This window comes from Peromyscus eremicus, chromosome 16_21 (genome assembly GCF_949786415.1).
Source record: "Peromyscus eremicus chromosome 16_21, PerEre_H2_v1, whole genome shotgun sequence".
Classification (NCBI taxonomy): domain Eukaryota; kingdom Metazoa; phylum Chordata; class Mammalia; order Rodentia; family Cricetidae; genus Peromyscus; species Peromyscus eremicus.
The window spans coordinates 61236370-61307381 of record NC_081432.1 but is presented as its reverse complement, the minus strand read 5'-3'; the positions used below and the strand labels follow the sequence as shown (position 1 = coordinate 61307381).

Sequence of the window (71012 nt, the reverse complement as noted above, 5' to 3'; positions counted from 1 at the left end):
GTCATCCTTAGCTACATGGGTTCAAAGCCAGTCTGGGCTAGATGAGGCCTTATAAAAAAAAAATAAAATCCAGTTGGGAAGGGAGAAGAGAGGTATATGGGTAAACAAGCTGACCACTGCTTCACAGGGCTTCCTAGTCTTTATAAATAAAAGGTAAGGGTAGGTATTATACTCATATTATATATAGGAAAAAAGTAGTTTCTATAGGGTATATATCTCCATGAGGTTTCAAGCATCCAGGTGAACATCTCCACTGGGGAAATGACTGTTTCCAAAACCACTGTCATCCCTACGGAGCCTGTTGCAGGCTGAATGGATAGTTCCCATTTGCCTGTGGTCACTCTGGGCTCTCTCTGCACCGGTCAAAGCTTATTGTGTTTGTCTACTAGTTACGTGCCTGACATTTCCCTCTTTCCTTGGCAGGGACAGGTCCTTTTTTTGAGAAGGAAGTCTTGTGTAGCTCAGGCTGCCCTTCTTGAACTCAGTATACAGCGAACACTAGCCTTGGAAGTCCTGATCTCCAGCCTCTACTTCTCAAGGGCTAAGATTGCAGGTATGTATCTTACAAGGACTCCAATTTGCAGTAAAGCTCGTTAAGGAAGGGAATGGCTCAGTTGCCTTTAGCCTACTGGCTATGGGTGAGTTAGGACTTCTGTTGGTCTTTTCTGTGTCGAACACACAGATTGCAAGCCCAGCGCCACTTTGAGATCTTTGGCAGCAGTTAACTCTGCAGCTCACACACAATTGAGCCTGTATGATAAAGAGTATTTAGAGACGGGTAATGTCTAGGGGTGCTTACCAACCTAAGACAGAGCACCTGTATGGCCTGGGCAGGTGTCTCCATGATGGGTAAGGTGACCTACTGACGTCCCACGCAACCTAAGTCAGAAGCTCATTTTTTAGTAAAAGGGGGGACCTGTAGGGCCCTGGCTCCTGTTTTGGGTAACTGTTGCCTTGCTTGCTGACCTTGACCTTTATGTCCTTCCTATGCTAATTCCCTGCCGGGTTTCACCCTCCTGAGTGCTTAAGGGAAGTTCCTTGTCTGTGTATCCTGCATATTGGGCATTAACAGCTTAGATGCAAAATTGTAAAACATCAGTAGTGAGCTTTTGCCCTCTGGGGTTCTCCCATTGTGCTGTAAGCCTGTATTTAAGACCTCCTCCCCCCTTCAATAAATGACATTTGGCATTCAAAAAAAAAAAAAAAAAAAAAAAAGAGGGATCAGTCCAGGACTAGGCCCTCTGCATGGTAAAAAAAAAAAAGATTGCAAGTATGAGTGACCACTCCCATGTCTTACCTATTCGATACCGATACCTTTTCCCCATCACCTCCAGCACCTAATTATGTCTGAATATTTTTTAAAGGTGTGTGTGTGTGTGTGTGTGTGTGTGTGTGTGTGTGTACAGAGAACAACTTGTGGGGGTCACTTTTCTCCTTCCACTGAGTGGGTCCTGGGGATCAAACTGAGTTCATCAGACTTGGCAGCAAGCACCTTTACTTGTTTAGACATCTTACCTATCCTATTTATTTACCTTTTTTTTTTCTTTTGCTTTGGAGACAGGGCCTCACTATGTAGCTTTGGCTGGCCTGGGGCTCACTATCTGTTTTCTGACACAGTCTTAGGCAGCTCCAACTCTCCTCAAATTCACTGTGTCATAGAGTCTGGCCTTGATCTGAATCTCCTGCCTCCACATCCCAGCGCTGGGATTCAAAGCATTTTCCACCATGTCTAGATATTTACTGACCACATGCCTGTGTCCCAGCCTTGCCAGTGTCCCCACTTGTCTGTTTCTTTCCCTTCCCTGGCTCTGTGGGGCTCATCTCTTCCTCCTCAGGTGCAGGACTTTCCTGAAGGGCAGGGCCCTTCTCCAGGAGAGACCCAGTCAGAAAACAACTCTTATGCAGCTGCCAACCTTTACACTATAACAGGCAGCTTGTCGGACTAACCAGCTTGTCACCTTAAACAGACACAGAATCTGACCATGGGTCAGAGACCGGGAAACGAATGTGGGGTTGGGAGAGGGTGGCGGATAAAGATCTAGGTGGGAGTCACGTGAAAGCCCGGGGTTGGGTGGCAGGTTTGGAGGGTCATTAAAATAAATTCTATCTACTTTGTCAGACAGCTTACCATCAAAACCACAAATAGCAGGAAGATCTGGCTGGATACGGTCAAACTCTACCCAGAGCAGCCCAGAGCATGGCGAGGTCAGAGAGTCCACCCATTTAAGGGTCTTTCTCACCTGCCATTTGCCCATTTCAAGCAGCCATGCCTTTCCTCTCCCCAGTAACGACTCCCCCACACTTCCACTAGGATCATTGCTGGTCTCTGCTGTTTTTCCTTTTGAGACAGGGTCACACGTAGCTCATGGTGGCCCCAAACTGGATAAATAGTTTTATAGAGGACCTTAACATCCTGATCCTCCAGCCAGGCACAGTGGCTCACACCTTTAATCCCAGCATTCGAGAGGCAGAGGCAGGCAGATCTCTGTGAGTTCAAGCCATCCTGGTCTAGAAAGTGATTCCTAGGATAGCCAGGGCTACACAGGAAAACCCTGTCTTGAAAAACAAAACAAAACAAAAAAAGAAAGAAAGAAGTAAAAGAAAAAGGAAATTCTCAGGGTTGGGGATTTAGCTCAGTGGTAGAGCACTTGCCTAGAAAGTGCAAGGCCCTGGGTTTGGTCCTCAGCTCTGACAAAAAAAAAAAAAAGAAAAGAAAAGAAAAAGGAAATTTTGCTTCTCCTGCCTCCACCTCCAGAATTCTGGGATTAAAGACCTGCACATCAAGCCTGGGTCACGTGGTGCTGGGAATCCAAAGGCGACTTCTGAAAGTAGGCAAGCGCCCCACCCCATGAGCTACATCCCAGTCCCCTCCTTAACTTCCCCACACTTTTTTGATGCAAGGTCTTGTTACACAGTCCAAGGTGACTTACTATGTAGCCCAGGCTGGCCTGGAATTTACCATTCTTCTCCCTCCAGGTACTGGGATTACAGGAATTCACCACCGTGTCTAACTTGGTCTATGAGTTTTATTACACTAATGTGCTTCATCTAAAACTCCAGGACAAACCTGGAAACTGATGACGTAGTCACCCCAATCCCATACCTACAAGTGTCCAGGCTAGAATTCCAACCCACCACAATTCAGGCCATTCTCTACCGTGGCTCTCAAGTCTTAGAGAGCTCTGATGAGATCCCTTCCAGCTCAGCCCTGTCACCTCCTCCCCCAGGTCACACAGTGGGGAGTCTGTAGCACTAGCGAATTTTTCATTGTCTTCAGGAACAAATCATCCATCTTTTTTTTTTTTTTTTTTTTTTTTTTTTTTTAAGTAAACCTTCCCATTCAGGTTCCTGTCCATCAAGTCTGACAACCTGAGTTCGATTCCCAGGACTTGCATGATTGAAGAAGAGAACTGACTTCTGAAAGTGGTCCTCTGACCTACACAGGCATGCATGCATACATACACACACAGATCCTTTTTTTGAAAGGGGCTGGTAAAATGGCTTAGCAGGTAACGTAAACCCTCCTATCCTGAAATGCTAATAGCCCAGCAGGCAATATCAACTCTCTCAACTGGTTAGCCCCATCCAAATGTTGAGTTTAATTGAGCTTTGCAAATAACTTCTAAACAACTCCCAGAGCTATGAGGGTTTTATATATATATTTGTGCCAAGCACTGGATCTAGAGCCAAAGGCTAGTAGTGTTTGTTTGTTTGTTTGTCTGTTTGAGATTGGGTCATGTAGTCAGGCCAGTCTTGAATTCACTATATTGCTGAGGATGACCTTGAATTACTGATCATCTTCCCAAAGTACTTAGATTCCCAGTGTGGGCCACCATGCCTGGCTCTTGGCTAGAAATTATTAAAGTGAAAAAGATGGTAGAAAAATCCAAGGGTCTCATAAACTGACCCCCTTGGACCTTTGATGTCCCATGCTGCATGTTCCACACCCTGACAAGCAAAAGAAAAGTCTGAACTGGGTAATGGCAACAGCATCCCCAAGGCAATCACGGTAGAGACTAGTTAGGCCCCCTCAGTAACCCTGGTTCCTTGTCCAGGATGCACAGGGAAATTACACTTCTCAGCTTCTTTTGCAAGGTAGAGTTCTGGCCACTGACCTGAGCTGGAGTCCTGAGAGCCCGCATAAAAGCCAGGTATGGTGACATGCATCCATTAGCCCAATGCTCCTGGGACAGCTGGGAAGCAGTGAGGAGAATCCTTAGATGCACAAGGGCCAGTCAGTCTAGAGTACACAGCAGTAGACAAGAAAGAGACCCTGCTTCAAACGAGGTAAGAGGTGAGGACTGACTCCCCGAGGCTGTCCATTGACCTCCACATGCAGGCTGTGGCATGTGTACCCACACTTACAAAAGAACACATGCGCGCGCGCACACACACACACACACACACACACACACACACACAAATAAATAATAATAATAATAATAAATACAAGAGTGATCATAATTTTTAAAAGGTTACTATTTGATGAACATTTACTGTGCTTTAGATAACTGTGTTTTAGTATATCTACCTTTGTGAATACAAAAAGCACAGCTCCATTACACCAGAGTTTTGAAGATGTAGCTCGCATGGTCCATGTCTGGATACGTGAAACCTTACGTTAGACCCTCAGCACCGCATAACCTAGGTAGAACAGCCCACACCTATAATGTCAGCACTCTGGGAACCAAGGAGAGAGGAAATTCCAGGCCAGCCTTAGCTACAGAAGCTTGAGGCCAGCCTGGGCTACATGAGACTCTGTCTCAAACAAACAATGCTACATGGGTGAGACTGGAGTATTTCTTTCTTTTTTAGGTCTCATGTAGCCCAGGCTATCCTTAAACTCGCTATGTGGCCAACAGGCACTCTGCCAGCCGAGCTACATTCCCAGCCCACAGATGGGAATTTTAAAACATTCTCTCAAGTTGTATGTCAGTGAAATAAGAAGTCTAAAGAAGCGTTTAAGGAATTAAATGATAATACCGCACGGTGACTGGACGTAGTAGCTCACACCTGTAATCCCAGCACTTCGGAGGTTGCCTGTGAGTTCAAGGCCAGCCTGGGCTAGAACGGTACCCTGCTCCAACAAAAACTACCACCGCTTAAACTGTATGAGTGACGGGTGCCTGTAGTTTCAGGTATTCCAGAGGCTAAGGCAGGAGGGCTGCTGGAGCCCAGGAGTTTAAGGCCCATGTAGACAACACAGTGAGACCCTGTCTCACAAATAAACAACCAGATGCAATCAAACTGCTGAGATGTCTACATTAAGACCCTGCCACCCTTAGTTAGGTCCCTATCTAAAAAGAAACCTTATATGCATAAAAGTCTCGAACCAGGGACCAGCGAGATGGCTCAGGCAAAGGTGCTTGCTTCCAAGCCTGACCTGAGTTCGATTCTCAGGATCTAGATGGTAGAGAAAGAGAAATGACCTGACTCCCCTAAATTGTTCTCTGACTTTCACACATGCACACACAAGATAAATAAATATAAAACAAAAAGAACAACAACAACAACAAAAACAAACCTTGCACAAGGATGCTCATAGATGTTTAAGAGCTCCAAACTGGAAGCAATCCAAATGTCTGTCAACACCAGAATGGATAAACGAACCGCACATATACAGCCATACATGGAATGCAACTTGGCTCTGGAGAGGAACAAATCGCTTTTGCACACCACGTACAGGCTGTGCAAAACTGGATACAAAAAGAAAATATACTGCCGGATCCTATTTAGTTGGAATTCTACACAAAAACAGTTCTAATTCTGGAGGTGAAATGGAAATTGATCCAAATTGGGCTCCTTAGAGCTTTCTGGGGTGATGGGAATGTCCTTTACTTTAGCATTGAATGATGGTAACGAGGGTGTTCACATTTGTCAAAGTCCACAAGACTATGGATCTGAGTATTCTGTATTATGGAGAGTGAATAAAGAAAACCATTTACAAGATTTAAGAAGAAACCCCGAACAAATGGGGCTAGATGGCCTCCAATGCATACATTAGAAAGAAAATGTTTATGCTATTTTATTATTTGTTATATATTTTTTGTTTTTTTGTTTTTTGTTTTTCGAGACAGGGTTTCTCTGTGTAGCTTTGCGCCTTTCCTGGATCTCGCTCTGTAGACCAGGCTGGCCTCGAACTCACAAAGATCCGCCTGGCTCTGCCTCCTGAGTGCTGGGATTAAAGGCATGAGCCACCACCGCCCGGCTTATTATATATTTTTTAAGACAGATTTTCTCTGTGTAGCCTTCGATGTCCTGAAACTTGATCTGTAGACCAGGATGGCCTCAAACTCACAGAGATCTGCCTGCCTCTGCCTCCCAAGTGCTGGAATTAAAGGTGTGCGCCACCACCGCCTAGCTAGAAAAGAAAAAAATTAAAAGATCCCGAATTAGGGCTGCAGATATAACTCAGTGGTAAAGGATGTACCCTATAATCCCCATAAATCCTAGCTTTCGGGCAAATCCTCCTGTGTTACAAAGTGAGTTCAAGGCCACTCTGGGCAACTTAGGGAGAGAGACCCTGTCTAAAATAAACAAAATAAAAATGTAGGGCCAGTGATGTAGACAGTTGATAGAATGTTTGCCCAATGTTTAAGGCCCCAGGTTTCATCCTAGCACTTCAGAAATAAACCAGCTGTGGGCCACTGAGATAGTTCAGTGGGTAAAGGTCCCAGGTCCCAAGTCTGCCAACCTGAGTGCAATTCCCAAAATCCATGCTTGGCAAGGAAGGATCACCAGACCCTGGGTTCAGTCCCAGGACCACACCAATAAACAAGTTAACTAGACTTCAGACCAGGCTGGCCTCAAACTCAGAGATCCTTCTGCCTCTGCCTGGCATTAAAGGTGTATGTCATCATGTCTGCTCCTGTTTAATGAGCCAAGCTCTTGATTTGCTGCTCAGGCTTACCTCAAAGGCACAGATTCAAGGAATCCTCCAACCTAGGCCCCCTGAGTAACTGGGGTTGCGTCACATGCAACCATACCTGCAATGCAGTTCCCTCCATCCATCCATTCATTCACTCATTCATTCATTTTTAACTTCCTTAATCCTGAGCTTGGTTTATTAGATTTATCAACTTTGGACTCCCTCCCCCCCATGCTAGGGTTTGAACCCAGGGCCTCACACATGTTAAGCAAGCGCTCTGTTAATTGAGCTTCACAGTCTCACCTCTCACTTCTTTTAGACAGGGTCTCCCTAAATTGCTCAGTCTGGCCTCGAACCTACTCTGTGACCCAGGCGGGATTTGAAATTGGGCCCCTCCTGCCTCAGTCTGCACACTAGCTGGGATTATAAGCCTGGTACTCACAGGCTGCTGGGATGTCTTAAAGAAGGAAAGGAAAGGAGGCTGGAACTCCAGATTGATGGATGGGCTGGTGGGTGGCCATGAGAGTGGTTAGTCAGGCAGGTCCAATTAAAGTGAGAACCGAGGCCGAGTCAAGAACGCGGAAGACAAGCGAGAGCTGGAGGGAAGACCCGTGGCCATGACCTTTAGGAAGGCAGGTTTTATAGACTGGAGACAGACACAGGCTGAATGTAGGGATTTCAATAGTGGATAAGTAAGTAGCCCCAGATTGGAAAGCACCCAAGAGCATAGCAATCAGAGCCTGGCTGAACAGCCCCAGTACCGTCTCCAGAAGAAATGATGCTGTGTCCACACACAGACGGGCTTCCCAAATTAGGTGACGTAAAGCATTTGAAGACACAGAATGGCATTTATACAGATTACAATAATGAAAGGACATGCGTGTGCTACGAGCCCCAGAGCGGCCGGAGAAGATGGAGTCCTGCTTGCAGAGGCTGGGTTAAAGTCTCCGGATCTTCTTTTTTGGAAGGATGTTGATGGGCAAACAAAAACATGCAGTGTTTCTTTAAAATGAAAGTAGCCGGTGAGGAAATGGAGCCAGCAAGTGAAGGCCACTCAGGGGACGAAGGACAGTGGCAGTTAGGAATGAGGTGGTGGAACAGCTGGATAAGCCTGAGGGCTTAAGGCAGTGGTGACATAGACCAGGCGGGGGCTGGGGTGGGGAGGAAGGAAAGGGGGCTGTCCTGTGTTCTTTATAGACCCAACCACGCACTACCTACCATCTTTTTTTTTTTTTTTTTTTTTGACAGAGTGTAGCTTGGGGTAGCCTGCAAAGTCCTTATATGCCAAAGATGACCTGAACGCTTGATCCTTCTGCCTCAACCTCCCTAGTGCTGGGATGACAGCTGTGCACACCACCACATCTGTCGGCACTGTCATCTTTTGGGTGGTGGTCGTTAATTTTTTGAATTACATTATTAATTTCCTGTGTGTATGCTTATGGTGAGTACCACAGCAGAGGGACTGATGGGGCTGATTCCTTCCTCCCACCACGTGGGCCCTGGGAATTGAGCCCAGTTTGTCAGATTCAGCAGCAAGTATGCTTACCCAATGAGCCATCTCGCTGGCCTCATTTTTTTTTTAATTGATTGAATGTATTGTCAGCTTCATCCATGTACATACTGCACTGTTTACCCTCGGCCACCACCTCTTATTTCTCTCCCACCACTGTTATTCCTTCCTCTTCTCTACAGGTCCACTTCCCAGATTCATGTCATTGGGGTTTGGTCTGTGGCCCTCGGTTTTGAAACAGATACTGTGTGTGGCTCTAAGTTTGAAACCTCTCCCTGAAGCCTAGTGGACGTACCATCTGTCACTCAGCTCAAAGCAATGGCTGCCTCTCTCTTAGGTTTCCTCAGCCGCCAACAGCTCGCCAGGAGGGGTGGGGACCCCAAGGCTCTGTTTGTTTTAATTATGTGTACTTATGAGTCAGTGTGTGCCTATGTGCACACGAGTACAGGGGCCCTCAGAGGCCAGGAGGCCAGAGGCACGGCGTTCCCTGGAGCTGAAGTTCTAGGCAGTCATGAGCCATCTGACATGGGTGCTGGGAACTAAACTGGGGTCCTCTGAAAAAGCAGCGAGGGCGATTAACCAGCCATCTCTCTAGCACCTCCATCTCTTTTTAAATTAAAAACTAAACTTAAGACAAATTTAAAATGTTCAGAGGAGTACAGGTCTCTACAGCTATGAAATAACAGGGTCCCAAGCCCCGCCTCCTGCTCCCTATGAACAGCAGGGCATGCATCATCATATTATTACATAATCAAATGTTTTTATTTTTACTTTTTGTTTGTTTGTTTTGTTTGTTTGTTTTTCGAGACAGGGTTTCCCTGTGTAGTTTTGGTGCCTGTCCTGGATCTCTCTCTGTAGATCAGGCTGGCCTCGAACACGGAGATCTGCCTGGCTCTGCCTCCCAAGTGCTAAGATTAAAGGCGTGCGCCACCACCGCCTGGCTATCTTTTTACTTTTTAAAACAACAATAAAAGCTCTTACACTGTAGTCCAGCCTGGCCTGGAACTCACTATAAAGCCAAGGCTAGCCTTGAACTTGAAGCTGTCCTCCTGCCTCAGCTTCTCCAGCATTGAGATTATAGGGCATAAGCCACCATACCTGGCCATTGTTTTGCAAACCTATACTCCTAAGCACTAGGAAAACAGAAGCCGGAGGCTCACAGTGAGTGCAAAGCCAGTCTGGTCTACATATCCAAACGTCATCTCAAAGCAAAACAAACCATAAATGGACCGGGGGTGCAGTTCACTTTGTGGGATGCTGCCCTAGGTTTGAGCACATTTCTGTAACCCCAGCCTGGTGTGTGTGTGGGGGGGGGGGGGAAGAGGCAGACGGATCAGAAGTTCAAGATCACCCTCAGCTATATAAAAATTCAGGGCCAGCCTTGACTAAATGAGAGCCAGTCTTTAAAAACATTTAAATCAGGGCTGGAGAGACCGCTCAGCAGTTAAGAGCCACTGGGCTGCTCTTCAGGGGACCCAGATTTGATTCCCAGCACACACATGACGGCTCACAATTGTCTGTAACTCCAGTCCCAGGTGATCTGACGCCCTCTCTGGCTTCCATGTGTACCAGGAACACACATGTTGCACAAACATGCAGGCAAAACACCCCGACACATAAAAGTAAATACATAAAAATTAGAGTTAAACAAGCCTGAACAAACCTCACAAAAACACAAAACAGAAAGGAAACGCACAAGCTCCCCTCACTTTTTTCAAGGTGCTGGGGCCTGCCAAAGGCTAAGCTAACTAATATGGCCGCTGGACTAAAATCTCCCAGCAGAGCCCTGGCTGGTGGTCTGAGGGGTCCTGCCAAGCTTTTTGTCTCCAAGTACGTAAATACTTCTGTAAGCATTAGTTTTTACTTTATGGTACTTAATTTGTGCAAAAGCAGGAACATTCGTTACCTGGAGTTGAGCAATGTCTCTCTAATACATTACTGTGGGTCCCTCCCAGGTTGCTGCAGCCGGATTAGCTTTGTGCTTTTGACCTGTTGCCCAGCATTCCACAGCACAGGACGACTGAAAAGCAAACCCCAGAGAAGACAGGGGCATCTCTTTTCCCAGGGCTGGGAGAAAGGGACAAGAGACCCAAGTGGGCAGGCAGCATTGCTCAGAAGGGCAGGCCAGGTGGGGGCAAACAGACCAGAGGGGTCGCCTCGTGGCTGCATTGTATTCACGTGTGTGCGTGTGTACGTGTGTACGTGTGTACGTGTGTGTGTGTGTGTGTGTGTGTGTGTGTGTGTGTGTGTGTGTGTGATCGAAAGTGTGGAGAAAAACTTGTGGAAATCGGTTCTCTGCTTACATCCTGTGGGTCTTGATGATGGAACTCAGGCAGTAAGGTGTCACAGCAAGGGTGGCCTTGAACTTTTCTCTTAAGCCAGATTCCCCATCTGAGTATAAACAGGACACACAGATCTCCAAGAGGAGAGGCCACTGCTGGGGCCCTCTTCCTTGAGTGATGGTCTGTTCTCATCCCTTAAGAGGAGCCTGAGCTGGGTGGTGGTGGTGCACACCATGCCTTTAACCCCAGCACTCAGGAGGCAGAGGCAGGCGGATCTCTGTGAGTTCAAGGAGGCTGGAATAGAGGTGCTGAGCAGGGAAGGCCGCTCATGGGCCCCACTTCAGTCCCACAGAGCCACACTCTCAAATGAAGTTGTGAGGCCCTCCAGGCTGTGCAGGTCCAGGCTCAACTGTGAGAATCTTTGTTCTAGAACGTGTTTCTGAGTCTGACTTCTTCACCAATCACCACAGGCCCATTCTCTTAGGCGACCGGGAGGGAGCCTTGGAGAGATAGCTATTCAAATACATAACTGGCCTTTACTGCCCATGCGTGGAGCCTGTAGGCAAAATCAGGGACCTGGGCCATCCCTAGAACAGCTCGCCCTTCCCTCCCCTCTGAATAAAACACAACAGGGGGTGGCAGTGGGACACTGGCCATCACTTTCCTTGTAAGTCCCCTCCCTGGGGTACTGCTCTAGCAGGGTGGATGACAGAGAAAGGAGGGAAGCTTTTGAATGGAGTGGGGGAGGAAATGGGATGTGGCTTTGGTGTGGCTGGGGTGGGGGAGGGAGCTGGATGGGGGTGGGGTGGGGAGAATGTCCTCAATTCACCCAGCTGGTTGGCCGGCACCTGTTCTGCTGAAGCCCGAGGAAAGACACCAAACCCCACAGCAAATGAGACGCAGCCCCTCCCCAGCCACAGGGGCCCCTTCCCGCGCAAGGCCCAACTGACAGGAAAACTGTGAATGAGTTCAGGTGGCTGAATGAGGGCAAGCAGAGGCAGCTGGGCTCCTCTGGGGGTGTGGAGCAACTGTCTTCAATCACCCCAGGGCAAAGTCACCTAGGATTGTGAGTCAGGACCTTCCAGGGCTGAACTAGACATGGCTGTCATCTATACCAAGGAATGCCTGGCTGATGAGCCCTGGAACGTTCCACAGCAATCTTTGGAACAATTCCTGGTCCTCCCCTCCCCTCCCTTCTAATCAATTTTATTTAATAGATTTTAATTTAGAGCGGTGTTTGGTTCACTGTCAAATGAAGTAGAAGTCTTACATTTCTTCTTGGCTTGTCTCCGTAGGGGCAGACACTGCCACAGAGGTCTGTGCGACAGCTCAGTGGGGAAGGGTCTTGCGGCCAAGCTAAGACGGCCTGAGTTCAATTCCTGGTACCCACGCTGTGGAAAGAGAAAATAACTCCTGCAAGTCTTTCTGACCTCCACATGTAGGCCATGTCATGCTCTTGCCGCTTCCCAAAAATAAATAAAACGTAATAAAAAAAAATGTAAAAGAACCACTGCAGTAGTTCAAGGAGTCAGCCGGTCAATCGATGCATCATATGAGTACCCAATGATGTCTTATCACTTATTTTTATTTTGTACATGCACGTGTTTACACGTACGTGGGTGCACATGTTCAAACACATGTGCCAAGACCAGAGGACAACCTTACAAGTCGTTTCTCAGAAGCCATCAACCATATTTCTGAGACAGCTCTTCTCATGGAATCTGACTGGCCAGCTGGCCCCCAGGGACCCTCCTGCCTCTGCCTCCCCAGCTCTGGAAAGACAAGCGTTCGTCACCGTACCTAGTTTTTTCACTCGGGTGCTGGTGTTAGAACTCGGGTCCTCGTGCTTGTGTGTAGACACTCTACTGACTGAGCCATTGTGTGTTTTTGACACATCCCCTTAGGAGGTGCTGACACACTGGGCCACGTGGAGCCCTCCTCTGGGGAAGGTAAGGGTGATGTGCGCCTCTAAGACTATGGAGCTACTCTGGGAAGGAAGCAGCAGCGACCACCAGGTCTCCCACCGCAGAACGGAGGACACGGTCCTGAACCTGAACGGACATCACCGAGCCCTCCCCCACAGGCAGATAGCAGAAGACGCCTCAGTTTATTGAGGCTGCGGTGGACAAGGCGGGGGCGTGGGGGTTACAGCTCTGCAAACCTCAGAGGGAAGAGCAATGAATACGCTCGCTGTTCTTGGGCACCGAGGATACCTTATACCAGCAACTCAGCAAGGAGTAAACAAGGAGCGAGCGAGACCAGACCAGGATGACCTGTTGCCAGTCCTCGGGCAGGGGTGCTTTCTGCTCCTCTGTTCCTCACTGTCAAATGAGGGGTACACTGATCCTTTTTAACAGCTAAAACGATGCCGCATGGGAGAGTTCTTGCTTTTGTTTGTGTGGGTGGGTGACTGAGTGGCTAGTTGGTTTGGCCCAGGTTTGTTTTTTGTTGTTGTTGTTTCTGTGTGTTTTGTTTGTTTCTAATTTGAGACAGGTTCTCTATATGTAGCCCAGGCTAGCCTGAATCCCTTGAGAGCTTCTTGCTCTGCCTCCCAAGTGCTGGGACTCCAGGCACGGGCCACCATGCTCAGCTTCATGGAGAAGTTCAGAACTATCCCCAGTACATAATTAGTGGCAGGTAAGTGAAGCCTAGCATTATCACCCATGTTGGGAAAGAAGGATCCTGAGGCACATGGAGGAGAGAAAAACAGGAACTGAGCCAGGCTGAGAAAGCAGACTCCATCCCCACCCCCCACCCCCACCCCAATTAATCACTCCTCTGAAGAGATAGCATGGCTGAAGCAGAAGGCCCACACACAAGGAAGTGCAGGGCCAAGCTAGGAAGATGAGGTGAAGGGGTGTATGGATTGCCCTCCAAATGGAAACATGAGGTAGAGGATGTTACAGATTTCTCCCCAAAGCTCCATGGAAGCTGGAGGTTCTAACCCAGAGTCTCAGAATATGGCCGTATCTGGAAGCAGGGTCACTGGAGATATCATTAAGATGAGCCTGTGCTGGAGCAGGAAGGGCCCGATCTGATATGGCCAGTGCAAGACACAGAGAGACAATGACTTCTGGAGCCAGAGACAGAGATTGGAGCAATCCAGCTACAAACTCAAGAGTGCCTGGAGCTACAAGATGATGGAAGAGACAGACAAGAAGGATCTTGCCCCAGAAGCTCTTCGGGGCCTGTTGTCCTGCTAACACTTCATTACCAGGCTCTGGCCTCCAGAATTGAGAGATTGAATTCCTGTCCATCTGACTCCACAGTTTTCAAGTATCTGTGTATGAATGCTGCAGAAATAAACACAGGGATTAAGCTCAGATGCTCCTGGAGCCACTGCTATGGGGAATCAGAGCTTGATAAGTGAACCCAACAGCAAAGCCTCCTCATCTTAGCTCGCTGTTAAAGACATGTGGCGTTAACGCTCTTCGCCTGGGGGCTGGAGATGTGCCACAGTTGACAGGATGCTTGTGTAGTGAGCATGAGGTCCTGGGTTCAGTCCCCAGCACCAAATAAACCGAGTGGTGACGGACATATGTAATCCCCATATGGAGGGGATGGAGGCAGGAAGAGGAAGTTCAAGGCCTTTCTCAGCTACAGTTGAGACCAGCCTGGTCTTACAAAAATAAAAGTTCTTTAGAAAGAAGTCCTTGGGTGCGCACCAGAATGGTAAATGATGTCAATTCATTGGTCTGTAGAGATGGTTCATGGGGTAAATAATTTGCCAAGTGTGAGCGGGACCTGAGTTTGGATCCCCAGGACCTAATTAAGTATGGGTGCAGCAACATGCCTGTTACCTCAGAGCTAAGGCAAGGTAGATATTGAGCAGGAGAATCCCCAGAAGACCATGGGCCGGTTGGCCTGGAGCCCACAGTGGTAAAACAACAGGAGATTCTGTCTCAGTCAAGCAAGGAGAGCTGACAGCAGGGCTGTCCTCAATACACCTCCCGTGTGTCCCACACCTGTGCAGCATACTAACACACACACACACACACACACACACACACACATACACATGCACACACTCACAAAAGCCAATATTTCGTTAAATGTTTGCATTTGGGTAATCTTCATGAAGAATATAAGGGAAAAATTTTAAGTTTATTTATTTTTATTTTATGTGCATTGGTATCTTGCCTGCCCATATGTCTGTGTGACGGTGCCAGATCCCCTGGAAATGGAGCTATAGATAGTTGTGAGCTGTCATTTAAGTGCTGGGAATTGAACTCAGGACCTCTGGAAGAGTAAGTAGCCAGTGCTCTTAACTGCTGAGCCATCTCTCCAGCCCCAGGGGAAATATTTGGTACAGTTCTTGCTTCTTTATTCTAAGTCTGAAATTATGCCAAAATTAAGATTTGGTGTCTGGGAGCTGGAGAGATGGCTCAGTGGTTAAGAGCACTGGCTGCTCTTCCAGAGGTCAATTCCCAGCACCCACATGGCAACTTATAACTGTCTATAACTCCAGTTCTAGAAGATCTGGTGCCTCTCACACACAGACATGCAAGCAGAACACCAATGCACGTAAGAATAAACAAATATTAAAAATAAGTAAGTAAGCCAGGCGGTGGTGGTGCACGCCTTTAATCCCAGCACTCAGGAGGCAGAGGCAGGCAGATCTCTGTGAGTTCAAGGCCAGCCTGGTCTCCAAAGCTAGTTCCAGGAAAGGCGCAAGCTACACAGAGAAACCCTGTCTTGAAAAACCAAAATAATAATAATAATAATAAGTAAATAAAAGTATTTAAGAAAAAAAAGATTTGGTGTCGATTGTCCAGTCCTGTGGCTCCTGCCCAGCCCTGTGACTTGCCTGTTGAACTTTTCCTTAACCCTCTGAAATTGCTGGGGGCCCCATCTGAACCCCAAACCAAAGTGAGGAGTGGCGTGTTCTGAGAACTTCAGATTTCACATGCTGGGAACCTAAGTATGCCCTTGGCAGTTCCTGACTACAGAGATGAGGTTAATGTGCAATTCTGTACACTACCTGACGGTCACAGAGCTCGCCCCTTGTTTTTCCTCTCAGGTATAATATGAGGACGGAGGGAATCACACAACCCATCTAATTCGACTCCAGAGCAACTTCACTGATATGACAGAGGAAATCAGGCCTTTTTGAGACAGGGTACCATGTAGCCAAGACAGGCTGGAACTCCCAGTCCTCCTGCCTCACCTCCCAAGCACTGGACTTACAGGAGTGCACGACCTAGGGTTATATGATTACTACTATTATATACGTGTGTGTGTGTGTGTGTGTGTGTGTGTGTGTGAAAGAGAGAGAGAGAGAGAGAGAGAGAGAGAGAGAGAGAGAGAGAGAGAGAGAGAGAGCATGCACTCTCAAGCCAGGGCACACCCACGTGCAAGTCAGAGACTTAGTTTTCTTCTTCCACCGTGAACTGTTGGCAGCTCAGGCCTTTACCCACTCAACCACCTCTCCTGCCCCCAGACCTAAGGGTTTTTGGGTGTGTGTGTGTACGTGTGTGTGTGTGTGTGTGTGTGTGTGTGTGTGTGTATGTATGTGTGTGTTTCGTTTATTTGTTTTTGAGACATGGTTTCTCTGTGTAGCCTTTGCTGTCCTAGATCTCACTCTGTAGACCAGGCTGGCATTGAACTCACAGAGATCAGCCTGACTCTGCCTCTAAACGCAGGGATTAAAGGTGTGTGTTACCACCACCCAGCTTGTTGTTTTGATTGTGGTGCTGGTGATCAAGGCTTGGGCCTTCGTCATGTAAGGCAAACACTGTACCACTGACCACATCTCCAGCCCCCTGGAGTTCACATCTGGAAGCCATGTTGATTTGTTGAGGGGTCAAAGCGGAGGGATTAATCCCCAGTACCGAAGAACGAACGCGTGGGGCTGAAGAGCAGGTGCCGCGGTCACAGCCACGAAGGAGGGACGGTTCCTCCAGGCGGAGGAGGGTGAGACACACCCTGGCAGCACCAAGGGGCGAGGTCGGCTTCCTCTCCTTGCCCAGGCTCCCCAGTGGGGCACCACCTCCTCTCCTGCAGCTTTCTACCTCTGCCCTTTACTATGCTTTCCAGCCTCGCTCCATACCCCGCCCCAGTCCCCTGCCTCAGCTGTCAACTTAATCAGGACCCTACAGCTTCTCTAGCAGGGAGTGGGAGCCTCTGGCACTCGGGCCTAGGAGGGGCCCCTGATAAACAGCTGGAGCCCTTGTTTGTGGCATCTGTCATCTCTAAAGGAAAAATAGAAACAAACCACCCCAGGGGGGTGGGGGTGATAGGGCTGACAGAGCTGATAGGGAGTCACACTGGGGCTGCCTTCTCAACTGTCCTCCAGCCTCTGCATCCCGGGGCTTCCGTTCCTCCTTCAAGGTGTGTCACAAACACGGCTAGTCTCCACAAAGACCTCACTGATTGGACCCTCAGTCGCCCTATCCCCTGAAGCTTTCTATGCACCCAATGGAAGATCATCGCATCACACATCACATGAGCGGGCACTGGTCCGTGTTAAGAGGCCTGAGCAGCAGTGAGCTCCAGAAGTCAGGCAGTTTGTCTCCTGGGCCAACACAAAAACTCAGGAAATTGTACAAGGATTGGGGAAAACAGGGGAAACAGTATACAAGCATTAATCCATATACCGGGGCTTTGGAGAATGTTGAGTGAGTAAGACGTTTGCTATGCAAGCAGGAAGACTTGACTTCAGACCCCTAGAGTGGATGTGAATGCCCGCTGCTTCAGAACCTGTAACCTCAAAACGACAGGGAGATCTCAGGGGCTTGCTGTTCAACCAGTCTACCCAAAATAGCTAGCCCCACGTTCAGTGAAATATAAAAAATATTCTCAAAAATATAGAAGGTGACAAGAGGCCAGGCAGTGGTGGCTCACGCCTTTAATCCCAGCACTCGGGAGGCAGAGGCAGGCGGATCTCTGTGAGTTCGAGGCCAGCCTGGTCTACAGAGAGAGATCCAGAACAGGCGCCAAAACTACACAAAGAAACACTGTCTCGAAAAAACAAAAAAACAAAACAACAACAAAAAGTGACGAGATGACACTCAATGTCAGCCTTGGCCTCTACATGTACCCACACCATATAACACACACATACACACAAAATCTATATACTGGCTTAGAGAAAACAGTTTATTAAAGTGCATTAAAGTTCATTATGTAAGTAGAAACCAATGCTTGGGAATTTTATATTTTAAAAAATACTAATTAGCATCTTTTAAAGTGTTTATTATTATTATTTGTTTGTTTTGGGTTTTTTTCGAGACGGGGGTTTCTCTGTGTAGCCCTAGCTGTCCTGAATCTCACTCTGTAGACCAGGTTGGCCTTGAACTCACAGAGAGCCGCCTGCCTCTGCCTCCTGAGTGCTGGGATTAAAGGCGTGAGCCACCACTGCCCAGTGTTTCTATTATATTTTTATTAATTATATCTCTGTGTTGGCTGTGGGTGTGTGGGTGCCATTGTGTTCAGTGTGGAGGTCAGAAGATAACTTCTGAGAGTTGGTTGTCTCCTTCAAACCTGTGGGTCTTGGAGCTCAAACTCAAGCCATCATGGGTCCTGAGGTTCGAACTCGGGCCATTGTGTTGGGCAGGAAGAGCCTTTTCCTGCTGAGCCATTTCCCCAGCCCTTAACCTTATGTTGTACCAATAAAACGTTGACTAGAGAAGCCCTCATTTCCCTTCAGCTCTCAGAATGCTGTTGTAGATTTTACATGCGCCAAAACAAGCCCGAAAAGGCGTCTCCACCCATTGTCTCAATATCACAGCTAGATTTTAAGTGGTTTTCTCCCGACCTGAGACAGGGTTTCTCTGTGTAGCCCTGGTTGTCCTGGAACTCCCTCTGTAGACCAGTCTGGCCTTGAACTCAGAAATCTATCTGCCTCTGCCTCCAAGTGCTGGGACTAAAGGTTTGCGCCACCACACCAGGCTAGATTTTAAGTGTTAAAAGTGTTAAGGAAGGATTGTTTGTTTTATTGCTGTGAGGGGTGGGAGCTGTGGGTCCTGTGTGTGCTAGACAATCATTTTACTGTTTAGTTACATCCCCAGCCTCAGTAGCCTTTTTAAAAGGACATTTATTTATTGATATATGTGTTGGATTTTCTTCTTTTTATTACATATGCATTTATTTTGTGTGTTTATGTGCATGTGTGTGGTTGTCTACACCAAGGTGGGCATGCAGAGGTTGGAGGCCAACTCTCAGGAATCCTATCTATCCTTCCACTATGTGGGTCCCTAGGATCAAGCTCTGGATGGTCAGGATCAGCAGCAAGCACCCATGTGCTGATCTCTCTCTCTCTCTCTCTCTCTCTCTCACACACACACACACACTCGTGCACGCACACAGGCTGTTAGGGGTTTTGTTGTTGTTTTTAGTTTCTTAAAAAATTACTTTATGTATTTGAGTGTTTCACATGCATGTATATCTGTGCACCACGTGCATGCAGTGCCTTTGGAGGCCAGAAGAACGCATCAGATCCCCTGGAACTAAAGTTATGGATGGTTGTGAGCCACCATGTAGGTCCTGGGAACTAAATCTGGGTCCTCTCCAAGAGCAGTCTTTGTTCTTAACTTCTGGGCCACCTCTCCAGCCCCAAATACATATTTTTAGAGAGTGTGAAATGCAACATTGGGTATGCAAAGTAAGCCTGACCTGTGATCATACATGAACTATATCTACAATTCTATTTTAGGATAAATGATGAGTGTGCATGCACAGAGGAAAGAACCCCTACAAACACACAGAAACTCTTCTGGCCTCAAACTCCCAACTAAATGCTGGGATTACAGGAGTGAGCCACCACACCTGGCTCATATCCCAACTTCAATTTTGTTTTTAAGGATGTGTATGGGGAAGACAGTGTGTGCACGAAGGTGCTGATGCCCTTGGGCGCCAGAGGAATGGGATCTCCTGGAGCTGGAATCATGGGTCACTGAGGATTATAGTGATTGACCATGGGCAAAATGCCTGGAAGGATGGACTGAGCCTGATCTCAGCATGGACATACCAGGATGGGCTGAACTTCTGGGAGAGACTCTAAGAGGCCTCAGATGGTTTCTGAGCCATGGAAATGCTCAGTAACCAAAAATCTGCTACTAATCTACACCTCTTTCTGTCCTGCTCCTGTGTTCCTAACCACCACACTCCCAGTACTACAGATGGAACCTAGGGCATGTTACTACTGAACCACATCCCTAGCCCTCTAGATTTTCCTGTTTTGTTAAATTGGCTGGGCTGGCCTTGAACGTGCAATCCTCCAGTATCAGCTTCTCAGCTTAGCTCTTGTGCCACTAGACTTACTTCTAGTTTTCAGTGTTTAGTGTGCATGGGTGTGAGGTGCACACACACAGGGGTCACAGCAGGACACAGGATGTCTTCCTCCAGCACTAGCTACCATATTGCCGTGAGATAGGGTGTCTCACTAACCTGGAAGCTCTCCCCAGTTTAGCTAGGCTGGCTGGCCTGGCTGCCTTTTGGATGTACCTGCCTCTGCCCCCACCTCCAGTGCTGGGGTGAAAGGCGCCATACATGCCTGGTATTTTCTTTATGTAGATGCTGGAGATTTGAATTCAGGTCTTCATGCTTGCCACCGGGCCACCCACCACCCCAGCCTTGTTTGTCTGAGACACTGTCTTACTGCGCAGTTCAGGTAACTGTGGGCCTTAAACTCAAGGCCCACCTGCCTCTGCTTCCTGAGTGCTAGGATTACAGACATGCCTGGCTCCATGACTGTCTTCCCTCCATCCCCTCTTCTTTCCTTTCTTTAGTTTTTTGAGACAAAGTCTTGGAATACAGCTCTGGCTGTCCTGGAACTAACACTGTAGATCAAGCTAGTCTTGAACTCACAACTGTTCCTCTGCTTCTCCCTCCCAAGTGCTGAGATTACAAGTGTGTGCCATCACTTCTGGCCACATTGCTATCTTTTAGGAAAAGAGAACAACTTAATATTTCCCTTATTAGTTTGTGTGTGTGCACACGTGGGCCATGGAGTACAAGTCATGGTGCACACACATGTTGAGGTCAAAGGACAACTCTGCAGAGTGGGTTCTCTGGTGTCACCTTTACCCTGGTTATGGAGATTGAACTCGGGTCATCAGGCCTCAATGGTCGCTCCATCGCCAGGTTAAAGGGACCGAGCGCTGATGTAAGCAAATCCCTATGTCCTCCGTTAAATGGCTGCAACAGTCCTGGGAGATGTGAGCTGGCTCAGCGTCCCCGAGACTGGATGACTTGGCCGCTGTCTTGCCATCTCAGCCAGCACACACCTCAGGGTTCTAATTCAAGTTCATCTCCCCATCACACACCACAATGAGTGAATTAAAGAACAAGCGGATTGACAATTGGATCCCAGGCCAACAAAGAAAACCACTCAGCACATACAAAAGGGTGGAGGCGGGAAGGAGGCAGAGAAGTAAATGGAAAATAAAACGAGCAATCGTTTAGTTACCACTTCCTCTAGGGCTGGGTCACGGCTGTTAACGGTGTGTAGCAGGCACCCGGTCTGGCATCCTCGCATCCACCCAGACACATGAAGAGCTATTTATTTACTTCCTCTGAGGCGTAAATAAAGATCAAACCCAAACAGGCTCCCCCCAAACCGCCAAGGGTCTTCCCCAGGTGCTGGTGAAGTACTTGCCCGACAGAAGTCACAGGTGGCTGCGGGCTGGAGTAATCCCCACCTCCCTTCACGCATGTGTAGGTCTGGTTCACCAAGGAGGCCCTGGGTGCAGTGGGGAAGCAGTGAGTGGGGGGAGGCAGGGTAGGGCCACTTCACCCCTCCTCCAGTACACACAATGGCAGCTGCAGCACCCTTTAACCCTACTGGGGGAGATATGCAAAGACTGGCCAAGTGGCATGTATGGGCACCATCAGAGATGTTGGAGCCCCCTACTGGGTCAGGCAGTCAATCCTTTGCTGAATTTTTTTTTGGGGGGGTGGTCAGGACAAGGGCAGAGGTGTGCCTCTAGGCAGCAGGGGGGTAAAAACCCATGTGTGTACAGCTGATTCTGTCATTGGTTTTGTATTGTGTGGGGGGACAGGAGCAAGGTTCAGCAGTGGCCAGTGCAGTGTTCACGTGGCTGTGCAGAACTCGAACACTGCAAACACTGAGGACGGACAGAGCGGGGCAGAGTGCCGTGCTGCACGTCTTTATTCCCAGAGCCATCCTCCCTGCGAAGACGGGCCCTGTAAGTCTGAAGGTTTTATTGATTGATTCGGTCTGGATCCCTGGGTTTATAAGCCAGCACTGGCCCTAAAACTTTTGTCTACATCTTCATCATAATGGCAAATGTGTTCCGAAACAATAACCTAATACTTACGCAACAGCTTGCTATGGGCCAGGCCCTGTTCTGAGGACTCTATGGGTCTACAGCTTCTTAATAGCACATGTAATTCTCCTGATGGCTCTACAACTAAGTACTGTTACAGTCCCATTTTACAGACAAGGGCACTGAGGCACAGGAATGCAGAGGGATTCAGAATTCACTGTGGGCCAGACATGGTGGTGCATTCCTTTAACGCCAGCTCTCAAGAGGCAGGCAGATCTGTAAAATGAAAGCCAGCCTGGGCTACACAGTGAATTCCAGGAAAAAAAAAAAAAAAATATATATATATATATATATATATATATATATATATGGGAGGGGGGCAGAGGAAACAGCTCATTGAGTAAAGTAGGGGCCTGAGTTCCAACTCCCAGCACCCAGGTAAAAGAAACTGGGTGTGCGCTGGGTGGTGGTGGCACACGCCTTTAGTCCTAGCACTTGGGAGCAAAGGCAGGTGGATCTTTGTGAGTTCGAGACCTACCTAGTCTACAAAGCAAGTTCCAGGACAGCCAGGGCTACTGTTACACAGAGAAACCGTGTCTCAAAAAACCAAAAGAAGGAGACGGAGAAGCAGCAGCAGCAGTAAAGTTGGATGTGGTAGCATCTTTAACCCCAGCACTGGGCAGGAGTAAGAACAGGCAGATGCCAGGGGCTCACTGGCTAGCCAGTTTAGTCAAAATGGTGAGCTCCAGGTTCACTGAGAGATCCTGACTCAAAAAAATAAGATGGAGAGTGATAGAAAAAGACACCCAGGGGTTGGGGATTTAGCTCAGTGGTAGAGTGCTTGCCTAGCAAGCGCAAGGCCCTGGGTTCGGTCCTCAGCCCTGGAAAAAAAAAAAGAAAAAGAAAAGGACACCCAATGCCACCTCTGGCCTCCACACATGCACACTCTTGTGCACACACACATATACAACACACACAAAGAGAATGCTCTTGGGAACTGGAGAAAAGCGCAATGGCAGAGCATTTGCCTAGGACTCTACCAACAACACTGTATCTCCACCCACAAAAAAATAGTTTTCAAAAGAAAACAGGACTGGCATAGTAGTGTACACCTTTAATCCCAACACGTGGGAACTACAGGGGCATAGGCACAGGGGTGCAGAGGCAGGGGCATTACTGTGAGTGCCAAGCCAGTCTGGTCTACATACCAAGTTCCAGGCCAGTTATGGCTACACAGTGGGACTGATCATAAAATAAAGAGGAACAAAAAGAAGAAAGGAAGGAAGAAAAAGACAGGAAAGTCAGCAAGAGAATGTCTCGGGGGTCACGGGCTTCGGGAGCACAGAGGGGAGAGGCTCCTCAGCCTTGGCAGTGGTGCTCAGCTGCAAGAGAGCAGCCCTGAAGTCTGAGCAGGAGGCAGGCAGAGCCTGGAGGAGGCCACATCAGGGGGAATAAGGGAAGGCTGTGTGAGACGGGCCAAGGCACGCAGGCAGACAGGCAGAGGGTCTGGAATGCGCTGAGAGGAAACGGGGAACTGGGGCGTTTTCTGAGGAGGTGAAGTCATGGGGCCTCTCTTCCAGTCAAGCCAAGAGGGGCCCAGGAAGCCGAAGCCGAGGCCCAGAGGCCTCACAGAAGGGTTTCCACAAGAATTTCCACTTCATACTGGAAAATGGGGGTGTAGTTGGTGACCTGGGGTCTCAGGTGATGGGAATGAGGACTCCGACTCAACCCCAAACAAAAAGGGACCGCTAGAGCTGGAGGCCTGAGAGGGGCCGAGGCCCCCAGCCCACGTGAGGTCACCCACCTCAGCCTGAGAAATCAGGTCACATGCCTGGTGTGGGAAGGACGCAAACCCACAACCTCAGTGCCCATTCCAACCAGTACCGCAGCCCACACTGTGCCCTGAGATGGCGTTGGTCCAGTTCCCAGCTGAGGGCCTTCCACAGGCTTTCCTGGCCTCCCTTGGGACGGCCTAGTCTGTCGGCTCAGGGCTAGCAGGGGGGACCAGGAAAAGCTGAGAGATCATAAATTCCGCAAGGTAAGGGACCATGCCTATCCTTCGCCTTCCCTTCCTCCACACCCACGGTAGGTATTCAATAAATGAGTGTGTTCCTATGGCCGGTCGCCATCTGGCCACGTAGAGCTTTCCTCTGGAGAGGATTTTCCCTCGTATGTCTGGCGGTCTGTCCTCCTTGCCTCAGCCCTGCTTTCTTTCTGTCAGGACAGACTTGGAAGTCTCCATCCCTGCCTCTGACCCTTCCAGAGCCTCCATTACCTGATGCCACATGTGATGGCACATCCCCCTCTCGGCAGCCTTACAGAAGTGTGGGGACCTGAATTCCACACAGGAAAGCCATTCTCACTCACCTGCCATGGGCTCCTCTGTTCGGACCCAGTGACAGAGATGGCTTAACCCCTCCCCTAAAATCCATTCCCCCAGTTTGTACCTTTTAACTAGACGCCCCATGCGTATGTCCCCCAAGCTCCTTAGGAGCTACACAAGGCAAATATACTGGTCTGCAAGAGTTTAAGGTCCCCAGGTGTGATGGTGCATGCATCACACCTTCAGTCCCAGCACCAGGAAGGCAGAGGTAAGCAGATCTCTGAGTTCGAGGCAAACCTGGTCTACAGAGAGAGTTCCAGAACATTCAGGGCTACACAGAAGAAACCCTGTCTCAAAGAAAAAAAAAGAGTTCAAGGTCATCCTCAGACACATATGACTCTTGAGTCTAACCTGGGCTATATGAGACCCTGTTTCCAGGGGGAGGCGATAACATGATCTGGAATTTTTTTTGTTTTGTTTTTGCCTTTAATCCCAGCACTCAGGAGGCTGAGGCAGGCGGATCTTTGATTTTGAGCCCAGCCTGGTCTATAGAATGAGTGCCAGTACAGACAGGGCTACACAGAGAAACCCTGCCTCGGGAAAGAGAGAGAGAGAGAGAGAGAGAGAGAGAGAGAGAGAGAGAGAGAGAGAGAGAAATATAAAAAGACAGACAGAAAGAAAGGAAGGAAGAAAGGAAGGAAGGAAGGAAGGAAGGAAGGAAGGAAGGAAGGAAGGAAGGAAGGAAGAAGAGCCGGGCGGTCGTGGTGCACACCTTTAATCCCAGCACTCAGGAGGCAAAGGCAGGCGGATCTTTGTGAGTTCGAGGCCAGCCCAGTCTACAGAGCAAGATCCAGGAAAGGCGCAAAGCTACACAAAGAAATCCTGTCTCAAAAAAGCAAAAAAAAAAAAAAAAAAGATTTAAGTTTTATTTTAATTATGTGTATTTCTGTGTGGGTATGTGCATGCCAAGTACTGGTGTCCTCAGAGGCCATAGGAGTCAAAAGAGCTAGAATCACAGGCAGTTGTGAGCAGCTCAACATGGGTGCTGGGACTCAAACCCAGGACCTCTATAGTAGCAGTGTGCGCTCTCTTTGGTCATCTCTCCAGCCTGAATGGGGCCAGGTTTGGGTTGTGTCTTGAAAAAAGGACAGAGATGGAGAGAAGGCTCCGGGTGCCGTGTAAGCCTGGTGACCTGGATTAACCAATTCCACAAAGCTTCCTCTGACCTCAGTATGTACTGAGGCATGCATCCCCACACCAAAATAAGAATATAGAAATACTTTTCTAAAGAAAGTAAAGTACCTCTTCTCTCCTCTCTCCTTCCTTTTCTGCTCTCTGCTGCTCCACGGGGCTTCCTGGTGGCCTCAGGAGGGTGCTACCTTCCATATCCCAGAGCATGGAAGAGCATTGGGTTCCCGGGACTGTCAAGGACTCAGGCCATCTGCTCACCTTACATGGAGGAAATTTCCATTTTGCCAAGTGACTGATCGTGAGGTGTCTGCTGCAGAAGCTCAGCCCCCTAATGCTAGTCCAGCCTATTTATTTATTTAGACAGTCTCACCATGTAGCCTAGCTGGCCTGGAATGTACATAAGGCTGGTCTTGAACTCACAGAGATCTGCTTGCTTCTGTCCACCAAGTACTGGAATTAAAGGTACACACCACCATGCCTGGCCTTTTTATTTATTGTTTTTGTCTGAAGATCGAACCCATGACCTCCTACATATTAAGCATCTGCTCTACTACAGAGCCACACTACCTTGAGATTCTTATACATAAGTGTGTGAAAGAGGCTTTCTTCTCCATCCATGTTCCCCAGACCTTCGATATCATCAAGTCCGTTCTCTGAGTGTCAGAGAACAACTTTCCAGGGAGATAAAATACACCAGCTCAGCCCCTTGCCCGTTTATGTCCGACGGAGACTAAGTGTGAATCTTCCCTAATACATAACCTCTTCGTGCCTCAAATTGACCACTTCTCAAACTGTTTTTCTTCTGTTTGATAAGAGGCGCTCTGACATGCTCAGGGAACTGCACGGCACAGGATCCTACCGGAAATGAAATGCTGGGAGACCAGGGGAGCTTCAGATGTGAGCTGAAGACAGCTCACCAGCCAGGCTGAGCCGACGACATCTTAACTTCTCTAAGCCCACTTCCCTCCTTTGTAAAATGGAGCTGGGATTGACTGTTCATGCATTTACACGGAGATGTAAGAGTACACATCGTTGGCTTGGGTCTAGCTCAGCTGATGGAGCACATGCCCAGCATGCACAGAGCCTTGGGTTCAAGCCCCAGCACCACTAAACCAAGTGTGGTCTGTGAATGCCAGTAATCCCAGCACTTGGAAGGTAGAGACAGAAGGGTCAGAAAGAAGTTCAAGGGCTTCCTTGGCTACACAGGGAACTCAATCAGCCTGGGCTATGAGACCCTGTCTTAAGGAAAACACAACAGAGTTCATATTGTTAAGCAGTCAGCAACAAAACCCGGCACACAGTAGGTGCTTGTTAATAATAGATGCTGTTACTGTGGAGAGAGGTATGGGAATGTCACAGATACAGCTGGAGAAGACCTAAATGACCTTCCCAGTGGCCAGGAAGAGAGCAGAGGACACAGCTTCGGAAAGGAAACTGTGGTCCTAAAGAGGAAGAGAGAGGTGACATCAGGGGAGGAAGAGGAGAGCCCCATGATGGCCACACCAAGCGTGAGGGAGGGTGGGGGAAGCAGCTGAGGTGTCTATCAGCTGCTTGCAGCTCACACAATCCCTGTGCCCATCTTGCAGTTGCCCCCGCCCCGGAGCCTCTGCCCCGGGTTGGCCACCCTCCACGGCGCCGTGACCCTGCCACACTGTCAGCTGCTGCTTCTTGCCTGTTTTTTCCTTCCTGCCTGAGAGGGAAGAAGGGACGCGGCTGCCCTCACAACCACCCTCTCTCCAGCCTGGAGGCTGCGGCTGCCTGTGGTGATGGGAAAGAGCTGAGGTTCTGGAGACAGGCAGGCTGGGTACTGTCCCCAGTTCATGCACTGAAGTGCTGTTAAGTGATCTCAGCAAGTCGGGTGACTCATCTAAGCTTCCTTTCCTTGCCTTTCAGTATGGATAATAGGGCTGTTAAGATGAAGGAAGATCGCCTGTGTCTGGCATATTGCAAGTGTCCAATAAATATTAGTCACCCCCAGGGCTGGCTTCCTGCAGCCTCCTAAGGCTCAGATGGGTTCTACACTGGACCTAATGTTCCATCACTACTACCTTGAGAATCTTACATCTAAGTGGCTGCTCCTAGCCATCCAGGGCATTCATTTATTGAAACCTCTGGCCAGGGGTGCGGGTGGCTTCATAATCAAGGACGTGCCTAGCAGCCTGTTGAAGATGTAGGACCTTGGAGGGTCTTGGGTGCTTCAAGGTGTTGGAGTACAGTGGTGTGGGAGCGGGTCATGTGCCATCATCTGAGGCTGAGGAGAGGGAGACTTGCATATGCTCCCACTGGGCGCCAGAACTGAGGGGGCATGCTTACTTCTTTTGGCCATCTTCCTGGTGTATCAAAGCAAGCACCTCCCCTGCTGTCCCCTAGACCTGACCCTTGGACACCCAGGCTAGAAGCCATTTGTCCAGGCTCAGGAACACAGAAGTCATCAGACCTTCCTCAGGACAATGAGGACACTTCCTGGTGACGCCCAGTGCTTCCCTGAAGTCCTGCAGTCTGGAGATTGGGACTGGTTATAGGGGCATCCCAGAAGAAGGGGTGCTAGTTGCTACTTATGGTGGCCCCAGGACCTGGCCTAGCCCTGGGGAAAGAGCAAGCATTAGCTCCTGTAGCTTAGACTTTAACCCTGAGGCTAGCATGTGTTGAAATAAATGGGGGGTGTTTGGGACACTAGCAGCAAGTCTCAGGAGATATGGAGCCTTGCAGATCCCTGGAGCCAGGATACCCTCAGGCACTACACTGAGGAATGAACTCCCATAAGCCAGTTCAGGAGGCCCCTCTTAGGAGCCACTGTCTGTCTCCCTTCTGGACTGAGTTCTGTGTGTTGGGGGGAGAGGGTGGCGGGAGGGGGCAGGGAGCAGATGTCTTCTGCCCAGTAAAAACTCTTCCCTGCCCCCCCAAACCCCAGACCCTGCCTCAGCCTCTCTGGCCGGGCTATCAGAGCTTAGCCCCCACTCTGTTTCCCAGGCCTTCCTAGATGACCCAGGGGAGAGTCTGAGGGTGGCCGGGCCTGGCAGATGGGGGCTGGCCCTGGAAGAGGCCCCTCTTCTTCCACCTCCGGCCACCTGTCTTGAGTCCTCAGTCCTTCCAGACAGCTGGAGAAAGGCCCCTAGAGCCTCTGCCTAAGGAGGGGGCTGATGTGGGAACACAGCTCTCAGGGAGCCAAGCCAAGGCTGAGGGGAGGCCCCCGGAGCTGACTGGGACGCCGAGTGTGCTTGGATGGGGGTGGGGTGCGCTAGGGAGAAGTAGGGATTGGGGTGGGATCACAGAACGGAATGCAAAGCTTGTTCTCCTCGGGGCACAGCTGTTTATTTTGATCCCCTTGTCGGCTGCTGCCGGTTCCTTATCTCAGGGCTCAGCCCAGACTCCACCTCCTCCTCTGTTGCTGAGCTGCGGAGGCAGACTCTGCGGGATGCTGCCCAGCTTCCTGCTCCCACCGCGGCTTCCCCACCCCGCCACCCTTGCGGCTCCAGGCTGCTCAGAAGGACTACAGGAAGCCCGGGCTGGCCTTCTTCAGACCCACTCTGTGCCTCTCTGAGGGTTCTGCTCCCTCTCTGACTCCACCCACCCCAACTGTCCTGATGGCGTGAGCTGGTCACCCAAGAAGAGCCAGACAGGCCCCTGTTTAATTGTTGTAACTAGACTTAAAGATCTGGCAATTGAGAGCTGAGGGCAGAGTCCACACCAAGTTCTGGGCCTTCAATGCCAGCTTCACTCTTAGTTCCTATGGCTTCCAATGAGACGCCACAAACTAGTGACACTTTACCCCTAAGCTCATGGGAACATTCCTGGTGTGGTTTCTAGTCTTCCTGTTATTAGAGAACTGATTTTTTTTTTTTTCCAGACAGGGTCTCATGTAGCCCAGGCTGCCTTCAAACCTAATCGGTACCTGAGGGGACCTCGAGCCCCTGATCCTCCTGCCTCTACATGTCCTGGGATCATGTGGCACTGGGGGTCAAACCATACACAGCTGCTGCGGCTGGAATGTTTTTTAAAAAGGGAAAAAGTAGAGCCGGTGTGTTGCTGGATGCTTCTAGTCTCAGAATTGTTTTAAGTTAGCCTGGTCTACACAGTGAGTTCCAGGCTGGCCAGGCCTACACAGTGAAAGCCTACCTTAAATATTAAAAAAAAAAAAAAGAGGGGGGATAAAAGGGGAAACAAGAGAAAATACCCCAAAACAACTCTAGTTTCTGTTACTTTCATACCACACACAAAACCAAAAAGCCCAAGCAAACAAACCCCACGGTTCACATGTGAAGACTTCCTTCAGTTTTCAGTTTTGCTTTTTTAAATATGTGTGTAGTATATCTAAACCATATGTATAGGAGTCGCTTTGCAGGGATCAACAGCTCACAGCTCAGGCTGGCCTCAGACTGGCTATGGAGTGGAGGCAGCCTTTGAGCTCCTGACCCTCCTGCCTCCCCTTTCCAAACTCCAGGGTTACTTGGAGTTTATGGACCTGAACACAGGCCTTCCTGCACACTTAGGTAAGCCTTCTACCAACCTAGCTACATACCCCGCCCCCTTCTCCTTGGCCTAGAGCTCACAGAGATTCTCCTGCTTCTGTCTCCTAAGTGCTGGGATTAAGGCCGGTGCCACCACACCTGGCTCGTGACCCTTTCTCTCCCCTTCCTTCCTTTTCTGTGGATATGAAGCCGCCAAGCTCTGCCCCAGACTTCTTTCTGAAGGGAAGGTTCCCCGTGAAAAGACACCAGCAGAGCACAAACATGGCGGTTTTGACTCAGTGCAGGGCCGTCCCGCCGATTTTCTTCCTTTCCCTCTGCCTGTGTCCTGTCACCTTGGTTGTGGAAAGTCCAGTCCCTGTCTAACTGCTTTGCTACCTGCTCCTTATCATAAATCCAGAGGCCAGGCCCCTGACCTGTACCCCAGAAACCTGTCCCCACCAGGCCCAGCCAGCTCCCAGCAGGCCCCTCTTTCCGCCCTCAGGCACCTGTCAGCCCTGTCATTTCCAAGGCTCCTTCTCCACCCTTCCCGAAAGGTCTCGGAGTTCCCAGGTACTCCCTTTGCTTTACTTTGGATAATCTGTTGCTGGGGCTACCAGAACCTTCGACTTATAACTTGATCCCCACCCCCAGCCCAAACTGGGTGTCTTTCCAATGACAAGACAGAATGTTTCCCCAGCTTCTCTTGAAGTCATGAAGCTAATTTAAAAATTTATCACCATCATATGTGATTGTATGCCTGCGGATGCATCATGCTGTGGAGTGCTTATGGAGGTCACAGGACAACTTTCAGGAGTGGGTTCTCTCCTTCCTTCCCCAGTGGGCTCTGGAGATCAGCTCAGGTAGCCGATTGGACAGTGTTGAGCCTCACAGGCCCTGGAGCTAAGCTTGACCAGCATGTTTTACAAAGGAAACAATACAATAGATTTTTTTTTTTTTAAGACATTAAAAGTACATCTGCTGTAGCAAGCATAAGCACATTGCAGCACATCTTGTTTGGTTTTTTATACATATTTGTGTGTTTCTGTACATGTGTGGACAAAATGGTTTAAAATGAAAACATTTCTAGGATTGTTTTATTCTATTTTGGTTTGGTTTTTGGAAACAAGGTCTCAAGTAGCACAGGCTGGCTTCAAACTTGCTTTGTGGGCGAGGAGATCTTGATGCCTGATCTTCCTGCCTCCACCTCCCGGAGGCTGGAATTACAATGCACACCTTACACTATGCCCACCTTAATAAAAGTTTAAAAAAACATTTCCAGGCCAGGAATGTGCCTCCGTTGGAAGAGTGCTTGCCTTAAGTCCTGACTGCTCTCAAATTCACTGTGCAGCCAAGGATGACCTCAAACATGTGACCTTCCTGCCTCTATCGACCAAGTGCTGACCCTGTCTCAAAAAGAAGAAAAAAGGAAAAAAGAAAAAATTCCCTAACTGAGTTACTTGAGACTCAGAACAAATTCAAGACCTCTTTCATAGTTCTCCCCAAATCTTTAGTACTTAAAAAACAAAATGCTTTCTTAGCTGGGCATGAGGGTACCTGCCTTTAGTTCCAACACTCAGGAAGCAGAGGCAGGTGACTCTCTGAGTTGGAGGCTAGCCTGGTCTACAGAGCTAGTTTCAGGACAGCCAGAGCTACACAGAGAAGCCCTGTCTTGAAAACCACATATCTATCTATCTCCAAGAGGATGGTATATTTCAAGATCCACTCTTGATCTCCTCCCTTCCCAGTCTGACAACACACTGTCCTTCGTTTAATGAGACTTCAGGATATCAGATCCTTTTCTCCTGAGTATACTCTCTCCATTAACGCTGCTAGCATTCTGCCAGTAAACCATGGTGAAATTTGTTTGTTTTGTTTAAACTTATTTTGAGACAGGGTTATCATGAAGTTGCCCAGGCTGGCCCTGAACTTTCAGTCCTGTCTCAGCCCTTTGAGTAGCTGGGATTACAGGCCTGCAGTACCAGTTCTGCCTAACTGTCCCTGATTCTTCCGACTCCTGAGCTGGAGCACACAGCCTGGTGGGGCAGAAGGAATGTGAGCAGCGAGTACAACACAGACCACATACTTCATCGCAGAAATATGCAGGGTGCCTCGCAGGGGGAAGTGTGGATGACTCTTTCTAATTCCTACCAGTTCCCCAGTTCTGCTGCTTCCGAAGCCCTTAAAATCCGTTGTCAAATGGCCCCCTCACCTCCATTTTTGCAGATGCCACCTGATAGGATGGTAGGACTTGACTCTTAATTGACAGGATTTGGAATCACCCAGGAAACACCCCCCAGAGACATTTCTAGAGGCTTCACTGAGGAGGGCTGACCCTCCCTGAACGATGGCACCTTCTCGTGGAGGGGATGTTCTTGGACTGAGGAAAGACGGAGAAAGGGGGAAGGCAGCTGAGCACCAGCATGCACTTCTCTCTGCTTCCCGGACGCAGAGGCCATGTGACCAGCTGTGCCTCACCCTCTGGTTGCCATCGCTTCCCCACCACCGTAGACTGCAGCCCCCTCAAATAGGAGCCTGGGGACCCCTTCCTTCCTTAAATTGCCCTTGTTGGTATTTTGTCACAGCAGTGAGAAAGGCGACCAACACCCTCACTTCAAGTCTTTTCATAGCCTTATGGAGACTGCCCCGTGCTGTTCCAGCCTCGGAACCGTCTTGAAAGCACTCCAATCACGTGACTTCCTTATGCAAAAGCCTCAGTGGCTCCCTCTGTACAAACTCCCCATCTCAGCCTCTCACTGCTGTCTCAAACATTCTTTCCACCTTGGTGACCTGCTAGGACCACTGTCCTCTGGCCCAGGCCACAGGCTCCCCCCTTTCTGATGACCTATCTGTCTGAGGCTCCCTTTTCTTTATATACTTTCGCCCAAGCTACCCAGAGCAACAGACTGAAGCAGAAGCCTCCATGATAATCTGGCTGTCTTCCATTAAATTAGGCATTTAAAGAGTTAACACAAATGTTAACTAGGGCCATGCTTCTCATTAATTTCTCTCGTTTGGGGAAGTAGGATTATCATCGTATTTAAAGATAAGATTATGTTGTTGGCTCAGCATGTAGCATTGGCTCAACAATGTAAGGAATTAATAATGAACATTTAAAATTTTTCTCATATCCTGCTGGGTGTAGCAGCACACACCTATAATCCCAGCACTGGGGTGGCCAAGGAAAAAGGATTCGAATTCCAGACCAGTTAGGGCTATACAATGAGATGCTCTCTCAAAAACACCAGGGGGCCAGGCGGTGGTGGCGCACGCCTTTAATCCCAGCACTGGGGAGGCAGAAGCAGGTGGATCTCTGTGAGTTCGAGGCCAGCCTGGTCTCCAAAGCGAGTTCCAGGAAAGGCGCTAAGCTACACAGAGAAACTCTGTCTCGAAAAACCAAAAAAAAAAAAAAAAAACAACAGCAAAAAACAAACAAACAAAAAAACCCACCAGGGGCTAGCTGTGATTAATGTCACACCACTGTGATCTCAGCACTCAGAAGACAGGAGGAGTTACTTCAAGACCAGCCTTTAAATCTCACACACACACACACACACACACACACACACACACACACACACACACCAACCACAGCCCATCTCAAAACAAAGCAAAAAAAAAAAAAATCAAAACAAGGCAGGAGATGCCTGTCTATAGTGGAATGAACATTGGGCTACGTGCTGAGCCAACCCCCAGCACCGAAGGGGGGGGGGAATGATTGTTATCATAGAACTAATGATGATTATAAAACTAGCAACTATATTTAAGGAGATAGTCAGTAATATCCCACAAAGAGAAGAAGAAGTGAGCCCAATAACTGCCACTGAAATCAGAGAGAGGGGATTATTCTACACTGTGGCTTTCGGTAAAAACAGACAGACAAACAGAAACACGGCACAGCCGGAAAACTGCTCTTACCGTTTTACTTATTTATTTGCTAATTTATTTATTTTGATTTTTCGAGACAGGGTTTCTCTGTGTAGCTTTGTGCCTTTCCTTGATCTCGCTCTGTAGACCAGGCTGGCCTCGAACTCACAACGATCCGCCTGGCTCTGCCTCTCAAGTGCTGGGATTAAAGGCGTGCACCACCACCACCACCGCCCGCCGCCGCCGCCGCCGCCGCCGCCGCCGCCGCCCAGCTTATTTATTTATTTTTGAGATAGAGTCTCACTATGTAGCTCTGGCTGGCCTGGAACTCATAGAGATCTGCCTGCCTCTGCCTTCTGAGTTCTGAAATTAAAGGTGTACGTCATCACTCCCAACCAGAAAACTGATTTTAATTTGTATCTTTTTACTTTTGTTGCTTTGTGAGACAGAACCTTGCTCTGCAACCCAGCTGCATTTCTTGGGGTCTTTTGAGACAAGGTGTTAGGGAGCTGAGGCTGGCCTTGAACTCCTGATTCTCCAGCGTCCAGCCCTTGACAGCTGAGTTTACCGGGATTACAGGAATGCCACACAACACCCAGCTTCTGGGCTACAGAGTGTGTTGAACGCTAGTCTGGGCTGCAAACAGACCCCCTCTGTCTTAGAAAACAAAACCTGAAAACTGCTTTGGAATGAGTTCACCAAAACCTCTTCTGGTCTGGGGGTTAGGGCTCAGGGGTAGAGTGCTTGTCTAGCATGAGTTAGGCACTGGGTTGGATTCCCTAGCCTGGGAGCAGGGGACACACCAGCACAAAATCCAGAACCAAACTTCTTTTCTTTGATTTCCTCACATAACACTTTTGAGCAAGAGGAAATTCCTGGTTAACCTGCCTAACAGTGTACAAAAGTCACCAATCCTTCCTCCCAATCCCCACAAGACTGACACACAAACCCTTCTTGTGGCCCTGCTAACCCACAAGAGCATGCATAGTGAATTCCTAAATATGAACACTAACCAGTGACTAATGCAGTTGGAGGAGACGACAGCTGATCAACGAAGCTATGCATTGTTGGTACACTATAGTTCCGGGTCCCAAGTTCAGCACAAGATGAAGACTCAGCCTGCTATCCCAGAGAAAACCAGCCATGCTACATATTCTTAGACGCAAACTGGGTTGTAGGAGAGACAAAGGTCGTTTTAACAATGGTACTTGGAGGGGGCTGGTTTTGTTTTCTATATGTAGGGTCTCAAGTGTCCTGGGCTGGTTTCCAACTCACTATATAGCCAAGGTTGACCTTGAACTTATGATCCCTCTGCCACAACCTCCCAAGTACTAGGTTTACAAGAGTAGACTGTCAGTCTAGCTTTAAGAGTGGAGTGTGGTTTTTTGTTGTTTTTTTTTTTGAGGTGCAGGGGAGAGGGGGATTAAGATTTGTCACTTAATATGTGTGTGTGTGTGTATACACTTGTGAGTACAGTGCCCAGGAAGGCCCGAAGAGGGCCTCAGATGCCCTGGGGGCTTACAGGCTACTGTGAGCCACCTGACTTGGGTACTGGGAACTGTTCTATGGAAGAGCGGCAAGTGTTAGTGCTCTTAATCACGGAGTCCTCTCTGCAGTCCCACAATAGTGGCTTTGCTGTTTGTCTTTTCCCTGACTTTGAACCCAATCCTGAACACATCATAACACTACTGTACATGAAGACCGGACAGATGAAGAATGCTTTCAAAGCCTCTGTGTATTTTAGATGTTGCTGGGTGACTGTATCGGGTGGCCGAGCCCTCTGCCTCTGCAGTCCTCTGGACGGGGCACGTGTCCTCCACTCTAGGCAGGGCTGCTGCTCATCTCTAGGAAAACTACGGGAGACCTCAAACCTTCCTCAAGGGCCAAGTCATGGGTTCAACCCCAGGACCCAGCTTAACCATGAGCTTGAGTTATGCCCTCAGCTGCGGCCCTGGTGCCACACCCCAATAAAGCTGTGATGGGAAAGACCAAGGGAAAAGAAAACGAACGTTGGAGGGGGAGTCGGAAGAAAATGTTTGTACCTTCATTTCAGTTGGGTGGCTGTGGTCAGGCTGATTCATCCAGGGCTCCACAGATAGGTCAGAGTCCCAGCCCCACCTAGCAAAGCTCACATCCACCACCACCCCTCAGCTCCTGCTTCCTGGGTCCTGTGTGACACCTAAGCTGCCTGTCGGGGCAAGGGTCTGTGTCGAGGAGGCCTAAGGGATCCAGGATGCCCTGGCATGCTTGGAGTGGGGGTTGGGGACAACACACTTGCTACACCATCTACTTCCAGGACACATGTGCATGTCACTCACAACCAGTTCAGGAGCCCCAATCCTCAGCTTCACTAGTCCTGAGACTAGGCCTAAGGCACCGTCACATGGGGAACTTGGTGTCATCTTACACTCTCCTGATGGGTGGTGACACACACATGCCAACCAAGCTGGCCTTGAACTCACAGAGAGCCACTTGGCTCTGCCTCCTCAGTGTTGGGATAAAAGTTGTGTGCCGCTAAGGTCCCTGCCATCAGTCTCTCAGTACTGACCTTGGGCTAAGTCTCGTTTGAGCCCTACACTTCCATTTCTTCATATGTGAAATAAGAAAGTCTCACAGCACTCACTTGTGACGGGTACATGTACGTGTACACCTGTGGAGGCCACAGGAGAACCCTGGGGGTCAGCCTCCAGAACGCCATCACCTCCTTTGAGGCAGGGTCTCTCAATGGCCTGGAGATCAGCTGGGCTAGACTGACTGGCCAGGGAGCCCCAGGATTTTGTCTCCCAGCAGTTGATGCCATGTAAGGCATTTTGACATGTGTTGTGAGGATCCGATTCGTGAGCCGACCACTGTACTGACTGAACTATCCTCCAACCTTTTGTTTTGGTTTTCTTTTTTAAGACGGCAGGCGTATGTATCCCGGGCTGGCCGCAAGTTCAAGGATGACCTCAGACATCTCATCCTCGGACCTCTATTCCCAAAGTGCTGGGGTCACAGCCATGTGCCCATACCCAGTTTTGTGTGGTACTGGAGACTGAGCCCAGGGATACCTGATGCCAGGTCTCTACCAACTGAGCTACATCCCCCAGCTCTGCACAGCATTAGGGTGAAGAATAAGTAAGAACTGAGTTAATAAACATACATATTTATTATAAATTTATTTACTAACAAGCCTAGTCCAATCCCTTGAACCCACACGATAGGAAACCACCTTGGAGTTGCCCTCTGACCTCCAAGCACATGCCCCCACACATACACCTCACCAACACACAAAATACGTTTTGTTTTAGAAAAGAAAGAAGATCCACACGGTGTATGCTCATGAGGAACACCCAAAATGACTCTCAGCAGCTGTGTCTGGGGAAACTTTCTGAGGACCGCCCAGAGGCACCAAGGTCAAGTTTAGTGGTTATATCAAGTCTGGGCCTACCCCTAAAGAGACTCTCTCTTTAGAGATGAAGAAATCTGAGAAGAAAATTCAGCGGGGGCTTATGGGCAGAAACTAAGTCAATCAAAGAAAAGATGGATGCTGCTCCTAGGGGCAGCAGGTGCCAGCTGACTGGAGAAATGGAGGCTTAGAGAATGTTCTACACCTCCGCTCTTGCTCCGCCCCCTAGTATATCTGAGGGCCTGGACCCCAACATTCTTTCCATTGTGGTTCTGGGTCTGTAGGGGGCATGTCTTAGGAAGAGGGGTAGAGCTGAGTGGAAAGGGTGGCCTTGAACTTCTGAGCCAGCTCCTGGGAGGAAACAGCTCCCTCCCCAACATCCCCAAGCCAACTCAGTACTGTTCACTTGCTGGAGATCCAACCCTCCGAGGGTCTTATTCAAAGAGGATTCCAAGCTCCTAGCCTAGCAAGCTCCAGAAACTAGAGCTCAGGAAAGATTCTGTGACAGCAGACAGAAACCTTCAGGGGACAGGCAGATGGGACCCACAGGTGCCCTCCCCTCCCCTGGCAGGGCCCCCCTCCTCCAGCTGGAGCTTAAGTGGATGCTCAAGGCCTGCATCTGTCTGAGGCCCCAGCCCTGACTTCCTTTCCCAGAACTCCCGGAGCCCAGGGGAGGGGCAGGGAGGAGCAGCCTGGAGAGAAGAGAGCAGAGAACCAGAGGGAGGGTGAGTTGGAGCAGAAAACGCTGGGGCCAGAATTGGGAGTTTCTGGGATTGCCCCAACTTCAAGGACTCTGTCCAACCTTCTCCCCACAGGCCAGAACTTGCAGGTCTATTTTTATTCTAGAAGAAATAGGGCTGTGGGGCTGAGGCCCTGGCTGGGTGGTAGAGCTCTCGCTCAGCTGACACACCAAGCCCTGGGATGGAGCCGCAGCACCACATAAACCAGGTGGGGTGGTGCCTGCCGGAATCTCAGCACTTGGGAGGTGGGGGAAGAGGATCGGGAACTCAAGGCCATCCTTAGCTACAGAGCAAGCCTGAGGCTAGCTTGGGCTACGTGAAACCGTGTCTCAAAACACAAACATGCTAGAGCACAGTAGCACACACTCCTGATCCCAGCACCAGGGAGTCGAGGGCAGGCTCTGTGAGTTCAAGACCAGCCTAGACCTCAAAGTGAGTTTCAGGTCAGCCGGAACTACCTAGTAAGGCCTTGTCTCAAAAAAAAGGAGAGAGAGAGAGAGAGAGAGAGAGAGAGAGAGAGAGAGAGAGAGAGAGAGAGGAAAGAGGGAGAGGGAGCCATAGGCAGAATGATGAGTAAAGAAACCAAGACTGAGACTGGTTCGGATAACCCCATGCCCACCCATAGGAGAATAGGCTGGAAAACGATGCTAACATTATGGAGACAGGATCTGTGGCCTGCCCTTAAATCCAATGCAGGCTAGGCTGTGCCTCCACTCCTCGTCTGTAAAGGCATAATAAACGCTTGTCTTGCTGGGGCTGGGGCTCAGTGACAGAGTACTTGCCTAGCCTGGGCAAAGGTCTGGGTTTGAGCCTCGGCATGCTCCACTCTCTGCCTGGACTGTGAGGACACAGAGATGCTGTCTATTTAGCGCACAGTAAGCATTTAGCTAGTATTAGCTACCGTGAGGGGGGGACAGCAGAGGAAGAAACACCAGCCAGAAAGAGCCCAGCAAAGACAAGGCTGGGCAGTGTGTCCATGCGGGACTGCTCTCTGGCCACTCCACTGGGTAGTGAAAACAAATGGTGAACGGCCTTTCCATCCAAAGGGCCCAGTTAGCCTGCCTGCCAGGTGAGCTGTGCGAAGGGAAGCTGACGTCTCTGCGCAGTGGCTTGTCTATAAGATGGGTTTCCTGTTCCCTTTGTCTCTTGAGGGATGGGCTTAGGAAGGAATGGATTACTAAGTGCTTGGAAATACTAGCTAGACACTGCTCCGGGTCAGTCCTCAGGTGCCTGTGGCCATCTTGCTCCTCCTGGGCTCTGTGTGCTGTGTCCCTATAGCCCATCAGCTGTACTGCTTAGTTCTCTGTCCCCTTCTGAAACAAGCTGTAGCCCAGGCTGGCCTTGAACTCACAGAGATCCACCTGCCTCTGCCTCCCCAGTGCGGGGATTAAAGGCCTGTGCTCCCACACCCGGCCCTTTATGGCTTTCTTAAGGGTCCGACTGGCAGTTCGCAGATCTGGCCCAGTAGTGGAGGAACCAGCACCTTCCTTCTGACCCACCTCCTGAGAGCCATGGCTGGCCTCTGCTCTCTAACCTCAGGAGAGACCGCTGGAGAATTTTACCCAGCGTGGGAGCTGGTCAGGCTGCGGAGGGCTAAGAGTTGCAGAGAGGTGTGGCTTCCCAGGTCCCTTATAGGCAACAGTGTAAGTGTCACACCCTTTGGAGGGTAGCTTCCCTGACACGCTGGCGCTGGCAGCTTGGGTCCCTCTGTGCAAGGACTTAGGAAGGTCAGGAGGGGGAAGAAGTGTGGAGAGGCCTCTGCCTGGGGAAGGAGCACATTGTCCCAGGCTTGCACACTTGGGCCAGAGCCGTTGAGAGCACATTTTATGGAGATTCTGCCAGGTCCGGCCAGAACAGCTCTCAGGGTAAACAGCTGGGAAGGGGGGTGCGGGGAGGGAGGACCAGAGGTCCCAGGAAACCAGCTGGCGCCTGAAGGCCCAGGTGGGGTTCTTCACCCAATAGGGGCCCCTGAGGCGACACTGTGGCCAACAGCTCCCTCTGGTGGATGGAGTGTGAAAACCATGGGCCCGGGCCGGCGGCGGCGGGCCGAGCGATGACGCAAGGGGGCCTCGGTGAGCAACCCAGTTTCCAGGCGGAAAGGGGTGGAGTCTGCGCGTTGACACTCTGGCAGAGGCTCCTAGTGCATGCGCTCTAGACTCCTGCGGCTGGGACTCACGTCATAGGGTCAGTTATTTGTTAGAAAGCTCTTCCATTTTTGCCAAGTGGGCGTGGTGCTTTCCACGCCTGTAATCCCAGCTCTCGGAAAGTAAAGACGGGGATTGCTACAAGTTCGAGGACAGCCAGGTCTACTTAAGATAGTACCAGGGCTATATGGTGAGAATCAAGCAATAATAATAATTAATAAGAATAGTAAGAAGTCAAAACGGTTAAAAAACAGAAAACAAAAAATCCAAACACTCAAGAATAAAAATTATGGGGCTGGAGAGATAGCAAAGCGGTTAAAAGTCTGTACTGCTCTTGCAGAAGATCCAAGTTCAGGTACCAGCACCTACATGTGGCTTCACAACCTGCAGGCACCTGCATTTATGTGCACAGATACACACACTTATACATAATTAAAAATAAAATAAACATTTTTGGGTTTTTTTGAGACAGGGTTTCTCTGTGCAGTCCTGGCTGGCCTGGAACTCGATGTATAGACCAGGCTGGCCTGGAACTCACAGAGATCTGCCTTCCTCTGCCTCCCAAGTGCTGAGATTAAAGGTGAGTGCCACTACCATCTGGCAAAATAAACATTTTTTAAAGCTCTAATGCTTCCCAGAACTACCTCAAACATTTAAACATTTCACATTTTTTTGTTTCCAGTCAGTTTTCTGGAATTTAACCTCACTTTTTCACACTGCCTTGATTGATTGATTGGAGACAAGGTCTTAATCCATAGCCTAGGCCCCCTCCAACTTCCAATGATCCTCCTGCTTCAGTTTCCTGGGTGTTGGGACTACAGGCATTCACCACCACACCAAATACCATTGTATTTTATCTTTTTTTCCCACTTGACTTTTTTTTTTATTTAAATGTATAGTGTTCTGTCTGCATGTGTCCCTGCATGCCAGAAGAGGGCACCGGATTTCATTACAGATGGTTGTGAGCCACCATGTGGGTGCTGGGAATTGAACCTGGGTCCTCTGGAAGAGCAGCCAGTGCTCTTAGCCTCTGAGCCATTTCTCCAGCCCCTGTCCTTTATTTTTTAATTAAAAAAATATTTATGTGTTTGTCAGGTGTATGTAGGTGCCCATAGAGGTCCAGAGAGGGTATCAAACCCCTGAAGGTGCAGTCACAGGCAGCTGTGAGGTGCCCAAAGAGGATGCTGCAACCCAGACCTGTGTCCTCTGGAAGAACAGCCAATGAGCCATAACAACCACTGAGCCAACTCTCCAGCTCCACTGACCTTTTTCAAAAAATTTACCTGCAAAGAATCCATTCCTTTTCTACCCAAGCCCTTCCCTCTCCACACTACTGTGTTGCATCATTTTATATGTGTATGTGTTTGTGTGTGTAGGTATATATACGTATATGTATGTATGTATATTAAATTATATGTGTATGGGTATTTTGTCTATATCTTTTTTTTTTTTTTTTTTTTTTTTTTTTGGTTTTTCAAGACAGGGTTTCTCTGTGTAGCTTTGCGCCTTTCCTGGGACTCACTTGGTAGCCCAGGCTGGCCTCGAACTCACAGAGATCCGCCTGACTCTGCCTCCCGAGTGCTGGGATTAAAGGCGTGCGCCACCACCGCCCGGCTTGTCTATATCTTTGTCTGTGCACCACGTGTGTGTCTGGTGCCCATGGAGGTCAGAATGAGAAGTGACTTCCTCCTGGTAGGCAGACAGAGAGGAATGGGGCCGTGGCTAGGCAATGCTGGCGGTGAATTCCCCAAATGGACAGCGTCTTCCTCACCCTCCGACTTGAGACAAAAGCCCGGCAGCTTAAAAGCAAGGCTTCGTAGGTGTTTGTCTCCCACCAGCAAACCCCCTGCCGATGGACTGGCTCAACAGTTTTTAAGGCCTGGACGTGCTACACAACAGTTGTGGGTCAATCAACCATCCTGTCTTTCTTCAAACTGACCAACCTACATTAGAGGAGAAAAACTGCAGAGACTGAAAACGCCTCCAGCCCCTGAGGAGAGCCTGTTTTCCCGTGTGCTGGTCCCCTTCCGCTATGCAGAGGAGCCTGGTTTCCGGTGTCCTAGGTCCCCTTCCGCTATGCAGAGGGTCTTTTTCTCTGTGTGTCTGCTGCATGTATGTCTCCTCATTTCCAAGAAATGTCCTTATTCAATTGTTGACTCTGTCGGCTGCTCTCTGCTCGTAATGTTGGAGATTTCTCTGATGCTGCCCGTGGTACTGGAGGTGTTTCCTGCTGTTTAATTCTTTAATTGGCAGAGAAAATGAACTGAGGACTTGTAGACCTCAAGGAAAGGGCATCATCAGATCCCCTGGAACTGCAGTTACAGATGTATGGTTATGAGTTGCCATGTGAGTGCTGAGAACCGAACCTGGGTCTTCTGGAAGAACAGCCTGTGCATTTCTGTTGTTGTTTCTAAGATGGGGTCTCTATATGGCCCTGGAACTACACAGACTCCTAGAGATCACCTCTTCTGCTGGGATTAAAGGCAGGCACCACCACACTCTTCTACAGGTGCAACACTGTTCATAATATATTTATTTTACATATATGGGTGTTTTGCCTGGATGTCTTGCAGCATGTGCAGATGCCCTGTGGGTACTGGCAATTGAACCCTGGTCCTCTGGGAGAATTTTTTTTTTTCAAGATAGAGTTTCTCTGTATAACAGCTTTGGCTGTTCTGAAACTCGCTTTGTAGACCCAACTAAGTTGGCCTCCAACTCACAAAGATCCACCAAACTCTGCCTCCCAAGCCATCATAACCATGAAGCCATCTCTTAGTCCCAGCAGCATTATTTAAAAACAAAAAGAAAGGCTGGGTGTTGGTGGCGCACACCTTTAACCCCAGCACTCGGGAGGCAGAGGCAGGCAAATCTCTGTGAGTTCAGAGTCTATCCCCGTCTACAGAGGGAGCTCCAGGATAGTCATGGCTAGCTACACAGAGAAACCCTAACTTGAAAAACAAAAAACCAAAACAACAACAAAAACTTTAGATTGCAACTTCTGTTACTGAAAGTAAGAAGCAGACACTCTGACTTGAGACAGATCCACCTTCTGCCACTCACTAGCTGTGTGACTTTGTCACGTTCCTAAGCCTTTCTGAACTCGGTTTTCCTCAGTGATAACCTGGACACAGAGGTATGCACTACTCGAATTACAGTGAGTATCAAATAAGAGAAACACTTAGGAACTCCTGGGAACACTCCGAACCCCCTAAGAGGCTGTTGGAGCCACGTTCTCCAGAGTTGGAAGGTTCTGTGGGTACTCTGGGGAAGAGGCGATGGGCTGAGACCAGACACTACCGAATGGAAACACAGACTTCAGTCTCCCTGCACAAAGGTGCCCTGGGCCAGCAGCAGGACCAGGACAGGAATTGACAGCTTTTTGAAACTCAGAGGATTTAAAATTTAAAAGTCTTTGTGGGCAAGATAAACACACCTTCTGCTCAGCAGGGAAAGGGAAACTTGGCCCAGGTCCCAGAACTTTCCCCACCCACAAGCCGCCCTAAACTTCCTCTGTGGTTTCTCAAGGGTACAGCCTGTTCTTCGCAGACAAGTGAGGGCAGAGGACAGGGGGCGTGCCCAGGGTTCCACTGCACCCCACACTAGGAGCAGAGAGGAAGGGGGGGGCGGCGGCGGGGGGGGGTGGAGGCTCAGAACAGCCTCTGTTCGCATTATTCATAACTTTCACACCCTCCCTCCACCTCAACCCCCAGCATCAACACCCATCTCAAGAGACACCCCCTTCTTGGGATCAGTGCTGAGCTGTTTATTTGAACAACTGTATTTAGTTTATGTGTTAGTATTTAGTTTATTGTATTAGTTTATGGATCTTTTGCCTGCATCCATGTCTATACAACATGTGCACGTACAGTGGGAACAGAGGAGGGCCTCAGATGCACTGGAACTGGAGTTATAGCCACATGCGTATTGGGAACTGAACCCTTGTCCTCTAGAAGAGCAGCCAGTGCTCTTAACCTCTGAGCCATCTCTTCAGCCCCATAGTTGGTCTTTTTAAAGACAGGGTCTCACTATGCAGACCAGGCCAGCCTCAAACTCACAGACACTGGTCTGTCTCTTATCTCCCGAGTGCTGGGATTATTAATTTTATTATTATTATTTTTTTTTTTTGGTTTTTCGAGACAGGGTTTCTCTGTGTAGCTTTGTGCCTTTCCTGGAACTCACTTGGTAGCCCAGGCTGGCCTCGAACTCACAGAGATCCGCCTGGCTCTGCCTCCCGAGTGCTGGGATTAAAGGCGTGCGCCACCACCGCCCGGCTGGGATTATTAATTTTTGATTGCACTAGGCATAGGGACCTACCTTGGGCATTCCCAAGTCTGTGCAGAGGGTTCCTTAGAGAAACCGGGAGTTTCAGAGAGGAGGCAGAGAAAATATCGAGACTCCAGGGAGGCTTCCCTGTAGAGGGCCTCATGTCACAAGCATTGTTCCAACCCGCGGGAAGCGGGCAGACACTAGGGTGCTCTTCTCATGAAGTGACACAGGGATTCAAGGGGACACTACCTTAAGCTTCTCCCACTTCTGTACCATCCTCTTAAACAGATCCCAAGCTTGAATGCTCTCCCTGGGATCTAGAATGTGAGGGTCTAAGCTCGAATAAGCACAGGACAAAGCAGGTGTGGTAGTACATGTCTGTAATGCTGGCACTCTTCATAGGTCAGAAGTTCAAGGGCACATTCCGCTACATACGTGTTTCAGGCCAATTGGGGTTAGGAGACCTGTCTCGAAAGACAAATGGGACTGAGGAGATGGCTCCTGGGAAAGCAGTTGCTGCACATGCATGAGGCCTGAGTTCAGCTCCCAAGCAGTCACACAAAAGCCGCAAACATCTGTAATCCAGGCGCAGCGAGGTGGGACAGGGAGGGAGACAGGCGGATCCCAGGGGCTGGCACAGAAGTCAACTCCAGTTCTAGGGGACCCAGCACCCTCTTCTGGCTTCGGTGGGCACCGGGCACGCATGTGGTACACAGACATGAATGCAGATATACATATCAAATACATACATTTTGGGTGTCTTTTTGAGACAGGCTCTCCTCTCTATGTAGCACTGGCTGGCTTAGAATTTGCTATGTGGACCTGGCAGGCATCCAATTCCTAGAGATCTGCCTGCGCTTCCCTCGCAAATGCTGGGACTAAAGGTATGTGATGTCACACCCATGCGCACACCCACATCCACACAAGAAAGATACTGTCTCTGTGCTGTACTGTCCCCAGAATCCTGAGCAGGCCTTTAGGGGATTCTGTGCGAACAGTATCAGTGTCCAAGTTCTTCTACAAAAGACACTGTGTAAGCCCACAGACTCACCTCAGCTAGTACCTGCTCAGCTGCACGTTCTACATGGCTAGGTGAAGAGGCAGCTGACCTGGTAGCCAGGTGCAGGGACTCTGAGCTGGTTGTGATGATGGGTACCTCTCATCCTAGCACTCGGGAGATTGAGTCAAGATTGGGAGTTGGAGGCCAGCCTGGGCTAACAGCAAGACCCTATCTCAAAGGAAAAAAGCACAGGATCTCCCAAGTCAAGTGAGTTGGATTTAAAGTCCATTTCTGACATCCCATCCCCCCATCTCTCCCCTCTTTATTGTTGTTTTTCCAGACAGGGTTTCTCTGTGTAGCCCTGGCTGTTCTAGAACTCACTCTGTAGACTGGGCTGGCCTTGAACTCACAAAGATCTGCCTGCCTCAGCTTCTGAAGTGCTGGGATTGAAGGTGTGCACAACCGCCACCGCCTGGCCGACATCCATTTCTTTACTTTTATTTATTTTGTTTATGTGTATGAGCATCTGCCTGCATGTATGTTTACGTACCACGCTCATGCCTGGTGCCTGCAGAGACCAGGCGAGGGCATCCGAACTCCTGGAAAATAGGTAGCTGTGACAGAGCCCGGTTAACTATTGAGCGGCTTCTCCAGCTCCCTGACATTCACTTCTTGTTCCCTCTTTACCTCCTGTGTTCAAGTTTCCTCGTCTATAAAATGGAGCTAATACTAGTTGATGATTTAACACAGCTATTAGAGGCATTAAATGAGATGCTACATCTAAACCACTCACATAAACACCTGAAGATGCTATGTAACGGTCTGCCAGCATCCCAAGTCCTTGACGAAGAGAAACGTACAAAAAAAAGGTTGGAACCATGCGGGCCATGACCATGGGTTCAAGGGTTGAGCACAGACTGGTGGGCTGATGGAATGATCCTGTCTCTGTGACCACAAGCACTAACTTTACTCCACGATGTCCCCAACATCGGCAGAGTGTGGCGGGGAAGCGGCGGAAGAGCCCCTTCTCCACCCAGGACTAGTCCCAGAGGATGCTGTGGTGATGGGCAGAGGGCAGGCTTGTTGGAGAAAACAGTCCCAGGGTCCAGGATGGGGAGTCGGTGTCCAGTATGGTGTGGCCTGTCCTATCATCCCCAGGGGACCCTCCAGCTGCATACAGTTTTAGTTCAGGGCTCCAGCTCCACACCTTGTCTTTCCCAGAATTGCTCCTGCTTATTCCCACTTCCTTATGCCTGGAAGTGAGTGAGAACAGGCAGGAGCTGTTTCCAGTTACTAGTGTATCCCAGTACCCAATAACACCATTTTGATTCAGTCTAGCTTTGAGTAAGTACCTCAAAGACTTCCCACCTAATTCTCTCAGAGGTCAACAACCATCCTCCAGAACCCAACCCAAATGACCCCTTCCCAGCCTTCCCAGCCCCCGCAGCCGGAGCCCTGACCAACACCAGCAGTGGCTGAGTAAGTCAGCAGCAACACAAACAGTATGGAGCACACAGTAGGTGCTCAGTCAGTGCAAACGAATACTGCTTCCCGGCAACAGCAGCCCACCCACTTCTTCAGTTACTCTCTGGTCTACTCTTAGAAGATGCAGAAGGCTGAGACCTGTACACTTCAGACCCTCAGGACCTTTGGTAACGTTCTCTTTTTGGCCCCCTTCCTTGGCTCTGGCAGGCTCAAACACCACGGCCCCTCTAGCCATGCTGGTCAGCAGTCCAAACTCTAAGGCTGATGTATGCTGCTAAATCCCTGGGCTTGCCCATTAGCCTGGAGGGGAGGCTGTGAGGACATGCACGCGTTTAAGGAGGCTCAAGGACCTTTGGGGGCTTCTCTGACCCTCAGCTCTGGTCAAAACATCATTCTCAAAGGGAAAGTGAACTAAGCTTTTGGGGCCAAAACCGAGGGGAGAGTGGCACGAACCCACCCACCTGCTATCTCCACCTCGGGGTCTCCAATCTGGACTCTAAGTAACATCCCAGGCAAAGCAGGAGATGCCGAGGTCACATTTGTTCTGGCTTCTCCAGCCCTCAAGACTACCTCTTGGCAGATGAGTCCCCCGGAGCTCGGATGGTGGCCTCCCGTTCCTTCCCGCTGCTGGACATCTGTTTTTGGACAGTAGGAGTGATCACAGCCGCCAGTCACGGACAGCACAGGGGCGTGTACTCCGCTTCTGCGGCACCCAAACAGAGAGTGTCCAGAGTGTTTACAAAGTCCTCGCCGCCGCAACGCAGATCGCTAGCTAGAAGCTGGGCAGGAAGTGGGGACGAGGGGGCGGGCGAGACAAAGGAGCTGGGTGCTGCGCTCTGCTAGGGTCTGGTCCCTGACACCCCTAGAGCGGCTAGGAGGAGGCTCATCCAGCTCTGACCCCTAGTCCACCGAGGGTCTAACAGACCTGATCCTTAGCCTCAGGTAGTGGGGGCGGGGGTGCGGCTTCGCCAGGCTCAGGTGTACACACTCCAGAGGATGTTTTCTGGGCATCTGCAATTCGTGGTGCATGTTGCTCAGGAAGTAAACAGCAGGTCTGAGTTCTTAACTTACCACACAGCCAGGCACTGAGACACTTGTTATCTCAACCTGTTCCCAGTTAATCACACCGGGAAACTGGGGAATAGTGAGGTTAGGTAACGTGGCCAGAGTCAGAGGGCTAATAAGTGTTAGGACTCAAGCTTAGTGATTTCATCTGGCCAGGCATCCACCCCGGGCCAGAATGGATAAGAAAGGGCAAGGTCTCTCCAGAGAGGCTGATGGGTAACATGGACTCAACATACTGGGAGTGAGAGGGACAAGGGACAAGCTTCCTCGCTCACTTAGCAGTCCCTTGCAAGCCAGGGCTAGAGGCAGCAGTGCAGGGCAATCACACAAGGAGCTTGGTAACAGAACTAAAGCCTGGGCCCGGGTATAAGGCGGCAGGCAGAGTAGTTGCCTAGCATGCTAGAAAACCCTGGGTCCCCCAGCACTACTTAAATGGAGTGGTGAACTGCAGTAAACCCAGCACTCTGCAGAAGGTGTGGGGAGGATAATCAGGGGAGGTTGTCTGTCTTAGTCAGTGTTCTATTGCTGTGAAGAGACACCATGACCATGACAACTTTATAGAAGAAAGCATTTAATTGGGGGCTTGCTTACAGTTTTAGAGGGTTAGTTCACTGTCATCTCCACTGGTGGAGAACATGCAGCCAGCAAAAATGACTCTGAAAACATTATGCTATATCTGATCTGCAGACAGAGAGAGGGAGAAGGAGAGGGAGAGGGAGAGAAGAAGGGAGAGAGGGAGAGAGAGGGAGAGAGTAGACTAGGTGTGGGCTTCTGAAACCTTGAAGCCCATCCCCAGTGACACACCTCTTCCAACAAGGCCACACTTCCCAATCCTTCTCTACAGTGCTACTCCCTGGTGACTACGTATTCAAATATATAAGCCTATGGGGGCCATTCTTATTCAAACCACTACAATGTTTAAGGTCATCCTCAGCTACAGAGCAAGTTTGAGACTAGCCTGAGCTACATGAAACATAGGCTCGCACAAAACAAAACAACCAATACTAAGATCCTCTCTGAGGGAGTGAGATCACTGGAACTAGGCTTGCCCAGCTAGGTAAAGCTAAAAATCAGGTAAGTTGGGAAAACCCTGCTAATGTGGACAATCTCTAGAGTCTTTTCAAACGTGCCTTTAAGGACTGGAGAGATGTTGCAGCAGTTAAAAACACTAGTTCTCTTCCAGAGATTCAATTCCCGGCACCTACCTGGCAGCTCACAGCGGTCTGTAACTCCAGTTCTAGGATATGCAAAGCCCTCTTCTCATCTTCTCTGGCACCAGACATGCAAATGGTTCACAGACATACCTGCAGGCAGAATGACCATATATAAAAAGTGAATCCATACTTTGTTGTTGTTATTGTTTTGTTTTTTTGAGACAGGGTTTCTCTATGTAGCTTTGGAGCCTGTCCTGGAACTCGCTCTGTAAACCAGGCTGGCCTCGAACTCACAGAGATCTGCCTGGCTCTGCTTCCTGAGTGCTGGGATTAAAGGTGTGCACCACCACTGCTAGGCTTAAATGAATACATTTTTAAAAAGAGCACTTAATTTTATTATTGTATTTGTGTGTGTGTGTGTGTGTGTGTGTGTGTGTGTGTGCCTTTGAACATGAACATGTGAATGCCCCCAAAGCCAGAAAAGGATATCAGATCACCTTGGAGCTGAAGTCCCAGGCAGTTGTGAGCCACTCAGCATGGGTGCTGAGGTTTTTGAACTCCGATTCTCTCCAACAGCAGTATGTAGTCTTAACCATTGAGCCATCTCTCCAGCCCAAAAGTGCATTTTTTTTAATGGTTTGTTTATTTTTATTTTATGTGCATTGGTATTTTGCCTGCATGTATGTTTGTGTGAGGGTGTCGGATTCCCTGGAGGTAGAGTTATAGGCGGTTGTAGGCTGCCATGTGGGTGCTGGGAATTGAACCCAGGTCCTTTGTAAGAACAGCCAGTGCTCTTAGCTGCTGAGCCATCTCTCCAGCCCACAAAATTGCATCCTTAAGTGTATTCTTTCTGAGAAACTATTTCATATCAATAGCTTTGTTTTTACATTTTATTTATTTGTTTGTTTATTTTCTTACAGGGAAGGTCTCCTTATGTAGTCCCAAACTGGCCTAGAACTGCAGATCCTCCGGCTCAGCCTCGAAGTGCTAGGATTATAGATGGCTGGCTTCTGGCCAAAATAGGTTCTTTTTTAACTCGGTACAACCCACTGTTTTCCAGAACCATTGCCATAGCCGCTGAAAGGCCCAAGAAAGCTGGGGTCTTTCGACCTATCCCTCCCAACCCCCTACACACATTTGGTAGTTTTTCGGCGAGCACCGCCCTTCGCCACCTCCCCACCCCACAACTACAAGTCCCATCGTGCCCCGCGCTCAAGCGCACTACGCGAGAGCAAGATGGCCGACACGGCGGCCGGGCCTGGTGGCTCCGGAACGGTAAGGATGGGGAGGCGCGGCGTAAAGCCGAGAGGGTTTGGGTCTTCTGGATCTTTTCCATGGTTTGGGCCACAATCTCGGACCGAGAAACCCAAGCCCATTCTGAGATCCGATGGTTGGAAAACGTTTCTGGCGGAATACATGCCCCGCTGCTTGGGACTTGGAGGCGGCCTCCTAAATTGGTGCACCTGAGACTTGATTGGCTCGTTCCCTGTTGAGGGTGGGAACCCGGAACACCTTCTGATTGGCCTGAAGAGGCTGTTTTCATCCTCTTACTGGCCAGCCAAAGTTGGAAGGGAGTTCCTTTTCAAAATATTTACCTTCCTTGCCTTTCTTTGAGGTTCCTTCAGCCCTCCTCTGCGTCCGGCGCTGTTACTGTTAATTTTCCTTGTTAATAAAGTGGTGTGGAGATGGAACAAGAGACAGTATTTATTCGTCTAATTCCACAATTCGTGTATATATTCTTCCTTTTTTCTTTTTCCGAGACAGGGTTTCTCTGTGTAGCCCTGCTGCCCTGGAACTCGCTCGCTAGACCAGGCTGGCCTTGAACACACAGAGATCCACCTGCCTCTGCTTCCCAAGTGCTGGGATTAAAGGTGTGTACCACCACTGCCCGGCTCGTGTATATATTCTGATAATTTGCTCCAGAAAGAAGTGAAGGGACTGGAGAGATGGCTTAGTGGTGATGGCCTGCTGTTGCTATTCCAGAGCACCCAAGTTCAGTGGGTCGGTTCACAACCACCTTGTAACTCCAGTTAAATGGAATCCGATGCCCTCTCCAGGCTTCCGGGAGCACTGGCACTCATATTAACATACACATACACACACAACACACACATCTACAAGTAATTTTTTTTTTTAAAGCAAGTTGCGTTTATTCTATTGGAAGTCTCTGGATTTGGGTACTCAGTTACTACTCATTTGGTGAGGTCTATAAGTCTAAGTATTAAACACTGATAAATATTTAGCAAAAGACGATCTTTGCTATCCAGACAAAAGTTGGTACACACCTGTAATTTGTATGCTTGAGAGGTGGAAGTTAAAGGATTGCGGTGTCATCCTAGGCTGCATATTCAGCATTAGGCCAGCCTCAGTGAACTACATAGTGAGGTTTCTGTTCGCCATGATGCTGTATGAACTCTGTGGTTTCATTCATCCTTGTCTAGTGGTTAAAAGTCTCCTCTTTCTGGGCTTTGATTCCCAGAGATCAGGAAGTAAACAGTCCACTAATCCTGCTGATAACTACCATCTGGCCAGGAGGAGGACTCTGCAAGTGGTTGTGAGCTCCTTGCTGACAGAGGCAGGGTTTGAAAGTGCTGAGAAAGCATCTGTGGAGACACTGACAGAGATGCTGCAGAGCTGTGAGTACCAAGAAACACTGGATCTTCTTTCTCGTTTATGGAGCTTCAGAAACTCCATCTTAGATACTGTTCCCTTTTTCTTGGAAGGCTGAGGCTCACCTTCAGACAGAAGAAACACAAATCGTTCATTGTAGAATAAGACCGTTTGTTTTGATGTTTATGTGTGTGGTAAGAGATATGTAGCAACATTGTCATTTTAATGATTTAGTGGCATTAAGTGCACACTCACAGTGCTGTGCAGTCCTCAGCGTTATCCATGCCCAGAAACCCTGTACCCATGAACAAAATGCTCTTCTGTCTTCTCCCTAGCCCCAAGAACTTCTGTCTAGTTTTTGTCTTTGAATTGCCATATATATATGTGTGTGTGTATGTGTATATATATGTATATATATGTATATGTATATATTGTCTTAGTTAGGGTTTCTGTTGCTGTAGAGAGACGCCATGACCACAGCAACTCTTATAAAGAAAACATTTAATTGAGATGGCTTACAGTTTCAGAGGGTTAGTCCATTATCATCATGGCAGAGAGCATGATGACATGCAGGCAGACAAGATGTTGCTGGCTACATGCGCGCACACACTCGCGCGCGCGCCACACACACACACACACACACACACACACACACACACACACACACACGTGTGTGTAGGCAACAGGAAGTGGACTGTGACACCCGAGAGTAGCTTGAGCACAGGATACTGCAAAGCCGGCCCCCACAGTGACACACTTCCTCCAACAAGGCCACACCTACTCTACAAAGTCACACCTAATAGTCCCACTCCTTTTGGGAGCCATTTTCTTTCAAACCACCACATGTATATATATCACATCCTTTTATGCATGCCATAGCACACATATGGAGGTCATAGGATAACTTGTGGGGATCAGTTTGCTCCTTCCGCCGTGTGAGTCCCAGGTCACCGACAGTAAGCACCTTTACCACTGAGCCATTTCACTGGCTTTGATTTTGCTTTTTATTTGCTTTTTCTGTACTTCAGATAAATGGAATCTGGAAATATTTGTCATTTTGTGCCTGGCTTACTTTTATTTAATATAATGTTTCAAAGTTTGTCCATGTTATAGATTTCATTCCTTTTGAGGGCTGAGTACACATTCCCTTGTAGAGTTAGATAGGGTGGGCACACATATAATCCTAGCCCTTGGGAGGTGGAGGCAGGAATATCAGGAGTTCAAGTCTAGTTTCTGCTACATATGGAGTTTGAGGTTATATGAGAACTTGTCTCAAAACAAACGAAAATGCTCCGTTTTATGTGTATGTCCCAGTTGGTTTATCCGTCCATTTGTCAGTGGATAGAGTCTTTGCCACCTTCGGATTGCTGTGAATTTGTGAGTGTACACAAGTGCCTGCTGAGCACTCACCTGTTGGACCTGTTGAACCACCTCACCCTAGCCTGTGGTCATTGGGTGTATACAGAACTGGTGGCTCCCCTGGTAATTAATTCTGTCTTGAACTCTGGAGGAACTGTGGCCTTTGCCCCTTGTAGACATCTCAGAAATCGGGAGAAGTGCCAAGTCTTACTGCGAGCACACAGCCAGGACCCAGCCCACACTGTCAGATATCGTGGTCACACTGGTTGAAATGGGTGAGTGCATCTCCAGCATCTAGTGCTTTCTCGTCTCTGTTAGGATCACTAGGGAGGGAGGAAAGCCTGGAGGTTGGGGGGGGGGGGTCTGCTGGGTGTTCATGGATTCCCTCGTGTTTTCCTTGATTTGCTTTTAGTTTAGAAAGTTAAGAGGAAGGGACTCTTTGAACTCATCTCAGAGACCCCTCTAAGTCCTTGTTGGGGGGCTCTACTGGAGCTTCTTTTGAGGGGCAGAATAGTGGCTAAGTTGGGAGCTTAAGCTCCCTTTCCACAGTATGAACTTCCCTCTCGTGTTCAGTATCCAGTGGCCCAGGCGGTGATTGGCTCTCTTGTCCCTAGGGTTCAATGTGGACACTCTTCCAGCTTATGCAAAACGGTCTCAGAGGATGGTCATCACTGCACGTAAGTGGCTTTGAACCCAGATGCTTAGTAAGTTCTCAAGTTGGAGACTAGGGCAGCCATCCATCAGAGTGGCAGCTGTTTCCTTGTCGAAGGCTCCCTTCCAGTCTCCGGGGTGGGTTAGCTACCCACAGCCTGATCTTATCTGGGCAGTGGGATTAGGATGTGATGCTCACTCAGCACCACGCAGCTAAACCACGTCTGAACTGCTGCTCTTGTACTTCAGCCCTGAAGACTGGGAAGTGCTTGCTTCTTTAGATCAGGGTTGGCAAACTATGGTCTGTGGGCAGATGTGTCCACTGCTTCCTTTGTAAATAAACTTTCATTGGCATGCAGCTGTATTCACATATCTGTGATTGAGTTCATGTTATAAAGGCAGAGTTTGCAGCTTGCAGAATCCAAACTGCCACTGTTTGGTGGCTACACTTGTAATCCTAGCACTCCTGAGGGGGTGAGGGTGTGCTCCAGAGTTCTCGTGCACCAAGGATGCATAATGAGGTCCAAGCTAGCCTGAGCTACACTACACAGCCAGGACTCTGGCTCAAAAACAAGCAAACAAAGGAGTCTAAAATATGTATAATGTATCCCTTTATGTAAAAAGTTAAATTCTGCTTTAGGTAAATGAGTCCCTTAAGCTAAATAAGGAGGAACTGCTTTAGTCTTTACGACTTGGGGGGACTTGCTGTATTTGTTTCTTAAAGTTACTTTTTTGCATAGGCATCTTTTTAGATATTTTATCTATTTATCGTGTGTGCATACGCACATGCCATAGTGTGCATGTGGCTGTCAGAGGCTTTCTTCCTCCACCATGTGGGTCCTGGAGGTTGGCTTGGTGGCGAGAATCTTTCCCCACTCAACCATCTTGCCTCCTGCATTGGAGAGAAGCAGTGGAAAGTGCCATTTTCTTTCCCTCTTAGAGTTAAGCCCATACTTCCCCAACTCAGTATTTGTTTGTTATTTGGGGTCTCTGAAAGTGTGCGTGTGCTAAGGATTGGACCACAGGGCCTCCTGCATGCTGAGCGTGTGCTCACTGAACACTGCTCCTGGTGCCCTCACGGTCTCTGGAAAGGCAGCCAGCAGCTCATTTAAGGCCCTTAGTGAACTTTAGCGTGCTCTTTTCTGCAGTGGCTCTGGGAAAGCTTCTCTCCTGTTGATGGAAGGGGCTTACGGGCAGATTGTCACAGATGGAAATATCAAGCAAGATTACCTGGCACGGCAGGGCATTGTGTGCAGATCTGAAAGGGTTATGGAGGGCCTTTTATCAATAGAAATACGAGATACTTAATCATGGTCCAGTGGGGAGAGCGGGATTGAACAGGGACTATTGTCTGTTGAATGCAGGGGTGGAGAAGTGACCTTTGTGACTCTGTTGCAGCTCCGGTGACCAATCAGCCAGTGGCACCCAAGGCCCTCACTGCAGGGCAGAACAGACCCCACCCACCACACATCCCCAGCCACTTTCCCGAGTTTCCGGATCCCCACACCTACATCAAAACGCCGGTGAGTGGTGGAGCCTCCCAGGGCTGTGAGTGATGTCAAGGCAGCTGATGAAGGGTTGTGCCAGTGCCAGTCACTTCTCACCGTGACTTTCCCTAGAGAGAAGAGTCTCGTTCTAGGGTCCGGTGGCTCACCCCTGTAATCCCAGCACTTGGAAGGCTGAGGCGGAAGGGTTGCTATCAGTTTGAGGCCAGCCTGGGCTACAGAGTGAGAGGCTATCTCTAAGAGAGAGACAGGCTTCAGGGAAGGAATTGATCCGGCCCTTGCCCTGGACTGCGGGCTCTCTAGTGTCCTGGGGCTGCTATGATAAAGGGCTACAAAGTAGTGACTTAGAGCAATAGAAAGGTTTTATTTCACAGGCTAGGGGCCAGAAGTTGAAAATTCAGGGGTTAGCAGGGCCATGCTCCCTCTGAACCCTGCGAGGGAGTCTGTGTTCACCTCACCCTAGCTGAGGGTATGCCTGCATTTCTCCAGCACTTCTTGGTTTATAGGTGTGTCCTCCAACCTTCCTGTCTCTGCAGTTTCAAATACTTTGTTTTCCCACGAGGATACCATCTGTCCTTACTTCAGGACTTCTTCCTAATCGATGACATCTCTGGTGACACTGTTGCCAAATAAAGCCATCGGAGATGCCAGGAGTTAGGAGTTCACGCGATCTAAACATTTTTTATGGGAACACAATTCAGTCCATAGTGTGTGAATGGGTCCTGACAATAAAGATAATGTGAGAAGCTCCTTTTAGTGTTGGTCGTTTGAGACTCTGTCTCAAACAGCTCACGTTGGCCTCCAACTCAGTATGGAGTTAAAGATGCCTTCAGACTCCAGGTCCTCCTGCGTCTGTCTCCATGCTGAGATTACAAATGTGCATCATTATACCTGCATCAAAGTGCTTGTTTATGTGAATAGTATCACTTAATCTACTACAGATAGTGTACATTAAAAGGTAACCTCGGGCTGGAGAGATGGCTCAGAGGTTAAGAGCACCGACTGCTCTTCCAAAGGTCCTGAGTTCAATTCCCAGCAACCACATGGTGTCTCACAACCATCTGTAATGAGATCTGGTGCCCTCTTCTGGCCTGCAGATAGACATACATGCAGGCAGAACATTGTATATTAAATAAATAAATCTTTAAAAAAAAAAAAAAAAAAAAAAAAAAAAAAAAAGGTAACCTCACCCTTATTAAAAGTTCTGAAACCTGTGACCTTCTCTTATGGCCTGTGCTTTTTCTCTCTGAAGTCTTGGTGTAGGATATTAAATTGCAAGCTCAATCTTTAGATCAGTTTACTTTAATTCTTTTTTTTTCTTTTTCTTTGAGACAAGGTTTTTCTGTGTAATAGCCCTGGCTGTCTTGGAACTCACTCTGATCCTCTGAACTCACAGAGATCCTTCTGTCTCTGTCTCCCCGAGTGCTGGGATTAAAGGTGTGTGCCATCACCACTTGGCTAATTTAAATTCTTTAATGGTTCTTTAGTTGAAAAAGTTATATCTGAAAGATGTGGCCAGGTGTGGTGGCACACACCTTTAATCACAGCACTTGGGAGGCAGAGACAGGAGGGATCTCTGTGAGTCCCAGGACAGACCAGAGCTATATAGTGAGACTCTGTCTCAAAAAAAACAAAAACAAAAACAAAAAACAAAACCAAACCCAAAAAACAAAACAAAACAAAAAACAGGACTGGAGAGATGGCTCAGCATTTAAGAGTGCTTGCTGCTCTTTCAGAGGACCGGGGTTCAATTCCTGGCACCTGTGTTGAACAGTTGACAGCCATGGGTGACTAGTTCCAGGACATTCTTCATTCTCTTCTACAGGAACCTCCATGGGTGTGAGCATTCCCTTCCTTCCCCCCCCCCCCCCCCCGCTCTTCCTTTCTCTCCCCCCTCCACCCATACATAAGTAAATAAAGTCTTCAAAGCTAGGGCCTAGGGTTGTAGCTCAGTGGTAACACCCTTGGCCTAGCCTGTACAAGTTGCACTCCCAGCTCACATACACACGTAAAATAGATATAAATAAGTGTTTTTTATTTCAAAGTTAAATTCCAAGTTCTTGAATGTCAAATGTCATTGAAATAACTACAACATTTTTGTTTGTTTATTTTTGTTTTATTTTTAGTCAGGTGTCATTTTGTAACCCTGACTGGCCTGAAACTCACTATAGACCAAGCTGGCTTAAAACCCCCTCCGTAGATCAGGCTGGCCTTGAACTTGCAGCCATCATCCTGCCTGTTGTCTCCCAAGTGCTGGTATTATAGATATGTGCCATTATGCCCAGATTCTGCATCTTAATGTGTTTTTGTTTTTGTTTTTGTTTTTTTTTCTGGAGCTGAGGATCGAACCCAGGGCCTTGCGTTCACTAGGCAAGTGCTCTACCACTGAACTAAATCCTCAACCCCACATCTTAATGTTTTTAACAAGCATATTCAAAATCTGGTTTTCATTTTAGGATGATTTTAGACACGTCAGGAAATTGTGTTCGTATGTTTAAGTATCGATAGGAAGTCTGTAGATGACACAGTTCAGTTGATTGTCACACAGTAAATAAGTTCACCAGTACCTCCTTTTAAAACTCTGTGGGACGGGAGAGAGACGGCTCAGGGGTTAAGAGCACATGTTGCTTTTCCGTAGGAAGTGGCTCCTAGTACCCCAGTGGGTGCTCACAACCGTCTGTAACTCAGAGCTCTAGGAGATCTGATGTCTCTGACCTCCTCAGGCACCTGCACACACATGTGCACACCACCCCCACTGTACACACAGTAAAATACATCGTAAAAAACAACCACTCAGGCCGGGGGGTGACACATGTTTGTAATTTTAGTACTAGAAGATGGGCGGGGCGGGGGTGGGGGAGTCTTTGAAAACATCTTCTTTATTTTATTCTTTTTAGATTTACTTTGTGTATATGAGGTTTTTGCCTGCATGTATGTCTGTGTACCGCATACATGCCTAGTGCCTGAGGAAGCGGAGAGCCTCCGTGTGGGTGCTGGGACTTGAACCCAGGTCTTAGCAAGAACAAAAGTGTTTTTAACCACTGAGCCAACTCTCCAGCCCTTGAAAAATCTTTACAAAGAAAAAACCCTGCCTTTCTGTCACGAAGAGCTGTTTTTGGTCAGTGTTAAAATGTCATCTCTGCCCTTATAGTGTGAAGTATTTTGCTCTTCTCTCTTTCTTACTGGATCTCAAGCGTTTCCCCAGAGACGGCCAACAAGGCACTAACTGGGAAGAGTCTCCTGTCCTTGGCTTTCTCAGTTGTCCTTACAGTAACAGTTTCAGTCTGTTTTTCTTTCCTTTTTTTAAAAAAATTTATTTATTATGTATACAGTGTTCTGCCTGTATGCCAGAAGAGGGTGTCAGATCTCACTACAGTTGGTTGTGAGCCACCATGTGAGTGCTGGGAATTGAACTCAGGACCTCTGCAAGAACAGTCAGTGCTCTCAACCTCTGAGCCATCTCTCCAGCCCCTTTCTTTCCTTTTTAAAATAAATTATGTTTATTTCATTTATCTGTGTGGGTGGGCATTCCCCAGTGTGTGTGTGGTGCAGGGATGTGTGGGATCAGTGGAGAATGTGAGGGCGTCAGTTCCCCTTTGAACCACGTGGGTCCTGAGGATGGAGCCCGGGTGGTCAGGCTTGGTGAGCGCCAGTCTGCAGAGCCGTCTTCCCCTCAGTCTGTATTTCGTTTTCCCTCCTAACCCCCCTCCCTCCCTCCTTCCTTCTCTTCTTCCCTCCTTCCCTCCCCCTCCTTAGACCAGGCTGGCCTTGACCTCACTGAGATCTGCCTACATCTGCCTCCCAGGCGATGAGATAAAGCCGTGTGCTAGCTACCATGGCCGGTAGTCTGTAATTCCAGAGGGACCTTTGGACCACGTGTCTGTTTGGAGAGGGTGGTTGAAAACCGCAGGATGGTGCGGCATGCACATGCACATGGGCCAGCACTCCCTCCCAGGGCCCCTTGGGGCTGGGTGTCTTATACCTAAGGCTAGCTGCTGTGGACAGCTGTGTACTAGACGTTTGTGTTTTCCTAAGGAGTATGTGTGTACTGAGACAGTCCTCTCTCTTTCCTGTGCTGCTCTTCACATCGCTTCCTCTAACGTTAGTTAGCAGGCCTTCTCAGAAGGACGCAGCTGCAGCAAGGGCCTGAGGAGAGCCGAAGGCCGCCCGGGCTCAGCCTGGTCCCTCTGTTGTTCTAGACATACCGGGAGCCGGTGTCCGACTACCAGGTCCTGCGGGAGAAGGCTGCATCTCAGAGGCGAGACGTGGAGCGAGCGCTCACCCGCTTCATGGCCAAGACGGGCGAGACCCAGAGTCTTTTCAAGGATGACGTCAGCACTTTCCCCTGTGAGAGTCGCCCCTGGAAGTCTGTCTTCTTGTTGGAGATAATCACACCGTCTTTTCTTCTCTGTGTGGTGGGGAGAGATGAGCAAGGCTTCGTGTTTGTCTAGTGCAGTTTATTCTTCAGACCTCTGGATCCTTCCCCCAAGCCCGGAGAGACTATCCCGAACTTATGACTCCAAACAGAAAGCTGCTCACGGCAGTGAGTTCAGGTTACCTCACTGGTGGCTGAGCCCTGCCTGGGCAGCAGTCTCCTGGGGAATGGTGGCCCAGGTGGTAGGAGGGACACTGGCGTCTGCAGCCAGTTGCCTGTCAGTGTCCTTTCTTGGGTTACATCTCATTCACTCAGCTCGTGTTATGCAGAGGTGAGTGGGGAGATTGGTCTGTTCATTCAGCACGCTTCCACTCGGTGCCTGCTCTGCAGTCATGTGGCTGAAGGGCACCAGGCGCTGACTGTTCCCACACGTCACCTCAGGCAGCCCATCCAGACCTGAGTTAGCAGTCCTTAGCAATCTAGGCCTTTGCACAACATGGCGGCTTGTAGCTCAAGGTCATGGTAGCTGGGCGGCATTCCTGCCTGGCTCCTTCTGGCTGCTCGACAGTTGTGTCTCTTTTCCACTTCCCAGTGATTGCTGCCAGACCCTTCACCATCCCCTACCTCACAGCCCTGCTTCCCTCGGAGCTGGAGATCCAGCAGATGGAGGAGACAGACTCCTCAGAGCAGGACGAGCAGACAGACACAGAGAACCTCGCTCTTCATATCAGCACGGTGGGTTCTCCCCTTCTGCCTGCCTCATAGCACCCCAAAAACAGCCTATCCCACACTAGGCTCCTACCCCTGGGAGCTGAACAGCACCTTCCCCGGGTCTCTGGCTGTCTGTTAGAAGCTTGCCTGATAGGCCTGTGTGACCGACCGACCGATCTCCAAATGAGTCACTCATTTGGAGATACTGATGAGCACTGCAGGTCCAGATACTGTTCCGGGTGCGGGGAAACTAGAAGGCAGGACAGACACAGCCCACCTTCAGGGAGCTGAAGAGGATTGCCATGGCGCTGTGGAAGGGCGAGGATTAGAAAGTGACATTTGAGGAAAGACTGAAGAGACCAGTGCCTGAGTGTGTCTCGGGTGGGGTTGGCAGTCAGTGAGTGGCACAGCACCGGCGAGGCCAGCCTGAGGTCGAGCGAGCTCACTCGTCCCCGCTTCAGGCTGAACAGCCATCCAGCCATCCAAGTGAGGTTGCAGAGCTCCCTGGCTCAGCGCCTGAAGGGGGAGGCCTGGGGTGGGGCACCCGAGGAAAGCTGAGGCACATGGAGTGTGACATGCCTACGGGATGCTTATGTGAAGCTGTCACCAGCAGGTGGAGTTAGAACTGGGGGCTGGTGCTGAGGGGACGACAGGGTTGCCTTGGCCAGGCGGCCCGAGGAGCTCGGGACAAACCCTTTTCTATCAGTATTTGAGTCAATTGGATGCTTTAGTGCCTGTGCCTGAAGGGGACCAGCAAGTAGCATTTCCATAAGCTGTCCAACATCCTACTTTGTGGGACCTAGAGCCAACGTTTCAGTCCTTCCTGTGACTCACTGTTATCTGAGAGCATGTTTAAGGCACAATTTAAGTGGCCTACAAGTAATGTTGAGTTTGGATGTGGAGGAATGGTAGATGGAGGGAGTGGTAGGTGATACTCTGTTGTGCCCTTAAGAACTCAGGCAGGCCGGGAGCTGGTGTCCACACAGACCGCCCCCACACCTGGCCCCACGTGAGCACAGTGTCCTGTGGCAGTCGTTTTGAAGAGGACCCTAATGGCTGTGTGTCCATTCCTTGGGTTTAGTGCAGGAGTCAAGCACATGTCCTCTACAGGAAAATGACTTTTTGGGGGAGAACAGACTTAATGAGATAGTGTGGGTACATAGTAAAACCTAGAAGTCATCCAGAGTCTTCAGGCCCAGTAAGCCCGAGGCTGGTGTCTGCACCCCAGGCCAACTGTCCCTTGAGAGGAATCTTCTGTTCATTTTGTGCCATCTGGTCACAGTATCACAGTGCCAGCAGCCGCTGCCGCCGGCTGGGGTCTGAGGCCTCTCAACCTCCCACTGGAGAAGAGGACGCTCCGCTCCTCCTTGGTATGCCACTAGGGGGCGCTGCCAGGCCAGCTTCTGCTTGCTAGGCCTGAGTGAGTGGCCAGGCCAGGTTTGGGGTGTGGTATTTCATGCCCTGACCCTGCTGCCACTGCTCACTTTAAAGAAGTACAAAAATACATTTAAAAAAAGAATATGGGAACCAAAGGAGAGTATAAATATTAATAAGGAGAAGAGAATCAATTGCCCATTTATCCAGGTCACTTTTTAAATTTAAATTCACGATGAATACACACACACACACACACACACACACACACACACACACACGCACACACGCACACACGCACACAAGCACAAAACATTGGTCCAGATTCAAACTTTGCTAAAAATTAATGAAGAGCCCAATTGACAGGTCACAGGCATCACTGACAGAATGTAAGTGTGGGTATCTGGGGACTCTGCCTTGCCTTGCTGAGCTTCATTTCAGGATTGCCGAAGCTTCTGGAATATGGTTATTGGTTCTTCGTTCCAAGTGTCAGAGACGAGAGATTTTGGATTATGTGTTAGGACTTAGTTTGGGCCTAGGAGAGCTGCCCTGTGCTCTGATTTGTTTTGATCCTGTGTCTCTTACTGCAGGCTACCCACGGCCACTTCCTTTTTTCATCCCGTTGGGTTGGGCTTCTTCCCGGCAGCATGTAAATTCTAACTCTCACTCCCAGGTCTCCTTTACCTCTCCCCCACCCCCCTTCTGAAGAGGCTGAGGCCCCTGGAGTATCTCACCTTGCCAAAGCTCCCTTAGAGTCAGCACTGCTCAGGTCCCCCTGAGTCCGGGGCAGAGATGACGACCCTGGGAAGACAGTGGCTCCGTCCTCTCACATCTCGGTGAAGAGACACCAGAGGTAGTTCTCGCTGTGGGGACAATCTCTTTCCTCACGCCACTGGTGCTCTGCTTTGTCTCGGCTTTTGCTCAAAGGAGGATTCCGGAGCTGAGAAGGAGAACGCGTCTGTCCTGCAGCAGAACTCCTCCTTGTCTGGCAGCCGGAACGGAGAGGAGAGCGTCATCGATAACCCCTATCTGCGGCCTGTGAAGAAGCCCAAGATCCGCAGGAAGAAGTGAGTTGGAGTCACTTGTTTGCTCCTTGGTAGGAATAGGCTCAGCAGTGGTGTGAGCTTGGCGAGCACTGCTTGGGCAAGAGGAAGTCATCTTCCTCTGCCTCTCCTCCTCGGCTCCCACGTGCACCTGCTGCCCGTGTCCTGCAGCCAGGGCAACCCCTTGAGGCCTAGAGCTGCTCTCCCCCGGAAGAGCATGAGGGCCCCATGGCAGGCTCTCTGGTTCTTCTTCTTTCTAGGTCCCTCTCGTGAGCTGAGACGGAGACTGCCCTGTAAGGGGGAGGACACAGCTTTCCTGGGGGCGTGAGATCAGAGAGAAGAGGACGGTGAGGTCTTTTTGGCCTTGCCCAGGCTGGATCATTTTAGTAGCAGCCTTCTATGAAGATAACCTGTTTTGCAAATAGGCCAGGTTACTTCCTTGATTAATCACAGGACTTGATTCCTTTGAAACCTGGAGGGCCAGGGAAGGTGGTAGGAAGAAGAGGGTCCGCTGCCCTGTGCCCTGCCGGGAAGACTGCCAAGTGTATCTTCCATGCCACCCGGATCCCCTCATTGACCTAAAAGAATCATGGTATTGATTTACCAGCCCAGAACCTCATTCTCACTTCTCTCTGCACCTGGGCCCCAAGATCCCTGCTGAGCTGATGGAGAGTGACGTTGTATCCCTCATCATGTTAGGGACAGGCCCGCCCTGCAACTCTGATCTGGGGCTGGCAGGAGCTGGGAGTGCGTGTGTTAATAAAGATGACAACAGCCATCAGAGCAGCCTTGAATCTCTGACCAGCATTTCATTAGAGCTGACAGCAGAGGGGATCATTCCCCTTGGGACGGGTGCCTCGGAACAGCCTTCTGGGAAGGATGGTCTGACCAGAGCCTGGAGTATAACTAGTTCTCCCAGGACTTGATAGAGGAGCCCTGGATTTTAAGCACCAGGAAGAGGGCTCAGTAGGTGGGGGTGGGACTTGTTTTGAGGGCTGGGTGGAGCTGAGAAACATAACTGATGGTGGAAAGCCACATTCCCACTCGCTGGAGGGAGTCCGCTGAGATGGTCCTGCCTGCCGAATCCATGCATTTGTGGAGAAGCAAGTCTGCATCCGCCCGTCTCCACCTCCCTGGAGAGAAGACGCCATCCCTCACTCTGCCCACTAATCATGAAGCGTGCCTCAAGGAAGATACTGGGCAAGTTGGTATCTTGGCTGGTTTGAAAAGAGGGATTGAAAAACCAAACCCAAGGAAGAGTGGCGGGGACATGGAAGTGGACGTCCAGAGGATCGGTCGTTGGTGGACTGGAGTGCTGGGCCAGTGTTTAATTTTTCTCTCCGTACTCCACCTGTGCTGCTGCGTCTCCTCGTCCTCATTTCACTCTCACCCTGCCCGTGGGTGTTTTTGAGACGGGATCTTGCTCTGGAGCCCAGGCTATCCCAGAAGTCACTGTATCCCAGGCTCAGTGATTCTCCTGCCTCGTGCTGTGATCACAGGTGTGAGACACCATGCCTGGCTTCCGGTAATCAGGCAGGGGGGTTCCACCTTCCTGCTGCTCTCTGGAGTCTTCGGTCCCTTGCCTGGAGGAAAACAGCTCTGTCTGGAACTGAAGGAAGGACTAGGAACTGAGCTTCCTTGGCTCTGGAACAGACAGGAGTGTTCTCATGGTGACTCAACTTCCAGGTCAGAACAGGAAGACTGCCTGTGTGGATGCGGAGAGCTTGTGATACACCTGGCAACTCATGGCCCAGTCAGTTGAAATCCAGTCCCCAGGTCAGACAGGAGGTCCCACACCTGCTGTTCCTGAGGCTCTGGTCAGCACGTCTGTGCTTCTGCACCATTGTCGTGGTCTGAAGTGGACACCCATTGAGCATGTGGTGGGAGGTGGGAGTGGGGTGGGCTGCTGCTGCCCCTGACCTCCCTGACCTCGGAACTGCACCGCTGGGATTCCTCTAGAAGAGAGGTGCTGGGACAGGGACCTGAAGGGTGTTGTGTTGACACATAATTCTCAATGTATATCTATATATTTCTATTTTTATAAGCTGGGAGAGTCTTCCTAGAGGGAAAATAAAGTGTGATTTATGAAAAGCCTGTATTAAAATTCATAATAAATTTTTTTTTAATGAATTGAACCTAGAGCCTTTCAAATAAATACTATACACAGCTTTTTCTGGATATAAGACTAGCTTTTTTTTTTTTTTTTTAACTTTCAGTTTTGAGATAGGGTCTCACTAAGATGTCCAGGTTGGCCTTGAACTCACTCTGTAGCCCAGGCACACCTTAAATCTGGCAATTCTCTTGCTTCAGCCATCCCAAATTAGGAAGTATGTGAAGAGTCCTCACTCAGGAAATGAAACATCTATCACTCAGCTTCACCGCTAGCATGTTGTCACCGTTCTACCGTTTCCCCTGGTTTCCCTGTTCTTTGCTGAGATTTGTGGTTGTTTTAGTCAGGTGCTAGGACACAGCTGGCTTTGTGCTTAGCTTGTGAGCACCTGTATGCACATTCCGCCTCTGAACTGCACCCTAGACATCTGCAGTGGGGCTGCTTTGGTCGGTTTGGGTTTTGTTTTATTTTGTTTTTTCTTTTTTAGACGGGGTTTCTTGGTGTAACTGCCCTGGCTGTCCTGGAACTCACTCTGTAGACTAGGCTGGCCTCGAACTCACAGAGATCCGCCTGCCTCTGCCTCTGCCTCCTGAATGCTAGAATCAAAGGGCAGGTTCCCTTGAAGTCTAAGAGAGGGCACTGGGTCTCTGGGAGTTGGAGTTATAAGAAATTGTGAGCTGGGTGTGCACACTTTTAATCCCTGCACTCGGAAGACAGGCAGGTGGATCTCTGAGTTCGAGGCCAGCCTACAGAGTGAATTCCAGAACAGCCAGGGCTACACAGAGAAACCCTGTCTCGAGAAATTCCATCTGGAAAAACCAAAAAAGAAAAAAGAAATTGTGATCTGCCAAATATAGACGCTGGGAACCCATTCAAGGGTCTCAGGAAGAGCAATCATCGCTCTTAACCCCTGAGCCATCTCTGTCTACCCGCTTCCTTTGGAGACAGGGTCTCACTGGGCAGCCCTGGTTGGCCTCCATCTTCTGTGTGGACTAGGCTGGCCTTGAAGTCAAGATATTTATTCAGTTCTAATTATCGGTTTTTTTCCACATTGTGTGTGTGTGTGTGTGTGTGTGTGTGTGTGTGTATGATGTACTCTGGGGGCTCTGTGCATGCAAGACAAGTCCCCTTCCACTGAACTACACTCCCGTCTCTATAGAGGCTAATACTCTAGCTAGCCTCAGTTCTGTTTCACACATACCAACACCAACTCATGAACCTTCACATATACTCTAAAAGCAAATGTTCTTATGGCCTTTGCAGCTGAGGTCACAAGAGGCCTGACCTGCTCAGGATCTGCAGTGGTACCCAGGCCTTCTGTTCAGAGTTCATGCGGTTTTCCTTAGATGCTCTTGCCTCCCAGTGGTTGGTGATTCTGTCCCTCTAATGCACTGGTCACTCCATGTACTCAGCGATTCCACTCCACATCCACACACTGGTTGGCTCACGGGTGGGAAGAGAAATTGGACATGGCCCCAGCCTGGCGGGCCGTTCTGGAAGATGTAGACCCTGTCCTTAAACATGACTTGCGCATACAGACACAGGCACACACATACACACACGAACACGCACATATACACATGCCCCCTCCACACACAAACACACATGCACAAACGTCACATACACACACCAGCTTTCCATGAAAGGTGCAGTTAGCACAGTGATGGGACTCTGCGTGTTACGGCTTCCCCGCATCCTGCTTCCTTCGTCCTCTGGGGCTCTGGTTGCAGTCACAGGATGGCAGTCAGAAGCTATTTCTTGGGTGCATATGCGTTCCTGGAAGAGGGAGCAGTGAAGAGGCTAGGGAACTTTGATCTTTCTTCGAAGAGCGAAACCCAGAAGCTGCAGCACCCCAAACATGGGGTTGCTTAGTTGTGGAGGAAGTGAGGATGTGCGGTGTTAGCGGAGTGGCCCTGGGCCTAGGTAAAAATCAAGGGGCTTTTCACCTCAGAGAGAAGGAGCTGATGGGCTTGTGGTCAGTGGAGAACCTGTCACTAATGCGCTTCAGGGTGTGCTCAAGAAAGTCTTGTTGGGACAGACAGCAAGCTACAGAACAGTGCTGAGCACCTGATGGGACACTGTCACTTTTGCAGCCAAACCGAGATGCCCACTGCTGGGTGCCCTTCCGGCTCCTGGGTGCCCTTCCGGCTCCTGGGTCAGTCCACAGCCTCTGCCTGGTGTGCCACCAGTAAGTGGCCACTCCCTCTTGGACACTGTTTCTCTGCCTTCTGGGTCCCCTCTTGGACACGTTTGTTCCCTTCTGGGTCTCCTTCTTTGATACTGTTTTTTATTCTTTCTGGGTCCCTCTTCGATACTGTTTTTTTTTTTTTGTTTTTTTTTTTTAAATTCTTTCTGTGTCCCCTCTTTGATACTGTTTCTTTGCTCTCTGTCGCCCCCACCTGTCCTTGATCAACAATTTGGTCTTCCTTTCCTTGGATGCCTTTTCCCATGAGCCTGTCCAGCCAGGGAGGGTCCTGGAAGTGCTATCTCTGACGGTGGGCGTGATTCTCTGCTCCTCCGCCTCCAGCCAGTCCTCCCAGCTGGCCTCAGCAGCCGGCTGTTTGTAGTGTTCCCTGTACCCAGCCATCTGGTTATACTTTTTTTTTTTTTAAAGATAAGGTCTCTCTGTGTAGTCCTGTCCTGGCTGTCCTGGCACTCTATGTAGAGCAGGCTAACCTCAGACTCCCAGAGATCCTCCTGCTTCTTCCTTCCAGATGTTCTGACTTTGGGGCAGGGTGTAGCCTGGGCAGCATGGACTCATTTCCAAGTCCTCTGCACAGACCACAGCGGCATCTTCTTGTTCATTTTCATCTAGACAGCACTCTGCCTCCCTCACCAGATGATGCTGCTCCCCCAAATGTTGGGGGCTCCGAGCTCTTCCCCAGCCTTCATCCCCCATTCTTGCCCCTGCAGTAAGACTGCAGATCTTCTCAGAGACCTTCCACCCCGAGTCCAAACTGCCCCAAGTGCCAACGAGGTCCCCCGACAGTTCTGTGCTCTTGTGGGTCATCGTCCTCCATCGATTTAGCAAATAACAGATCTGGAGCCTCTTGTGCATGCCAGGCACTGTGCCAACCCTGAGGATTCTGTGCTGAACAAGACAGACAGAGAGTTCCTGCCTCCAGGGAATTCATTCACAACGATACACAACACAAGATAACAAAACCAAACTAAGACCATCGTAAGTTGTGGAGGGGAGGGAGGGACTTCCTACCCTGCAAGGAGAAGGCCTTTACTCATCTTCTGGGTGTGCCGTTCACTCCTGCCATTTGCCTCTCCTTCCAGCCCTCCGGTTTCTCCCCATTTTACCCTTCCCATCTCTGGTCACTCATGTGACAAACAGCCATTGAGCGTCTATGGGTGACCATATGGGTAGAGTCGCTGGCAAACAGCACAGAGTGGACCTAGATCTCTGCCTTCCCGGCATCAAAACACTCGCGGAGCGTCAGTCAGGTGGCGAGCCTTGGAAGGAAAGCAGGACTGTTCATGGTGCTGGATAACTGGAGGATTGGGAGACACGAAAACTAAGAGCCACAAGGGGTAGTAGTGTGCAAAGTCTGGGCTAGTAACACAGGGAGCGGGCAGTGTGAGGCAGAGCCCCACAGAAGCCCAGCAGGCACTGCGGGCCCGTGGGGAGGGGCCAGCCAGAGAAATGAAGGTCCTGCCCCCCACCCCACAGCTTCCAGGATCCTGGTGATGCAGGCCATATGAGTGGCCGCCTCCTTGGCAGGGCCGATCAAGGCAGCACTCACCACAGAGTAGGGTGGCAGGAGTTGCTGCAGGAGCTGCACTTTTTAAAAAAATGGCCCGAAAAGAATGTTCTAGATGAGCAGACACAAAAATGCATCCATCTTTGTGGAAAGGGAGCAGCAGCACACAGGCACACTCTTGGTCAGAGGCAGGAGTGTGTGCACCTGAAGGACGGGAGGTCAGGGATGGTCCCACTTGACAAGGGCTTGGGCCGCTGTTCAGAGGGATGGGTAGGCAGGGGATCGTGGGAAGGCCTGCGACATTCCAGTTAGAGGGAGTATGAGAAACACTATTTCTCTCAGTCAGTTCCACACAGTTTGGCATTTGCCAATTATGATTCATGGCAGGGTAGGGGGGCAGCTAGCCATACAGGAACTGGGGGTGGATTGACCCCCAGAGAGCCAGAAGTACCTGGACCTAAGGAGAGGCAGGAAACATAAACCTACAGATAGATACCTGGATGGCATCCTCCTGCGGAGGCCTGTGTTGCCAGGGAGATGGATAAACACACAGGAACCTGTTCTGCCTCCTCTGACCAAAAGAAGGTGTGAGTGAAGGGCTGGCCTGAGGCCTGAAGCCTCTGTTGAGATCCCAGTGGGGTGGGGTTGGCCAGTGAAGTTGGAAGAGGTGAGTAAGCAGATGTGGGGGTGAGGGATGGGGGGAAGGAGGGAGAGGGAGTGAGGTGCAGCTTGATGGAGCCAGCCTGAGAGGCCTGAGCGTCAGTCCTGCTTGGCCCTGAGGCTCTTGTTCCTCTAGTAACATCTCTGTGGAGTCTTTACCCTTGTAAAGCCGGATTATACCAGGCTAGGGAGGAGGGCTGGGATGTTTCTGTCACCTCCAAATCAGGACTACTCCAAGGCGGCTGGAGCTGGTGAGTCTTCCCATACTGTTGGGAAGCATCTCACTCCTTTATCCTGAGGGTCCCCAGGGTCTCCAAGGGCTTTATGTAATTCTCCTTCCTTTTCTGGAGTTGGGGACAGAGCTCAGGGCCCTGTGCATGCTGGGCACATGCTCTACCCCTGAGTGACAGCTCCAGCCCAGCGGTGTGTCCAGGGTGCACCAACGTCCTCAGAGGCCCTTCTTGGTGTCTTTGTAGGAACAAGAGCCCGAGCCATGTCATTTATTGCCACCTCTGAATTTTCCTGGTGACAGGCTTATTGTTCTCCCTCTCTCAGGCTCCCCCTGAAGCGAGTGCTTGACTCTCTGAACATCAGCTTGGACTCGATGGTCCAGCTGCAAGCTGTGGAGGAAGCGGCCTGCAGGTGAAGATTTGTCATGGACCCTTCTGGCCCTGCAAACAAATTCAAGGTATTTCCTCCCTTGGTGCTAATGGCTTAGGCTCATCTACACTTTGTTTACTTTATTGTTTTTTTCTTTGTTCTAAGTTATTTAATTGTGAATAGATAATATATGTATACATCATAAAACTTAAAAGACAGAAATATATATATGTATGTATTTAGTAATATATATAACAAATAGCTTCCTCCTCCCACGTCCCAGACTCTCAGGCCTCATCCATGGGGTGTACTGACGAGTCGGTAAGGTTTTATGTATTCTTGTGTGCATCAAACACTTCTGTATATCTCTCCCTTTTATAGCATGTATAAACACCATGCTTTCTCCTAGTGGTTACAGTGTCTTCCGTGTCAGTAATAAAGAATTTCTTTCTGATTCATGGGTGCACAATGCTGTGACACTGGCCTCTTCCTTCACTCATCTCTCAGGTGACAGGTCCTTTACACCTTCTTCTTTAATCCCAGCACTCGGAAGGCAGAGGCAGGTGGAGCTCTGTGAGTTCAAGAATAGCCTAGTCTACATAGAGAGTCCCAGGACAGCCAGGGCTCTAGAAAGAGACCCTGTCTCTAAATAAATAAATAGATTTATTTTATTTTTAAGTGTGTGTGCGTGCGTGTGTGTGTGTGTGTGTGTGTGTGTGTGTGTGTGTGTGTGTGTGTTGGGTGGAGGGGTATGTACTTGTGAAATATGAACCCACTGAGGCCAGAAGAGGGTGCCAGATCCCCTGGGGCTGGAGATATGGGTAATTTGTCAACTGTCGGATATGGATGCTGGTAATCAAACTCGGATCCTCTGGAAGAGCAAGTAGTACAAGTTCTTTTTTCATCTTAAAGATTCATCTATTTTGAGCCAGGCGGTGGTGGCACACGCCTTTAATTCCAGCACTCGGGAGGCAGAGGCAGGCGGATCTCTGTGAGTTCGAGGCCAGCCTGGGCTACAGAGCGACATCCAGGAAAGGCACAAAGCTACACAGAGAAACCCTGTCTCGAAAAAAAAAAAAACCCCAAAACCAAACAAACAAAAAACCAAAAACAAAACAAAACAAAAGAAAGAAAGAAAGAAAGAAAGAAAGAAAGAAAGAAAGAAAGAAAGAAAGAAAGAAAGAAAGAAAAAGGGGCTGGAGAGATGGCTCAATGGTTAAGAGCACCTACTGCTCTTCCAGAGATCCTGAGTTCAATTCCCAGCACCCACATGGTGGCTCACAACCACTTGTAATGAGATCTGGCGCCCTCTTCTGGCCTGCAGGGACACATGCAGGCAGAATACTGT

General features: G+C 49.4%; 1 protein-coding gene across 2 annotated transcripts; it reads left to right on the top strand.

The window, feature by feature from the left end:
• Positions 1 to 50171: 50171 nt before the first annotated feature.
• On the top strand, positions 50172 to 69828 carry Taf8 (TATA-box binding protein associated factor 8). Of its 2 annotated transcripts, none has more exons than XM_059282189.1 (9): positions 50172 to 50231; positions 51436 to 51592; positions 53102 to 53200; positions 53540 to 53602; positions 54975 to 55099; positions 59281 to 59428; positions 60049 to 60191; positions 62469 to 62608; positions 69620 to 69828. In XM_059282189.1, exons 1-9 carry the CDS (start codon positions 50193 to 50195, stop codon positions 69708 to 69710), a joined length of 1005 nt encoding a protein of 334 aa, XP_059138172.1. In that variant the 5' UTR covers positions 50172 to 50192; the 3' UTR covers positions 69711 to 69828. The 2 variants fall into 2 exon arrangements, with proteins under 2 accessions (XP_059138172.1, XP_059138173.1); XM_059282190.1 differs by lacking the exon at positions 69620 to 69828 and adding an exon at positions 62845 to 63655.
• Positions 69829 to 71012: the final 1184 nt, after the last annotated feature.

Excerpts from the sequence above, each read along its gene's own strand:
- Taf8 (XM_059282189.1), top strand. The coding sequence starts at position 50,193 with ATGGCCGACACGGCGGCCGGGCCTGGTGGCTCCGGAACG. Across the intron at positions 51,593-53,101 it reads GACAGAGATGCTGCAGAGCT|ACATCTCAGAAATCGGGAGA; the intron begins GTGAGTACCAAG and ends TGCCCCTTGTAG. Across the intron at positions 53,603-54,974 it reads GAGGATGGTCATCACTGCAC|CTCCGGTGACCAATCAGCCA; the intron begins GTAAGTGGCTTT and ends ACTCTGTTGCAG.